The sequence below is a fragment of the Dipodomys merriami genome, unplaced genomic scaffold (genome assembly GCF_024711535.1).
Source record: "Dipodomys merriami isolate MVZ:Mamm:240054 unplaced genomic scaffold, mDipMer1.0.p SCAF_8, whole genome shotgun sequence".
Taxonomy (NCBI): Eukaryota; Metazoa; Chordata; class Mammalia; order Rodentia; family Heteromyidae; genus Dipodomys; species Dipodomys merriami.
In genome coordinates this window covers 55970621-56042709 of record NW_027206401.1, presented here as the reverse complement: position 1 = coordinate 56042709, position 72089 = coordinate 55970621, and the positions used below count along the sequence as shown (strand labels likewise).

General features: G+C 40.2%; 1 long non-coding RNA gene across 1 annotated transcript; it reads left to right on the top strand.

Moving 5' to 3' along the window:
• Positions 1 to 18221: 18221 nt before the first annotated feature.
• Positions 18222 to 24640, top strand: LOC138819165 (uncharacterized). Its single transcript, XR_011369334.1, has 3 exons — positions 18222 to 18349; positions 22172 to 22281; positions 22659 to 24640. It is a non-coding gene; the product is annotated as an uncharacterized lncRNA (long non-coding RNA).
• The last annotated feature ends 47449 nt before the right edge of the window (positions 24641 to 72089 follow it).

Here is a 72089-nt window from a genome sequence, read left to right as displayed (position 1 = left end):
TAGAGTGGGTCATAGGACCTGGCACATAGTGGACTCCTAATTAATATTTACTGAATCACATATACTGAAATTACAGGAAAGGGAGAAAATTTGCACCAGTGTCATCCCTCGTATGTTTCACTCCTAATGTGTGGTTTATTTTCCTTCTCCTTTTCTGGGTACTTCTATCTACTCTGACTCCAGGACTCAGCCTATACTCAGCCTTGAATTTCTGGGTACTGCCCTAAGTAACAGAATCGTCTACCCCCTCTCTGAATACCTCTCTTCCTTCAGCAAGCTGCTCTCAGCAAGAGGTTCGGAGAAAATTACATCTGAAGGAAGAAATTGACCCCAAGCTGTGAGTGACTGAGTGTACCTCACACTGTGTTAAATCTCCTGAGGATGTTTACATATTATGGGAATGGGAAAATCTGGCAGTGTGACTAAGCAACTTAAGTAATTTCAGGCAATTTATGTGAAAAAGACCTAGAGATTAAGTTGACTACAAACAATCTGAATGATCCTAAAATTGAGAAAGGTGAACTCATTCTTTGAGAGTATGTTATTCTCACTTTTTTTCCTGTTATTTGTGCTGGTCCTGGGATTGAACTCAGGGCCGGAGGACTGTTTTTGAGTTTCTTTTGTTCAAGGCTAGAGCTCTACCTCCTGAGCAACAGCTCCTCTTCCAACTTTTTGGTGGTTAATTGGTTTTTTTCCCAGGCTGGTTTCAAACTGTGATCTTCTAATAGTCTCTTTGTATAGCTAGGATTATGTGCGTGAGCTGCCTGTACCTGGCTTTTCTTTCTGTTTTTTAAAGAATGGAGAAGCTTTAGTTTCTATTTTTTAATGACAAATTATTTGGTTGTTGGTGAATTTAGGAAGATGGAGGATAATTACAAAAATGAGAGTTTTTCAAACCATGTTAGGTAAGAGCTGGAGTGTGTGTGTGTGTGTGTGTGTGTGTGTGTGTGTGTGTGTGTGTGTGTGTGTGTGTGTGTGTGTGTGGTGTGTACTGGGGCTTGAGTAAGAGACTTAGAATTTCACTTGGCTTTTTTCCTTAAGGTGGTATTCTACCACTTGAGCCATACCTCCACTCTGGTATTTTGCAGGTTAACTAGAGTTAAGCATTTCAAGGACTTTTCTATGGAGACTGTCCTCAATCCCTGATCCTTAGATCTCAGCCTCCTGAGTAGGTAGGATTTTGGATGTGAGTCACCAGGGGAAATGTTTGTTCATAGAGGGAAAAAACCCCTAAGAACAATTAAGATAAGCAAACTTGTTTCTTTCATTTCAAAGTTAGAGGCTGAGAAAAAACAAACAAACTAGAATTAAAAGCAAAACCAGTTTAGACTCTGTGATTCAGGAATTGATTGGTGACACTCTTGAGCAGGGGTGGGTTAGGGGGAGGGAGGGCAGGTGAATGGAGAGAGGCAGGTGGGTGCAGTTCCATCATTGAAGCCTTGGTACCAGCAAACACATGAAAAGAAAAAGGCAACTGTGTAAATCAAATGGAAAACAGAAAAGTTGATTTTCTTTAATAAGATTTTATAATAATCTCATCTCAAAAATATTATACCACTAACTTCTCTAAAGCATATTATTGTTTAGAATATTTCTTAAATGTGTCATGAAATACATAGGACATGAAGCACCTCTGTGTCTGGCTCCAGGCACTGAGGAGTGAACGGAGGTAGAGTTGGCTGCGTCTCTCTTGGTTAAAGCAGGGGGTGGAGTAGACATTAAGAATAACTTGCAGTACAGGTAGAGAAGTTGGAAGTGTGCTTGGAAAATAGTAAGGACTTAATAACCGAGAGCTCTTTTTTTCTTTTTTGTCAGTCATGGGGCCTGGACTTGGCCTGGGCGCTGTCCCTCAGCTCTTCAGCTCAAGGCTAGCGCTCTACCACTTGCGCCACAGCTCCACTTCCGGCTTTTTCTGCTTATGTGGTGCTGAGAAATTGAACCCAGGGCCTCATGGATGCAAGGCAAGCGCTCTACCACTGAGCCACCTTCCCAGCCCCCGAGAGCTCTTTTCCACTTTGGTATTTAAGAGTCAATAACGTCTTCCAGTGTGAATGCTTTCTATAAATGCCATTTTCTTCCTTGTAGCCTAGTCTTGGAGTCTCCATGAGGTATGTCATTTGCATATGTTCAGTATTGTGCATATGTACATTTGCATATGTTCAATATTCTGCTTAAATAATCTCTGCTGAAAGCCCCATTTCTGTGGCTTTCACATACTTAATAATCTTCTTTAGTAAGATTTTAACAGTATTTAATTAATTATTTAATTAATTTCATTATTCATTTATTTCTCTCCTACTTGTAACATCTTAACTCTTATATCGCTGTATAAGCTGGCCACTGATGGCTCATGCCTGTAATCCTAGCTACGCAAGAGACTGAGGTCGGAGGACCACAGTTCAAAGCCAGCCAAGGCAGGAAAATCCATGAGATTCTTATCCACTTTACAGCAAAAAGTCAGATGTGGTGGTTTGGCTCTCATGGTAGACTGCTAGCTTTGAGTAAAAACACTCAGGGAGAGTAACTAGGCTCTGAATTAAAACCCCAGTATCAACACACACACACACACACACACACACACACACACATACACACACACACACAGAGCACATTTTCTTGATCCATTCATCTGCCAAAGGGCATCTGGGCTGTTTCTCTACCTTGTGGTGAATAGTGCAACAAAGAGTGTGGGTGTGCAAATGTCTGTATTGTATCCCCACGTGTCATCTTTTGAATGAACGCACCACAGTGGTGTGGTTGGATCACGGAGTCATTCTGTGTTTAGTGTTGAGACAGCTGCGGGCTGTCTTCCCCAGAGGTTGCAGCATTTTACATTCCCACCAGTAGCATGCCCGTGGCACACGCATGCGCACCCACACCCATGTATACACTTTTTCTTTCTATCCCCGCAACTTTTACATCTACTCTCGGCCTTTCTTCAATATTTAAAATTCATTCTGAACACCCTGCTGCACCTGCTCTTGTCCAGGCCTGCCACGGTGGTTTTTGGGGAGGCTCTCAGGGACAGGAGATAACCACCTCCACTCTCTCTTCTCACCTTAGGAATCCAGAAGCTGGTGAGCCACTGTGGACTTAAAAGCTCTTCCTGTTGCAACTTTGCCGGTAGCCATTCCATTTCGACAGTTTGATCTTCATAGTACAATTAAAAGATGCAGCTATCCGTCCATTACAGCCCAAGGGACACTGTCTGCTCATGGACTTGCCTGGCCTGTGGCCGGACAGACATGCATGCTTTGTGTATGTCACTCACTGGCTGAATGAGGCTCATCTTCTTTTCTTGGTCAGTTTGTATGTTGGAAATATCCAAATGACTTTGGCAAATAAATGTTTTCCTACCTAAATGACCACTAGGAACATATTTTAAATGCCACCAGATTCAACGTAGAGTGCAGAATCATGTTCCCATTATCTCTGCACCCCAGAACACACCCAGTTAGTAGATTAACTTAAATTAACCCTAAGATATGTATTTTAAATGTTTTTTTTTCTTTCATGCATTTGTTTCTAACGCAATTATAAGATTATTTCTTTGTTGCTTTGTATGTCCCTCCCCCACAGTATAACCCCTGCTTTCACTGTATTTGATGTCGGTATAATTTGTGGAGGGGAAGGGGAAAAACAAGTCGTTTAAATACGGATACAGGTGGACCTGTTGCAACAATGAGAAGTACAAGTTGTCATGTCAAAAACGAACTTTACAGCTTGTGGGGGGGAGGATTGGTTGGGAGGGGAGGGAGGATGGGAAGGGATGGGAAGGGTAAACAAAGGAGGAGGCTACAATCCTTGATAAGAAATGTACTCACTATCTTGCCCATGTAATTGTAACCCCTCTGTACAGTATTTTCACAATAAAAAAAAGAAAGATGATATAATCCACAAATGTTAATGTCACCAGTTTGGTATCCTTAGCCCTTCCTTATAGAATTTCTGAAGCATATGTAATAACAGAAACTTTAGTTTTCTTTAGATTTTTATAATTCAATAAACTGTGTTGTAACTTGTTGTTCAGCCGGTATTAATGCATATTACATATGCACATGTGGTGTAGGCAGAGTGCAGATAAAAATTTTAAGATGTGAAGTGATATTTACATTTATGTATTCACATATCAAAGTAATAACAGTGTATTATCTAATTCCTCATACGAAGTCCTCATTTTTCTACATTTCCTCTAAGAATTGCCAGATGGAGAAGTTAATAAAAAGAAATATTGAAATTAATATCCAAGTGATAAAGATTGACCTTTTTAAAATGAAAATCTTGCCAAACTTCCTATATTGACATGGTCACAATTAATAAACCAGTCTAATGTCTTATAGACTTAGCACAGCTCAAAAGCCACCATCTGCTTCAAAAGGTGGAGGTTCTTGTTACTATATAGTTTCTTGCTCTAAGACTAAAGACATGTAATTCTTACTTCTAGAGTATTAACTATGAGAAATGTGAGAAAAACATATGTTTAGAAAACTATAAATATAAGTAAAATATTTAAGTTTTCTGCACAGTACACTTGGCAATACATAATGGGTGCAGTTTCTTCTTATAGGAATTTGTGTAACCTTTTACTGCTCATCCTCTACATAGAATTATAGATCCATAACAGATACAGATTCTCTGCATCAACAACCCTTGCATGTAGAGAATCTTTGTGGGAAAATGCAAAGAACTGCCATCAGATGTTGAGAAATGCCCTTTGAGAAGTGTCTGTGTGTGTGTGTGTGTGCGCACATATATACATATACACATATATGCACACATATATTTATGTATCCATCAATGAATATGGATGTGGTATAATATATCTTTATTATATCATGACTTACAACTTAGATCTAAGTTATAAATACTTATAAAACAATACCTTGGGTCATGTGCAAATATACACAGACAAATTGACTAAAGTATGGTATACAATAGGGGAGGATTCCTATGGTGCAACTCCTTTACACACTAATTTACAGTTTAAGAGAATGAACACTGGGAAGCTGGAACGTGTGTTGTGTGTTGAGGGGGGAGTGAAAGGGAGGGGCAGACAAATGCAGAGAGGAAGAGTAGGAGAGTGCAGTCACCATGTGAATGCACACATGTGAACATGGAGCCCTGTCACTGGAGAGGAGGGCTGGGGCTGGGAGAGATGGAGAGAAGGATGGAAGGGGTGTCTTTGGTCATAAAATGGCATGTTACATTAAAACCTCTTTGCACAACTATTTAATGATAATAAAACATATATGCAGTCAAGGTCAGGTGCCAGAGGCTCATACCTGTAATCTTAGCTACTCAGGGAGCCTAAGATATGAGGAGTGCAGTTTGAGCATAAAGCTCAGGGACAGTGCCTAGGCCCTGGGTTTAAGCCACAGGGCAAGCACACATACACACACACACACACACACACACACACACACACACACACACACACGCACACGCACACATACACACACACTAAACAAAATCAATCTCAAATAGAATATTTACCTGCCATTATCTTGAGGACATTTCAAGCTTTTTATCATTCTAAAATGTTCAATCTACTTTTTTAATTAGAGAAATTAAAGCAATGAGATAGTTAAAATGAATAAAACATAATCTACTTTGATATACACACATGTGTACAGATTGTACCTTATAGAGATTAAAAGATCACTCCATAAAAACAAAACAAAACAGCAATTTTCATTTTGTTTTGTAACCCACAGATTCTAAATATTACAGTCACAAAACGAATGTGATAATTTCTGTTCTGACGCGTGTTTAGATATATGTGGAGGGGGGGTAGTGGGTACTGGGGCTTGATCTCAGCCCTGGTTCTGGTGCTCTACCACTTGAAGCACAGTTCTACTTTGGGCCTTTTGGTGGTTACTTGGAGATAAGAGTCTCTTGGACTGATCTGCTAGGGCTATTTGGAACCATGTTGCTCAGTACTGAACTATGAGTGGCTGGGATTTCAGGTGTGAGCCACTGGGTGCCTGGCTTGTTTGTTTAGGTTTTAGCAAGTGCTAAGTAAGATTCCTGTTGTCTACTACTAAAAACCTTCGAAGCCTCTCTTCAGCTGACTTAAACCATCTGTTCTTTCCACTGGTCTACTAAGTCGCCAGTGGGAATGTGTGCCTCTGCCAGTAATGAAATTCTCAGCCAGCATCCTATTTTGGCTACCTTGAATTTATTAACCAAAATGAGAGAATATGTATTAGAGTATGCTTTCAACAGACACAGCTAACTTTATACCACTTAATAGACCTTTGAAGCAATATTTCCAGGAATGTCAGATGATAGAATCTAAGGAAAGGTAGAACAGGCCAAGCGGCTTTATCACCTGGAGGGAAAGACCTGGATTCTTTAGAGTATAAAACTCTGGATAGAGTTAGCTTTTGTATAGGACAGACATGGAAGGTTCTAGAAAAATTTAAACTTCAGAAACTTTGAAAGTCTATATATATAGACAATTTTGTCTGAACTCCCCTGAAAGAGAATAACCCTTATGAAAACCAATAGCTTTCTCTCTGTGATCCTTCTGGAAATTTGTTGAAATGAAAGGCAAACTGTGCATGAGTGTGAATTACAATGTCTCTGTACGGCTGTGACCCTGCCCCCTTTCATTTAAGGAGAACTTCTATCTTGATACTGGACTGACCTCAATCACCAGGAGGGGCTTAGCCAAGTTTGTTGTACTTTGCTTTCCATCTTACAGACAGAATGTGAATTTAGCAGGAGGAATTATGGGATGGGAAGATCCAAAGTGTGTGGCCAGTAAGAAATTGAAAAGAAAAGAAGGCGACTTTCATATGTTTAGAATTTTTCCCACAAATTAAAAAAAATAAGTTCTTATAAAAAGTACAGTTTTATTTGGTTATAAACTTAATGAATAAGATATAAAGAGAACTAAGATGCAAAAGTTTAACAATTGCTGAGAGAATGCATAGCAGATCTGCACTCAAAATATTTTAATTAAGCTAGGTGCTGATGGTTCCTGCCTGTAATCCTAGCTACTCAAGAAGCTGAGATCTGAGAATCACTGTTTGAAGTCAGCCAAGGCAGGAAAATCCATGAGATGCTTATCTCCAATTAACTACCACAAACCTGGAAGTGGCTCTGAGGCTCAAGTGGTAGAGTGCTAGTTTCGAGCAAAAGAACCCAGGGACAGCACCCAGACACCCAAGTTCAAGCCTCAGTATTGGCACCAATGTTTTAAAAAATTAATATATATATATATATTATCTCATTCAATGTATAATTTAGCCTTAGGGTGACTTCTCTAGGAGATTAAGTATAGCAGGAAGTGGAATTGCCCTGTCAAAATTCTTCTAGCAGAAGATGTCCTTTGTGAAGTGATCCTTCTTTGGTGTAGGCGACTTAGTTCTAAGTTCTTAATTTAAAAGTAATTATTGTTATCACTTTTGGGCAAGAAAAGATTTTAATTGGACTAAATTAAGTCCATTCTTTTTTCAGGATGCTAAATTAAGTCAATTATTTTTTTCAGGATACTTGCAGCTTGAGGCTACCCAAGAACGTGAATGTTTTGAAGACTTTCCAAACAGGTCATTATTACTTAGAAACAACAAAAATCATTCTTCTAAGAAAATGTAAGCAAAAACATTTCATATATAGTAGAATGTGCCATTGTTTATATTGTTATGGCACTGTATAAAATGATGTGCTTGTGAAGAACTGAAATGTTTTTTAAGTATCTTGCATGGCTACTTAGCTTCTCATCTTGATCTTTTTTGTGGTCAAGGAAGACTTGTAAGATAGTTGAAATATGAATTAAATCCTTCACTCTCAAATTGTTTTGTCTGTACAGAAGTCATTTATACATAATAATTTCATCTCCTCTGTAATTTCATTGCTTTTTTGTTATGACTAGCAAAATTGCCCAGCCAGACAGCCTTACTTAGTAATTCAACTTGACAATTAAGACTATTTCCTATCTGTCAGATGACTAAGATTGTCTAGCTGCCTGTAAATTTCCATTTACTGGTCAGAGTCAGTTTTTCTGATGTTGGTTTCAGCTTGATGCAGGTTTGTTTGGTTTATACAAGCTTCATAGGTGAACCAAGATTCCTGTGAGCAGAATAACACTGTAGACAGCCATCTTACACATAAATTCGGTCACAATGTGATATTTTTCATTGACAAAGGGTGACTTTGGGGACCATTAACACTAGATGACTATATAATGAGGAATTTATTGTTATTAGCCTCATCATTGCCCATTTTAAGTTTCTGATACTTCCTAATTCTAAAGCATGGCTTCTTTCTAAAATTTATGTACTCTGGAAAGACATTCACATTTTACATTCAGTTGTTTTCTTTTTCTTTTTCTGTTGTCAAAGGCTCTCACCCCCATTCCTAGAAGCCACATGCTTTTTATCTGAAAGATACTTTATTGGAAAATAATGGCAGGTTTTAACTAAACTACTTCTTTAAATATATTTGCTTAAGCCATGATATCTTAAAATAGATTTTTAAAATTTATTTTAATAATTAAATTACTAATTTAACTTAATGTGATATTTGTACATTATCTTGCCAACTAAAAGGAGGAATTTTCAGATGTACATATTTTCCCTTTATATTTTGTGTCTATCACCGATATAAATAGCATTTATAACATATGAACAAGCACTATATTCAAGGAACTACTGGGAATATTTAATATGTTCTGATTGGACAAATGTATTTGTGGTAATACGAGAATTTGCAGAGAAAGTCATGCTAGTTTGAGGGCCTCCACATTGGTCTTTAACTATGAGCCTTTAATAAAGGAACTACTTGAAGAAATTATTCTCAATGCTTTTAACAACAAAGAATTCATTAGCAAATAATGCACATTTATGTGTTTTGTTTTTAAAAGCATCATTCTATAAATGCAATAAGTTCTTAAGGAGTAATGACTTATGACAAGTTGTACTGGATAATTAATCATTGTAGTTAATACTATATTACAGGTGTCCCATATTACTATATTACTTTAATACTATATTACTATGTCCTAAATTCTGCAGTCAGCAGCGCGGCTTAGGAGAACAGATTCATTTTCTCTTCCCATTGAGGAATTAAAAGGGAGAAAACTTTCTGGTAAACAGAGTAAATTAGTTTATTTGACAATGGAAGGAAAACCATGAAAGAAAATGTGAGACTCTTGTTTTCTTGAGTGGGACTCGAACTTAAGCCACAGTGTTGAGAGTGCTAGATTCTACTCAGTAGAGGGAGAATGAGGGCAGCTTCCCTTGGCTTCCTGGTGGTGCTGGAGACAGGCATGCAAAGCATTTCCAGGTGTCTTTCCCAGGCAGGGAATGGACTCTCAAGACCCAAAATGGCTGCGGTCACCTGCTGCCTTTATTCTTTTTGATCTGGGGGAATATACCCAGCACGCTGTGTAGAAAAGCTTCAATCTGTAGGCAATGGTTCAGAGCAGCTAAGGTGGGTGACACTTAGTATTCTAAATGATGACATCTGTGGGCCTCGCCAGAGACAACAGGTGAGCCCTAGGGCTTCCTTTCCCCAGGTGAGCGCTCACCTGCTCACAGAACGGGGTGGGGTTTTTACTGGTCACAGGAGAGGGCAGTTTTAGATAGCTAAACCCCTTCAGCTCTTCTCTTTGTAACTTAGCGTTTTATTCAGAGGGAAGCTTCACTGCCTTTTTCATTGTTTCCCAGTTACAATGTGAGTCTGGCTCCTTTCCTAGTTACTAAAAATAATGTAATTTCCCTGCATCCTCATCTATCTCTCTCGCCACCGAGTAGCTTAAGCTGATTTGAGCTGGGGGCTTTGCTGATTTGCTCAGTTGTGTAATATCTTTCAAACACTGACACTTTGCTGATTTGCTGAGTTGTGTTATATCTTTCAAACACTGACATATCATATAAATCAAACTCATTAATGTTACCACTGTAATCATAGGAAAGTGTTAGGAAGCCTTCCCATTTACAGTGGAGAATGTACATGATTTCCAAACTGTAATTTGTCAGGAATATTATTACTAGTTGTTTTCCTTGAAATGGGTAGGCTTGTTTTCTTAATTTTACAGAAGACAAGCTATGAAGTCTAAATCATCATACATCTTCTGTTAGGCTATTAGGCTTATCTATTGATCTATCTATCTATCTATCTATCTATCTATCTATCTATCTATCTATCTATCTATCTATCTATCTATCTATCATTGTGTTAGGGCTTGAACTCAAGGCCTACACACTGCCCCTTAGCTTTTCCATCAAAGTTGTCACTCTACTGCTTGAGCCACAGCTCACATTTTTCTCATTTTATTGAGGTCTCTTCTTCCCCTTGCTAATCAGCCTTCTTCTAATCCATTCTGTTTGTCTGCAGATGTTGCAGTCCATGAACTTTATCCTGCTGGCAAGTGTCTACACCAGAAAGTTACTGGGCATTTTCTATGCAGGGTCTTATGCCTTGTCTTGCAAATGGACCACTGACTTTATTTCCACCATGAAGGTAGCCATGATTTTATGGACATCTGACAAGTCGTTGGAATTCCCTCACGGTCTATTGATAGACTTGGAGTATCTATGTATATCATGAATCCAAGGTGATCTCAACATGGAGGAGAGGAGAGAGAGAGAAAGACATTGAGAGAGACAGACACATACAGAGACAGACAGACAAACTCAGGGAGACTGAGAGACAGACAGACACCTCACACAGAGACAAAATCAGAGAGAGAGAGAGAGAGAGAAAGAGAGGGGAGAGAAAGAGAGAGAGAGAGAGAGAAGAGAGAGAGAGAGGAGACCAAAGAAAAATCTCTAACTTTAGGCAAATATTTGCCTAGAACCATAGCAAGGGTATCAGAACACCTGGACTCCGCCTCCCCTACACTTCTGAGTGGATTAATTGCAGAACCCATTCTAAAAGAAGCATTCTGAGAAAGATAATCAGGAAAACCCACGAAAGACTTTGGCAGATCAGGTTCTTTGCATGTTTATCTTATATTGAGCTGCTTCACATCGCCAAAGCTATAGAAAGCTTATAGTAGTGCAAACGCTTCTTGACTAGGGGAGAGGAAGTGGGCAACAAGTACTTTGTAACTGGTTAACCCCCTAGGGCCCACCTGTGACTCCTCATATATGATTATTCATGATATGATTCTGACCTTTGACTAGCCCTCTAAACTGCTTGTGATACATGACTAGTTCCCTCATTAATACAGAAATAAAAACTTTGGGTATTTATGTATTCATCTGAAAATGATTTTTTTCCTAGATAAAATGTGCTGATTGTACTTTTAAAGTTCTAATGGCTACCAGGAGAAATGACTTATGTTTTCTTAGAATTATTGTTTTGAAACCAACTTCCAAGGGGAAAATATGCATGGAATCCAAGCTGAATGGAGTCTCCAGTATTAGGTAACCTGGCTATTTGGAATGAACAGAGATTCCCACATTGAGAGAGTGAAGATGAGAAAAAAATGGAGGATCCAAACAACAGAATAAGGTAGGCACTGGAGGCTCACACCTGTTATCCTAGCTACTCAAGAGTCAGAGATCTAAGGATCATGTTCAAAGCTAGCCTGAACAGGAAAGTCTGTGAAACTCTAATCTCCAATTACCCAGCACAAAGACAGATGTAGAGGTATGATTCAAGCACTAGCCTTGAGCAAAAACGCTCAGAAACAGCACCCAGCCTCTGACTTCAAGACTTACTACGATTGGCACCCAAAAGAAAAACTCCAATGTCTGCCTTACAGAGCCAGGTTCCTTACTTTTGGAAATTTGTAAAACTCTTATTTAGTTTCTTTGTCAAGCCTGCTAATGTATTGACTCAGTACAAAAGAAAAAAAGTATTAATAATAACAAACAGCCAATGAGTCCTCTTTAATTGATTTTTAAAAACAACCACTAATCGTCCATTTCCGAACTCGCCAATATGAATAAAAACAACATTCAATTCTCTTCCAAGGTGAGCTGCAGCCTTCATGACATCCTGGGCTGTGTTCTGGCTCTCTTGTTCCCCAGCATCCTTCCCCTGCTCCCTAGGCAGTTTTGATGGGGAAGAGATGAAAGCATTATCGAAATAAGCAAGATATCTAGGACTTCATTTGCCATGTGCTAGATACTGCTGTGAGCAAAACATGTGAGCTCTCTTAAATGGTGCCAACATTTTTGCTGCACTAGGGATTATTATTTTGTTTTGTAAAAGCTGAAGCCCAAAGTTAAGAAACTTGTCTAACAAATTAGGAAGTCAAATTGCATGGTAATTTTCTTTTCTTTTCTTTTTCTTTTTTCTTTTTTCTTTTTTCTTTTTTGTTGGTTGTGGGTCTTGAACTCTGGGCCTGGGTGCTGTCCCTTGAGCTCTTCAGCTCAAGACAAACATTCTACCACTTGAGTCACCGTGCCACTTCCGGTTTTCTGGTGGTTTAGTGGAGCTAAGAGTCTTACGGACTTTCCTGCCTGGGCTAGCTTTGAACTGCAATCTTTAGATCTCAGCCTCCTGAGTAGTTAGGATTACAGGTATGAGCCATGGGTGCCCAGCTCAGAGTAAATTTTTGACTTGCTGAATTGTATTCTTCCTCCTCCTCCCTTTCCTCCTCCTCTGTTCTCCCCTTTTTCTTTTTCTTCTTTTTTGCCAATCCCAGGGCTTGAACGCTGGGCATCGGCACCATCTCTTAACTGTTTTCTCTCAAGCCTGGCACTCTACTACCTGAGTCACAGCTCCACTTCTGGCTTTCTGATGTTGGTTAACTGGAGATAAGAACCTCATGGACTTTCCTTCCTGGGCTGGCTTTGAACCCCAATTCTCAGATCTCAGACTACTAAGTAGCTAGGATGACAGGCATGAGCCTCCAGGCCCGGCTGGAGTGCATTGTTCTCCATAGACACAGCAGCAGCTCAGGTCTTACCTGGGCTCCCAGGCCGCTCTATCTTTGCATTCTCCCCATCACCCCAAGTTCGCTTTCTCCTGGCTGATCTTAGGTGGGGTTACCAGAGACAGGGGTGTGCCTCTCACTGATGTCTTCATGAGTTCTATCAGAGCTAGAGTTGATGTGCTCTATATCAAGAGAAGTTTAACACCTCTTATTGTTCTAGATCAAAGGTTGGCAGACTGCGGCCTATAGACCAAACTGGTAACATTCAACAGTTGGGACCAATATTATAGGATGTACCAAAAAAAAAAATCCACCCCTTGGTGATTTAGCAACAAATATTCTACTCCTGACTGTCCAAGTAGATGCAGAAAAAGATATATGTCTGACCTGAGCTACATTTTGAACAGGCCAAAGAAATCTGAACTGCTTGCTTTGACATAACAGATAAAGAAATGCATACCAGATTTGAACAGGACAAGGTGCTAACCAGTTAAGACCTACTTAATTTTCATCACAACTATCCACACTGAATGACTCGGGAAGAACTTGGAGAACTCTTCTCTGCAGGGCAGGGATGGAGGTGCTCTGAGGCAGTTGTGGAGGAAATACAAAATACAGTTCTGGATGATATGTAAACACTTGTGGAGGAAATACAAAATACAGTTCTGGATGATATGTAAACACAGATAGACAGTGTAATGCACTTCTTCACTCCTCTCCCAGCCTCAGTTTACACTTCTGTCACAATTCATTTTCCCTCAGAGCTGTTTCTATGGTGATTCTCCTCATAGGGAGTTAATCAGAGTGGCAGGCCCTCTTTTATTTTATACATTCGTATCTGTCAGTGGCTGCTAGTAGAATGCTTAAGCATGTGCCGGACACTGAGAATTTGTTAGATTTGACTTTACTTTTGTTACAAACAAAAGAGAAGATAAAGATAAGACAACATCTACTTTCCTTATGAATAGCGATGTACACATGTATCCATTCACACCATCAAACCCATCAAACCCAATCCCAAGGCAGGCACTGATGGCTCACACCTGGAAACCTCACTACTCGAGAGGCTGAGCTCTGAGGACTGGGTTTCAAAATCAGCCTGGGCGGAAAAGTCTGTAAGACTCTTATCTCCAATGAACTGGCTAAAAGTTGCAAGTGGAGGTTGTGGCTTCACTGGTAGAACACCAGCCTTGAGCAAAAAAGCCCAATCAGAGCACAAGGTTCTGATTTCAAGAAAACCAGTCATTGGGCTGGGAAGGTGGCTCAATGGTAGAGTGCTTGCCTTGCATGCATGAGGCACTGGGTTCAATTCCTCAGCACCACATAAGCAGAAAAAGCTGGAAGTGGTGCTGTGGTTCAAGTGGTAGAGCGCTAGCCTTGAGCTGAAGAGCTGAGAGTCAGCACTTAGGCCCAGAGTTCAGGCCCCACGACTGACTGACAAGAAAAAAAAGAAAGAAACAAAGAAAACCAGTCACATCCACAGCAGTCTGAGGCAGGATTTATGGGGAAGTACTAAAAATGGGCAAAGACATTAAAAATGATACAGTGCACTCTGTAAGACAGATACAAACAGCTGAAAGGCTTTTTCTGTGAGAAGAGGACTTGTTTTCTAATATGGTGTGATATTTAACTGGCCTCATGATATCATCATTACAAACCACAATAAGCATTCTATAAAGATGCCATGCTCTGCTGGGAATCAGGGGTTGTGTGTGTGTGTGTGTGTGTGTGTGTGTGTGTGTGTGTGTGTGTGTGTGTGTGTGTATGTGTAAGAGAGAGAGACAGACATAGACAGAGACAGAGAGACAGAGACAGAGAGAAAGAGAGAAGCAGGTGCTATGATTATTCGGATGTAATTTGTTTTTCCTAAAAACCAAAACAAATCAGAAATCAGGAATCTTGCCTGTCCCTGGTGGCTCACACCTATAATCCTTGCTACTCAGGAGGCTGAGATTTGAGGATGGAGGTTTGAAGCCAGCCTGGGGAAGAAAAATCCATGAAAATCTTACCTCCAATGAACAATAAAAAAGCCAGAAGTAGAGCTGTGGTTCAGAAGCTCAGGGACAGCGCCCAGGTCCTGAATTTAAGCCCTAGGACTAGCTCTCTCTCTCTCTCTCTCTCTCTCTCTCTCTCTCTCTCTCTCTCTCTCTCTCTCTCTCTCTCTCTCTCTCTCTCTCTCCTCTTTCAGAAATGATTTTCACTTGCTCTCCTCCCTCCATGTAAAACACAAGGAGTCCTACTTTTCTGTCAGCCCCTTTCTGGGAGAAAATATAGAGATGGAGTTATCAAATATAGAGATAAACATATATAAGATATAGAGATGCTCTTGCTTTGGTAAATATACATCTGAAGTAAGATAAAGGCAGCTTTTGAATCCTGCCCTCCCCTGGCATTGCTCCTGCTATGGTCTCCTGGGGCTGGGTGGGAGGCTGCTTCTGGTCTCACGATCACACACGTTGGGGGTAGGGCTCGTGTCCAGGGTGACTTGGTGTCACCGGTGTCACTGGGGGGCCATGGTGCATCTCCTGCTGGGCGGCTTGGGCTGGTTTGGGGAACAGGCCCTGAAGAACTGCTGTGTCCTGTTCCTCTTCCCTGCACCCAGAGTGGCTCCCTGACCTGGCTGAGTTGGTTCAGTGGAAAGTTTTTTTTTCATCATCTGCCTTGCAGACTGCTTCCCCCCACCCATAGGTATTTTTTAAACAATCCTTTCTAAGGCATTTTACTGGAACTCCATAAGGATTCGACTTGTATCTCTTCTTCTTCCTTTTCGGCATCAACTAGTAGGTGAGGCAGGCTGAGACAAATGTACAGTTTGGACCTGGGAGAATATAATTGAAACCTGACACTGCCTGATTAGCCTCCTTTGTGCTGTGTCTCTCCTTCCTCTTCCTTTCTTCTCTTATATATTTTTGGTCTGAGACCGGGATTTGAACTGACACTTTCACTCATGGGCTAGCGCCGCAGCCATCCAGTCATGCTTCTCTTTTCTACCCATTTCCCTTCTATGTTTGAGCACATAAAATCCATGTGTTTGCGATTTGAATTGAGATGAAATAAAATGTTGAGGAATTAACACGAACAGGGTAAGGCACACAATGGGGGGAAAATTCAAAACCCCCAAAGAACCTAAACAAAATCAAAGGCAAATCTGACAGTACTACATCTGCTTTGGTTTTTCTTACTACTTTGGATTGTTTCTCTATATACCTAACTGGAAATTGATCTTAGTGAGATGTCGGTGGCTCACACCTGTAATTGTAGCTACTCAGGAGGCTGAGACCTGAGCATCAGGGCTCACAGCCAGCCCGGCCAGTCCCTGAGATTCTTATTTCCAAGCTTGACAAATCCCAGGAGGAAGAGGAGCAAAGAAGCCAGGGAGCCCCGCCCCAGAATTGTGCTTCAGACAGCTTCCTACTGACTTTGAGTTTCACTGTTTTGGTTGGTCAGGAATAATCCTCCAGCTCTGGCACAAATTTGAGTTCGTGGGATTTCAAAACAAGTCCCAACTTGATCAGAGAGCATACAGGTTTTAAGAACCTTCGAAAAGCGCCCAGTGAGAGACAGCAGAGGCCTGAGCCCAGCCCCGGCCCAGGGGATGCCAGAGGCGGCCTGCTGTTTTGCTGTAGTGTAAATGAAAAAACACTTTTCCAAAGGAAGCAGTTTGCCAATTTAACTTGCATTTAAAACTGAAAAGCATAGAAAAATCATTTATGTTTTATTATTTATTGTTATTGTTATTATTACTATTTTGTACTGGTGCTGTGGTTTGAACTCAGGGCCTGGGCCCTATCCTTTAGATTTTTGTGCTCAAGGCTGGTGCTCTACCACTTGAGCCACAGTTCCCCTTCTGCCTTTGGGCTCGTGAATTGGAGATAAGAGTCTCACAGATATTTTTGCCTGGGCTAGCTTCAAAGGGAGATCCTCAGATCTCAGCCTTTTGGATAGCAAGGATTTAAAGGTGTGAGCCACATGTACCCAGCCCTGTGCTGTCTCTGTGTATGTGTGTGTTGTCTCCATCTTATTTTACTTTTCCCACAATGCACTATGAAGGTACACAGTCACATACCAGCTCTTATGTTTCATAACGAAAACCAAGTTTTCCTTTCCTTCTCTCCTTGCTTTTTTCTTTAACATAAATAAATTAAGCCCCAGTAAAACCATCATTTAAGCATGGGCCAATCTGCCCCTTCGGGAATAAATAATGCTGGCCTAGTTCTGACACATGAGTTTCTATCCAATCTGTAACAAAGTCTGTTTTAATCCAATGTTCAGAACTTCCACCTTCAGCCGGCATTTCTGAAATGCTTTTCAAAGGAATTTCAATCATTGCTAAATAATTTAAAAGGCTTAAATTTTGTTTAGAAAGTACAGAGTTGATGAATCAACTTTGTAAACTATTTCAAAGTAGAATAATAAATAATTTGGGTGAAAAACAAATTGCCCCATGGTGAATTATCTACGAAAGTACAGAAGGCACTGCTTCGCTGCACAGGGAATTGTCACCACTGTCACGCATGCATTTCAAAGGAGGTAAAATATTAATCACATTTGAATCACAGGTTCATACACCTGAGAGGTGTTCAGGCACAGATGGAAGGGTCACAGATTCTGTTCTTAGAAACCCTGGTGAGCTGCTGCCTAATAATGCGGATGTCCGGATAAGGGGACATGACCTGGGACAACTTGGTGGTTTGTGTGCTGGTTCTGGGACTTGAACTCAGGGCCAGGACACTCTCCTTTGGCTTTTTCACTCAAGGCTGGTGCTCAACCACATGAACTACAGTTTCACTTTTGGCTTTTTGCTGGTTCATTGGAGATGAGTCTCATGAATGTCTTTGCCCCTGATGGCTTTAAACCATGATCCTCACATATCATGCCCCTGGGTCACTAGGATGACAGATGTGAGATTTGGTGACTCATTAGCTATACAAACACTTTTAATAGCACCTTTAAATTCAATTTAGTGTATACCAAGGTAATAGATGATATAGAAAGAGGAGCAGGGATTTTCCCAATTGACAAATGGATCTCAGCTCTGCAATGTCTTTCCCAAGTCAGTAAGTATTGAACACAATTTATATTTATTTAGTGATTTATGCTGTAAGGGCTTGCTCTGACACATCTTGAGTATTTCAAGTCCTTATGTCTGGTGGAACCTCATCATCGGTTCAGAGCTTGTTTGTAAATTGTGTCCTACTGAAAGACGCATACATGAAAGACACTTCTAAAAAACTCCACAGCGCTGAGATTGCTGTTGGCTAATGTCCCATGCACAAGGCTGAAAAGCTCTGCTACAACATTTGAATAAATAATGCATCGACTTAATAGGTTACCATTTTAGAAGGAAACATGAAAAGCAAGAGGTCAAACATTTACTATGTCCTCCAGAGAATAGCTGCAGTTAAAGCTTTTGTGGAGTGAAGCAGATGGCAAAAGTTTTGTTATGTTCAAAGAAAACATAACAGGATGAACTTTGACGCCGCTAGGAATGGGAGAGAAAGAAAAGAAAAGGTAATTCTGTATCGCAAAATGTATTTGATAGTATTTTATTACTACTAAAGTAGATAAGAACCTAGCACTTAGAATTCACTGATCAAGGTAACAGTGATATTTTAAACTAGTGAGTATAACATCAAGAAATTTAAGTAGAGAAGAACAAAAACAAGATGGTCATTTTTTCAGCTAGTAAAACATCATGGCAGAGATGTTAGAATAAGAATTTATAAATAAACAATAAGCTCTTTGTTTACTACCAGTACTTACTGACATCCATTGTGTAAAAATTTTAAAATGGTATACATTTGTAAGTTGTATCAATTCATGATAAATTATATCAACATTTAAAAATTACACCAAATGAAAATATTTTTTGTTTTTCAATAACTCACAGATAGTTTATTGTGGTATTAGTATAGTAGGCAAGGTTATTGGTTTTAGTTATTATTTTAGAATTATTAATATTGGAAATAGCTACCCTCACTGCAGGAATTGTGAGAGCCCTTTATTTTCCGTCTACGTGTCTGGATCCATGTAACTGGTGTGTTGGAATGTCTCGTGCAATGTCATGTCTTGTCTTTGTCCCTGTGGAGATTACTCCTGGGGCACCTGTGGAGGTGCTGCCGTCCCAGGATTCCTTTGAAGTCATTCGTGCTCCAGCAATGCACATCCAGTCTAAGAAAGTGATGAGTGGCTACAGCTTCCCCTGCAGACAGAAGGCCTGCAGCCACCTCCGCCCGCCCAGCCCACCTGACAACGCTGTTTTCAGGCAGATTTGCTTTCTGTTCTTTTCCTCTTCTGTCCACCCTCGCTCAGGCTGGCTGCCAGCCTTTCTAACCTTCCAGGTTGGCCTGTAGAGAAAACCAAGATGGAGGTGGAGAAGAGGGGGAAGTGTACAGAAAATCAGAGCTGTCAGAGCTGGCAAGTGACAGAGAGACTTACGAATGCTAATTCCAGAATGGCAGGAGCCTCAGATAACACCCAGAGGCTGAGCTGTGCTGCTGTCATGGGAGGGAGGGAAATGATTTTTAGTGTATGAGTATGTTCCAGACATAGCAAAGAGTAGGCTATGTACTTTAGTATTTCTACTATTCTAGTATTTCTATACTAGACATTACCCACTTGAAATAGGAGTTAGACTAGTTTCTGGTGTTTGGGTGGTTGATTCTGCCAGCGCTGTGACACCTCTGGTCTGTCTTCAGGAGCATGTCCAGTGCCTCCTCTAGGCCTTGCAGCTCCCTCTGCCTTTGGCGCATCCCTTTGACGCGCTCTGGCTTTGTTCTCTAATGGAATGCACAGGCATTTCTGGTGCTCTGGGGTAGTAGAAAAGCAGTGGGGGAATTTTGGCTTCTACTGATTGCGGGATAAGTGGAAAAACCCAGATCTGCCTGCCAAGTGGCAAAAGCCCAGGGCTACAAAGTACTGAAGAAGTAAGAAGGATGAAAGAACGAGGAAATAAGGATCAGATAGTAAACCTCACAGGAAAACCAGAAAACCGTCTTCCAGGCCTTCAGCTCTTACGATGCAACCCAAGGACCAAGATGGCTGGTGGGGCTGCGGGCTGTCTCCCAGGGCTGTGGATGCCTTGCCCTCCTTCCCTGCCAGATTCTCTTTGAGCACACTTGCCCCGCACCATGTCTGCTGTGTCAGCTGGGAGTGAGGGATTGAGCAGTTCCTTTTCTGATGTCTCCGTTACCTATTTCAGTGCCATCACCCTTCAAAAGGGTGAATGGGCCCTTCTTACCCTTATTGTGGCAGCATTGTACACACCAACTTAAATATATATGGAAGGGTTGTGTATGCATGTGTGGGGTGTGTGTGTGTGTGTGTGTGTGTGTGTGTGTGTGTGTGTGTGTGTGTGTGTGTGTGTGTGCGCTGAGTATATGTGCTGGCACTGGGGCTTGAACTCAGGCCTTGAAGTATGCTCTCACTTGAGCCATACCTCTACTTCTGGATTTTTGTTGGTTCATTGGAGATGAGAGTTTCAGGGACTTTTCTGCCTGGATTGGTTTCAAACCAATCTCAGATTTCTGAATGGTTAGGATTACAGGTGAGAACCACTAGTGCATGACTAATGAAGAATTTTTTTAGGTTTTCTCTGAGAGAGAGAGAGAGAGAGAGAGAGAGAGAGAGAGAGAGAGAGAGAGAGAGAGAGAGAGAGAGAGAGAGAGAGAGAGAGAGAGAGAGAGAGAGAGAGAGAAATAGAGAGAGAAATAGAGAGAGAGAGAGAGAGAGAGAGAGGAGGAGCAGTCTGAATTAAACTATTTTTGAAACCAAAATGCAGAGGAATTTTTATAGTTGGAGTGTGGGTGTGGCTCTGTGATACAGTAATTGTCTGGCAAGCTAGAGACCTTAGGTTCCAACCCCAGCTTTATATAAATTAAATAAAAAACAAATAAATGAGTGGATGAATGAATGAATGCTAAAAGCCTTTGGCGTTCTTAGAGTTCAAAGGGGAGTACAGGGCATCGGTGATGGCTCACAGACTTTAAGTAAATCCAACATTCTCCAGTGTTTGGAGCGAATGAAGTCCAGGAGCTCTTGAATTTAGGCTCCAGCCCTCCTACAGAGGCCACGGTGCCTGCACTTCTTTAAGAATTGAATTTTAAAAGGAAGACTGTCAGGGCCAGGAGCAACACAGTTCTAGGTTGTGAGATAGTCAAGAACTTTTATAAAAAGATTCACAAATCAAAAAGAGCAGTAAAAGTATAATCGAAAGATTTTTAAAGTCAGTTCTTCCTCTCATTTTATTTCTTTCTTTCTCTTTTTATCTCCTTCCTCCTCCCTCCCTCCCTCCCTCCCTCTCTCCCTCCCTCCCTCCCTCCTTCCTTCCTTCCTTCCTTCCTTCCTCCCTCCCTCCCACCCTCCCTCCCTCCCTTCCTTCCTTCCTTCCTTCTTCATGCCTGTATTTGTTCTTTTCCTGTCCCAGACTTGACCTCAGGACTTGTGCTTGCTCAATTGGCTCTTTACCACCTCAACCCACCTCCAGCCCTGCTTTTTGCTGGTTATTTCGAAGACGGAGTGTTGCAAAGTGTTCAGCCTTGGCCAGCTTCAAACTGTGATTATCTAGACATCATTAGCTGATTAGTATGAGCTAGTGGCGCTCGGGCCAGACACTGTTATTAACCACTCCACACATGAAGCTGGACTCTAGGCCACCTCATCCGTGCCATTTTGAAGTCTGCCAGTCCTCAGGGTTCTCACCTAACACCTGCTCTTCCTAGCTTGGAAACTCAGCAGCAGTGCCCAGTCACCTCTTCTCCAACTAGGGGCTGTGTCTGACACTTCTTCATGAGATCGAATCCTGCCTCTTTCTTTCTATACTTTGCCCTTATTTATGTTCTCACTGTGCTTCTGCTTCCCAGTGACACTGGCTTCTTCTCCCCAGCTTCCTTCCTACAGTGTCTACCACTGGCCTCACCCTCCCCATGGATTCCAAAGACTGTTGGCGGTTGCAGGATAATCATGATGTCAACAAGCCCTGCTGGGTCTGTTTTCAATGCTTTGGCAGGTGTGATCCTACCAGTGAGAGGGGAGAGGATGAGCCAAGCCTCCTCCTGCCCAACTCCTGCTCAGGCTGTTTCTCCTCAAGTGCCCTTCCCCAAATCCTAGCTACCAAAATGCCCTATCTATTCGTCTGTCTGTCTGTCTGTCTGCCTGTGTCTCTATCATTTATTTTATGCCAGTCCTGGGGCTTGAACTCAGGCCCTTGTGCTCTCCCTTGGCTTTTTCTAATGTAAGCAACTCTACCACTTGAGCCCCACAGTTCCACTTCTGGATTTTAGCCGGTTAATTGGAGATGAGAGTCTCATCCATTTTTCTGCTTTTGAACCACAGCGCTCAGATCTGAGCCTCCTGAACAGCTGGGATTACAGGCGTGAGCTGCTGGCACCCACTACAAGATGTTTTGACAAAATGTGATGAGGAAAAACTATAGAAATGCGATGGTAACATTTTGGGTTTTTTTTTTTTTGTGGTTAAACATCTTCCCCTCTCCTATAAATCCACTACAAAATATTGGGAAGAGAATATTCACATATAGTATGGGTTTAATATGAATTAAATGATTGGCATTCAGAGCCAGGTTATAGTTATTCAGGGAAGTAGTCGGTTCACCGAGGGCAATCTGAGCATAATTTAATTTGCACTCCTCTTTGCTAGACCGTGCCTCTTGTGTAATTCAGGGGCCTGCACACTCCTTGAGCCTTTCCTCAGAGCTCACAGATTTTCTAAAAACCAGAAGGGACACAACAATTATAAACTATAAACACTTGTTATTGAACTGCTTTCCAGCTATATTAATTTTCATTATCTTCGTGTTTAGGGGTTGTGTTGAGAAACAGAACTGCTCTGAAAATGGAAAAGGAAACTAATTAGTGTTGGGCAGAGTGCTTTCCTGTGCCTGGAAAAGGCTCTTCGGCAGTGCCATTTGAGAAGCTCCATCATAAGTTAAGAAAAATGCTACAACATGGTCTTCGTTGGAAATACATAGTTAATATCCTACAAAACATTTATTACTATTTATATAGTAATGTAAAGTAAGATTAATTATTTATAATATAAATTATACTAATAAAAATTATACATTATATAAATTAAAATCATCTATAATATAAATTGTATTTATATCAACAAATTTAATCATAGGATTTATAATTAAATTAATTATAATCAATGTGATCCTATATTTTTATATATTACAAAGGTATAACATTAGTATGCTATATATTGTAATATCAATTATAATACGTAATGTACATAGTATATACTATCTATAACATGTTATAGTGGTGTGAAGCCCTGTGTTGGTGGGCATCCATGAGTGGTGTGAAGCCCTGTGCTGGTGAGTGTCAGTGAGTAGTGCGAAGCCTTGTGCTGGTGAGTGTCAGTGAGTGGTGTGAAGCCCTGTGTTGGTGAGCCTCCATGAGTGGTGTGAAGCCTTGTGCTGGTGAGTGTTAGTGAGCTCCTCTGTGTGACCACATCTATGACAGAGTTTCATTTGCTCATGTAGCATGGTCTACAGAACAAATCAGATCCAGGCCACTCACGTGCAATGGCTCATTGAGCCTTTTTCCAGGAGATGATCACGTAGTACTTTGTATAAGGAGAACACAGAAGAGATTCATAGCTATTTTTCTGAGCAAGGTGTAACTGGGCAGCACAAATGTTCATCACGAGGAGAACTCGAGCCCTTTCCTCTACTGGCTTTGCTATATCTCATATCAAGGTCTCTAGGGCCTAAACTCAGAACTGGACATACAAAAGTCCTAACAAACCCACCAGTGCAACTGTTCATGTACTGACCCAGCACAAAGCTGTTCTGTTTCTTGGGACTAGGAGAAATGTAGTAGTAAGCCAGGTTCTTATGGCTCATGCCTGTAATCCCAACTACTTAGGAAGTTGAGGTATGAGGATCAAGATTAGAAGCCAGCCTGGAAAGAAATGAAACTTTTATCTGTAACTAACCAGCTAAAAGCAGGAAGTATAGGTGTGGTTCAAGTGGTAGAGTGCCAGAAAAGCTAAGCAAAAGTGTGAGGACCTTAGTTCAAGTCCCAGTACCCAACCACCAAACAGAAAAAAAAGAAACATAGTAGTGTGTTTGCTATTCCTCTTTTACATTGGAAATGGTAGTAGTAGATCTGTTTCTTTCAATATAAATTTTAAATGAATGTCTTTTATGTTGAGTCTTTTCTTTACTAGGAAAGAACATCTTTTAAATTCCATTGTTAAGTTAATAAAAAGAGGTGAATGATGCAATGCAGTAATTCCTAAATATGTTTGGTTAACAATATGAGCTTGCTTTACTGTGTTTCTAAATATACTAAACTCTGATTAAATCCCAGTTTATGAATTCATATATTTTTCTAGAGTATTCATCATTAAAAATAATAAATCTAACAGATATAAGGTAATGTCCAAAGGTGCATAAATATTATTTTAGCCAGGTGCCTGTGGCTCACACCCATCATCCTAACTACTCAGGAGTTGAGGTCTGAGGATCACGGCTCAAAGCCAGCCCAGGTAGACATATATGAAGGATTCTCATCTCCAATTATCAGCAAAAACCTGGAAATGGAGGTGTGGCTACACTGGTAGAATGCCAGACTTAGTGGAAAAAGATTAGAGAGATCATGAATCCCTGAATTCAAGCCATAATACTGGCAACACACATACACACACATATATGTACATACACTGTATATGTATACATGCATTGCAAGCACATATATGTATACACTCATATGCATGTATACACACAGATATACATATTCACACATATAGTTAAGTCTATATCATAGTAAAGTACATGTCATAATAAATTTCTAATTTTAATAATTATAATTAATGATCTATAATTCTTTGTTATAAAGATTTACATGTGATATAAATGCTATATATAAAAATGATATAATGAATGATGTTCTCCTGGCTAATTGCTTGATGAAATTTGTTACCTGGTCTCTTGCTACTGATAAACCCGTAGCTGCATATTCTAAATCTACTTATCTCCCCGCACCAGGCAAAACACCACAAGATCTGCACACAGGAGCCATTTGTCTTTTAAGTAGTTAACTTCATTTCTTCACTTGGAAATGGAAGAGAGTGGCTCCACCCCCATCCAAAACACTGCAGAGGAAAACGTCTAGCACCTTTCCTTACTTCTCACAACCACAGCCAGGCCAGGAATACTCCTTTCCATCCCTGCCTGCTCTGTCAAAGAACTGTTGACAATCATGAACTGACATTTGACCTGAAGTCTCAATGTGATAACCTCAGCCTCCTTTCTTTTTCAAAAGATAACAAAGTCATACATTTCTTAGCCCACCAACAAGGTCATCCATGTAGTAAAAATAACCCCAGGACAATATCAGTAGTGCTCACTTTGAACTTGATATAATAGCTACTGATCTTTCTGTAGTCTATTCCTGTACCTTCTTCTCTGTTTAGAGATTGCCTTTGAGTGATCTCCATGATCATCTTTGTAGTTTCTGCCATCTCTCCATTTTTATTTTTAGCCCAGACAGTTCTTGACTTTATATTTCCCACAATTTTCTGGGTAGATCCACTGGGAAGGAAAATAACCATTGAAATCCAACATATTCAGACCAACTTGTTTTGTTCTCTGTGAAACATTATTACCTTGCTCTTCCTCTTCATTGATGTTTGCAAAAACATATTGTCCTGCAACAGCTTTTATTCATTTGTACCATACTATGTCCCTATACTGTATGACAGCTATGGTGCTTTGCTTAAATGTGGGCAGGGCTTAATTTGTGTGTGTGTGTGTATGTGTGTGTGTGTGTGTGTGTGTGTGTGTATGCACGTGTGCATGCGTACATACATGTGAGCGCCAGTACTGGGGCTTGAAATCAGGACCTCACTTGGCTCTTTTTCCCCAAGGCTGGAGCTCAACCATTTGGGCCATGCCTCTACTTCTGACTTTCTTCCTTCAAAGTGTGATTCAGGCTCTCGGCCTCCTGAGTACTTAGGATTAATTAGCTCACAGGCAGAATTAGCTCATAGGCAGAAGCCAATGACATGCAGAATTCATGTCCACTCCAAACAGCACATTTTTAGACAAAACTCAGTAAATGTTTAAGGAACAAATGAATATATCTATAATGTTTTGTAATTAACAAATTTATATCAAGTTTTTCAAGAAACAATTTTGGTATAGTTCTATACTTGTTCTTTGGTTAGATTATTGCTGATTCCTAAAACAAGATCAAATCTACACAGACACTTAAAATATGTTTGCATTTCTTTCTTATACCAGCATTGGATATATGAATAGTTGTGTTATTCTGGAGGACAAATTATAGCATAAAGTTATTGGTAATCATAAAAAATAGAGGATAGGTAAGGTAATTAATACTCCTTTTGTGAGCATTTCTTTTTTCTTTTTGTGCTAGTCCTGGGGCTTGAACTCAGGGCCTGGGAGCTGTCCCTGAGCTTTTGTGGTCAAGGCTAGCACTCTACCACTTGAGCTATAGCTCCATTTCTAGTTTTGGGTGATTAATTGGAGGTAAGAGTCTCATGGGCTGGCTTCTAATGGCAATCCTCAGATTTCGGCCTTCTGAGTAGCTGGGATTACAGGAGCGAACTGTTGCTTACCCCCTCTTATCCTTAGCTGTGGTCCCTAATAACCACCTTCCCACTTCCATGCTTTTCCCTATGCTTTTTTGTGGGAGGCATTAAGACACGCATGCTGAGCTGTTGGTGAGTCAGCAGCGAGGGTTCAAGCTTCCCACCCGGGCGCTGTGCCATAGAGAGATTGATTATCGGGTCCATTGTAACTGTCTGATGACTGTCTGAGTCCATCTGGCTGTCTCCTCAGTTTGGGGAAGCAATTGTTGTTTGTTTTTTAACTTTATTTCTCTAATACAGGTGATAAGAATTATTGTGTCATCCTTTTAAACTTCTTACATGCAAGACTGGAAACCTGAAGTTGCTCCCTGTCTGTCTGTCTGTCTGTCTGTCTGTCTGTCTGTCTCTCTATCTCTGTGTCTCAGTGTTTGTCTGTCTATATGTCTTCTCTTCTCCCTTTCTCACCCCCTTTTTCTTTTCTTTTAAGGTTTTTTTTCAACTTGAAAGCAATTTTCAGAATATCACACAGTTAGACATATCTGCTTTTGAGAACTGGTTCTGCTGCTTATTAATTCTGAAATTGAGGCTCTTAGACACGCTGCCTGATTCTCCAACAACCATGGCAGGAGGTTTGCGGCTCTAGGCCCCTCCCCGAGCCCATCTTTCCCTTTTACCCCTGATTTCTCTTCCTCTCTCACCCAGTACCCTCCAAGATCGGATCCATCCAACCTCATTCATTCTTAAACCTTCCTTCCCGAACATTCTAACCATCCAGATCAGAGGGATTTTGAAGCCTCCTTGCTGTGAGAATCATTCAGGACAATCTAGATTCAATATGGCGGTAGTAGTTCTCCCTTTCTTATAAATTAGGAATTGGAGCCAAAGAAAGGTTAAATGACTCGCCATAGGCCCTGGCAGGTGTAAAGGCTGACATTTGTTTTCAGCAGCACTTCTATAGCAGCCTGCTTCTGGGAGTGGGTGACAGTGTATTTTGTGCTTTCCTGGGTTGGAGTGCTGTACAAAGCCATTGTGCACGCTGTTGCCTTTGTGAGCACTGCTTCTCCACAGGCGAGCACCATTACTGTGCTTATTCTCTACTCTGTCACATTTAAACAGGTTAGTTTTCCTGACTGAATCACAGCTGGATAATACGTCTCTTGTTTTATTCAACCCTTTCTTCACTATGTCATCATATCGGTTGTCCTATTATTCTTTTATTTCTTTAATAGCATTTGTGTGTATGTGTATGTGTGTGTGCACACACATGTGCACTAGTACTGATACTTGAGCACAGGTGCTTGCACACTCACTTAGCTTGCTCACTCAAGGCTGGTGCTCTACCACTTGAGCCACACTTCCACTTCTGTTGTTTTGGTGGTGAATTGGAGATAAGAATCTGAAGGAGCTTCCTGTCTAGGCTGTGTTTGAACAGTGATCCGCAGATCTCAGCCTCGTCTATGTGCTAGTGTTACAGGTGTGTAGCACCAGTGTTTGGCAAAGCCTTTAACAATGTGTATTGTATTTTTTAAAATAATTAAATATCTATGTAAAAGGCAAATGTAAGTTTCTATGAGCCACTTGGAGATCTCTCATACAAGACTAATGATATAGTTAGGAAGCGATCTCATGCCTTGAACATCATCACAATTTTAGAGCACGTTAAGAAATGAGTTACTACTCCCAGCACAGAAGAGCAGGTCTTTACTAGCTGGCAGATCTTACCTGCAAGAAGAACTTGGGAAAGTAAAGGACAAAAATTAGAGAGAGACACCTAAAATGATTCAGTATTTTAGCATAGGAATTTATGTGGTTTATGGGCCTGTTTTTATTTATTATTATTATTTTCATTTACATTTTTTTCTTTATGGTTCACACAACGGCGTCTCATTCAGCTAAACTAAACTGCATGGATTTGCGCAAGACCTTGAGTACCAGAGCCTCCTGGGTATATGAGCAGGGCTCCGTTGATGTTCAGTGCAACAGTGGCTGTAAAAATAAGGGCAAGTTTAAAGGTTCATGTTGTAAGGCAATTTTCCCTGCCCTATTAAGAGCTAGTGGGAGAGAAAACGGTTTCCAAAGAAACCTTTCTGAAATCACAGCTAGAGCTTGCAAACAGCCCGTATGGCTGCTGGCCCAGCGTCTTCTGACTGTGGCTGAACACATACTTCTCCCAGATCCAGGATAAAAATACATCATAAAACCTTGCCCACCACGATCCTGGTAATTAATGGTATTTTATACTCATGGGATCCGAGGAAACTTCTTATAAAGTAAGTGTGTACCAAGTAAAAGAATTTCTCAAGCTTGCTTTTTCTATAGCTCAATTTACCTTAGCAATGGGGGTAAGGATTGAAATGGAGTATTGTCTTTAATTTATTGTGTGTATATGAATTAGCCATCATTCCAGGTTGCTGCGCAGCTAATCTTCGAGGATTCTCAGGGTAAAGGCAGGAGGCATGGGGCAACACATAGCCTATAAAGAGAAATATTGGTGAGCAAGGGACTGTGGCGTATTTATGGCTGTGTGTCTGAGAGATCTCAAGTTTTATCTGGGAAGATTTGAATTTGATTCCTAAAGGTTGTTGAAGTTGGAGGCATCCCAGTGAAAGCAGCTTTCTGGCATCAGTTGGCTACCTGGTTCTGAAGTTAAAGGAAATGGTCTAGTCTGAAGATAGGCATCTTTGAATTAAACAAGTTTTGTCAATGGAAGCTGGGGATATTTATGAATGGAGTTAGAAGATCCAGTGTAGGCTGCTGGTTATGAACTGTACCTGTCTCCCCAAATACATATTTGTGCAGGTACTGTGGCTGCCGCTCAGGACCTGGTGCCTTCATTTGGCCTTTTCACCCATGGCTGAGTGCTCTACCACTTGAACCACATCTCCAAGTCTGGCATTTTGCTTATTAATTGGGAAGAAGTCTCACAGACTTTCTGGCCTGGGCTGTTTAGAACCTCAAACCTCAGATCTCAGCCTCCTGAGTAGCCAGGATTACACATGTAAGCCACCAGCACCTGGCTAGATAACTTTATTTTAAAAATGCCATCAAAGGTTGGTGGTATACCATGGAGGTGGTATACATTTAAGCTTACCTAGATGTAAGTCCTCTGAAATAGAGAAAAATGAGAAGTTGTATATGTTAGTCACAGGTAAAAGACTTCTGTGATCTGAAGAGAAAGCAGAGTGAGAAAGTTACATACGTTAGAATGGTCTAAAAATATCCAGTAAGGCATCATGATACCATGCTGCCTTTGATAACATGGAAACTAAGTGCACCTGTGCCCCAGTAACTGATCGTGAGAGCAGCTTCTGACCTCTACTGTGTACTCCAGATTAACCTTGTTGCCTTATATTCCAGTTCCCTCCCTCCCTCCCTGCTTCCTTCCTTCCTTCCTTCCTTCCTTCCTTCCTTCCTTCCTTCCTTCCTTCCTTCCTTCCTTCCTACCTTCCTTCCTTCCTTCCCTCCTTCCTTCCTTCCTCTCTCCCTCCCTCCCTCCCTCCTTCCTTCTTTCTTTCCTACCTTCCTTCCTCTTTTCTTCTTTTTTTGGATTTTGATTCATACCATTATAGTCATGTCTCTTCTAGGTTTTACTTCACATGAAAAGTTGACAGAATGAGTCAGATTCTGGTGGCTCACCCTTGTAACCTTAGCTATTCCCGAGGGTTAAATCAGAAGAGCTCAGTTCAAAACCAGAGCGTACAGAAAAGTATCTCCAACTGACCATCAAAAAGCCAGAGATGTGGCTCAGGTGGTTGAGTGCCACCCTTGAGCAAAAACGCCAAGCAAGGAAGTGAGACAGTGATTTCAAGCACACACACACACACACAGACACACAGACACAAAGACACACAGACACACAGACACACACAAGCCAGAGTATAGGTTTATATAAATTACAAATGAAAAATTTTAACAGGATCAGAATAATTGTATGGCTGTGAAATCTGTTGTTATAAAGATATTAACCTAGATAGTCAGATATATTGAATTTAGTTTTTTTTAAAATCAGCAACAGAATCACAGAACCTGTGAGTGTGTGTGTGTGTGTGTGTGTGTGTGTGTGTGTGTGTATGTGTGCACACATGCACATGCTAGCATTAAGCTCAGGACATCACACATGTCAGCTGGCACTTGGTCATCTCGGAGTCTCCTGAGTCAGGGTGTGTTGAAGTTCTTCTGTCCTCTGTCATATTCCCTACAGCTCAGAGTGCAGGCTTGGAGGCCTTACATGATTTCCCAACTGTTCTCAGCCAAGGCGTGCATGTTCAAGAAAGATCAGACTGAGTTTTGTTACTTTTTCCTAAAATGTACACTTAGTGGCTACTGATGGATTCAATAATGTAGTTGCAAGATCCTAATGATGGTATGATGTAAGCGTAGACTGCACGGCTTCATACCGATAATGAACATGCCTATCACATCAAGTTTTTATGATTTATTCCTGTGGAAATGGTAACGGTCCATGTAACCCTGGACAACCAGATGGGTTGGCTGTTAATAAGCTGTTCCTTTACACACTGATGTTGATATAGTACTTTTCGTTTTCTGTTAATGAACAGAGGATTATGTAGCTCTTCAGGTAAATTTCGCTGATTTCTTTTCCATTCACTTTTGTTGCTATTGTTATTTTCTGCTTGAATTCAGGACTCTGTGCTTTCCTTTGGATTTTTTCACCCGGGGCTGGTGCTCTAGCACTTGAGTCATACGTTCACTTGTGGCTTTTTGGTGGTTCATTGAAGATATAAGTCTCCTGGATTTGTCTGCCCAGGTGGCTTTGAACCCTAATGCTCAAGTCTCAAGCTCCTAAGTAGCTAGAATTTCAGCCCAGACATCAGTTTGTTTTGATGCCAGTCTTCCTGTAGGCCCAGCAGGGTCTCTGTGCTGTGCTCACATCATTCATCCCTGGAGATCATAGCTGGAACATACATGCTGCACTGGCATCAGGAGAATGCATACATGAATTAGAATTGACATGTGAATTCGAGCATCTGAAGTCACTTTTCATTCCGTTTCCCTTTAGAGTTGTATTAACTGGAACCTGTAGACTACATTTGAAACTGTGCATTTATAAAAACGAAATGTCTTCTCCCAGAGAAAACATTTAGATTCTAATGAACTATACAAAAATGTATTTGAAAATGTATAAGTTTAATTACAAAGAGTGTTATATATACTAAGCAATAAGCCTTCATCTGAGCAAATCTTTCTTCTGTTTCCAATCGGGAATAATTTAAAATTTAGATTCAAGAATACATTCACAGTCTTTACTGACAGGAGCAGCATAGCAGGGTCTTGAGATGCTCTTAGCATCTGCCATATAATAGCAGTGGTAGAAAAAGTTTGCTCATATGAAAAATGAAGAATTCCAGCGGCAGCTAGCTCACCCCTGTAATCCTAGCGACCCAGGAGGCTGAGATCTAAGGATCTCCATTCAAGGCCAGCTTGGGCAAACAACTCTTGAGACTCTTATCCCCAATTTACCAACAAAAACCTGGAAGTGGAACTGGGAAGGTGGCTCAGTGGTAGAGCACTTGCCTTGAGTGCTCGAGGCCCTGGGTTTGATTCCTCAGCACCACATAAGAAAAAAGCCGGAAGTGGCGCTGTGGCTCAAGTGGTAGAGCTCTAGCCTTGAGCTGAAGAGCTGAGGGGCAGCGCCCAGGCCCAGAGTTCAGGCCCCACGACCGGACCCCCCTCCCCCCAAAAAGCTGGAAGTGGGTGGATGTGTGGCTCAAGTGTTAGAGCAACAGCTTTGAATGAAAAAGCTAAGGGAGCTTCTCCTAGTCCCCAGATTAAGACCTAGGAAGAGCATAAAATAGTTTAGTATATAAAGACTATTTTCACCCAAACCTTAATTTTGTTTTAAGTGATATTAAAGTCATTAGTGTAATCACAAAACTTCCACAACAAATAGAATATTTTTGGTTTAATCAATGCCACTTAATTAATGAAGGTTCCTGCATTTTCTGATGGTCAATTTGAAAATAGGTAGATATAAACACAAAAATCTCTTATAAAAGTGCTATCTAGATTATATTAAAATTGCTATGTGACATTTTTTTTCAATTAATAGAGGAATTTATGCAGGCAAGGTAGAACTTTAGAGTCAGAGGCAAAAGGATCCCGAGTTTGAGGCCCATAGGGGCTTCATAGCAAGACTCTGCTAGTAAACAAGTCATTCATTAAACAGAAATAATAAATGTACGTGTGACCTAATTTTGTAAAATCAATACGTCAACATGCTAAATTTATAAATGCTATTTTGGTAATTGGGTTTTGTGTAATAAATACTTCACTAAGCTCACAACCACTGTTGACACCAGCTAATGTTAAAAAATGCTTTTTCTTCAGATGAAACTTTTATTGCAGGCAGACTTGCAAAAGCCGGGTGCCCAGAGGTGATTTCACATTCACCTCTCATCTTTGGGAGAACACAGGATGCTCAGACGTGAGGCCATGGCTTCCCAGGTGGTCTCTGGTGAGCGAGGCCCCTTGTTACCGCGTTTCACCACGTGTCAGTGTTTGCCAGGGCCCAGGGTAGCTGTGTCACAGACATCCCATGGCACTTTCAGTCTTTCTTTAGGGTGATTATAAAATGGATCCTTTCTCTCTGATCAAGTGCATTTCCTTTGGCATTCCCCAAATATTTAATAATAACCAAACCTTCATAGTACTTAATATCCTATGTAGATCTGAACAACATTACCAATATTAATGTGTTGTCTTTAGTCCTTTAAAAATATTTTATATCTTAGATGACAGAAAAAATAACTCTAGCAATGGCAAATTAAAAAAAATGCTATAATAATGGCCTGCTTCAATTACCTTTTGAATTCTACCTGTCATTAAATTTTAATGCAATCAAATAAAATGTAGAGAATGGAAAAAAGTTATACAATTCAAAATTCTTTTATTTTTATTTTTTTTTGTTGGTCCTGGGGCTTGAACTCTGGGCCTGGGCACTGTCCCTGAGCTTTTAGCTCAAGGCTAGATCTCTACCACTTGAACCACAGCGCCACTTCTGGCTTTTTCTGACTAGGTTATTGGAGATAAGGGTCTCATGGACTCTCCCGAGTGGGCTGGCTTTGAGCCATGATCCTCAGAGCTCAGTCTCCTGAATAGCTAGGATTACAGCTGTGAGTCAGGCTTTGAAATTCTTGCTACATGATTATCATTAAACATACTTTCTGATAAGTTTCTTCAGGCCTCTGAATACAAATTAGTGTTTATTTTCAAGTATTAAGAAGAGAAATGGGATACAGGGAGATATCTGACAATTCTACCACAGTACCAATTATTGGATGTTCGTTACCATGAGAAAGTCACTATTGTAGGCAATTATGAATTATTATTGTATTTAGTTATCTAGGTCTGAGCATGTATTGGTTTTCTGTTGCTGCATGACAAATGACCATAGTCTTAGCAACTTAAAACAACACAAATTTATCATTTCATAGTTTGTATCTTCTAAATCTTCTTGGATTCTCTGAGAATAAAACCAAGATGTGGCTGAATCTATGATTTTGCCTGTGATCCAAGCAACTCAGGAGGCCAAGATCTCAGGATCAAGGTTCAAAACCAGCTCAGGCAAGAAAGTCTGTGTGACACTTCTCTTCAATTAATCACCAAAACACTGAATGTGGTACTGTGGTAGAGCTTCAGTCTGGAGCTACAAAAGCTAAAGGACAGAATCTAGGTCCTGAGTTTAAGCTCTGGGACTGTCACCAGAAAGAAAGAAGAATGTGGTTGATGGGAGGAGGGATGTATTTTTCATTTATATGGAAATATCTAAATGAAGCCTTCCTACAACTAATATATGTAGAACACATAGAATATATGCTAATAAAAATAAAATGTGGGCTTGAAACCATTGGTTCACATCTGTAATACTAGCTACTCAGGAGGCTGAGATCTCAGGATCTTGGTTTGAAGTCGGATCAGACAGGAAAATCTATTAGACCCTTTTCTCCAATTAACCATTAAAAAGCCAAAGTGGAGCTGTGGCTCAAGTGGGTAGGATGCCAGCCTTGAATAGAAAACTGCCTACCAGGAGGGTAAGGATCTGAGTTCAAATCCCAGTACTAGCCAAATAAGCAAACAAGTAAATAGTAAAAATAAAATGTAATTTAAGATAAATTATAAAAGAAATGAAATAGATAAATGTTACACAAATTCTGTGTCTAGAAAATACCATGAAATATTAAATCCCTTTACATTTGCATAACCAACTTTCATAGCTTCAATCACATTTTTCCTAAAGATTGCTACCTCAATAAATAAAGTTGCGTTTTCATTGCTTCTAGATCCAACCTAGCAAAGTGAGTCCTCATATACACTTTCTAGCTGAAGACTTTCACCCTACAACGACTTTATGAGTTTGCTGTGGCCTTACATGGATAATGATTCCTGGCCTCCCCTGGGGCCTCTCCTGATACACAGAGCATCCCGCAGCTTTCTTTCTATGGGTTTCCTTTTTGTTTTTTCAAATAAACCTACTCTGTTTATTTAAATGAACAAAAATGGTTCAATAATAAAGACTCCAATATATTTTTATACCATAAAGGGAGAGAGGAGTGTTGGGCAGGGGGGAGGAAGGGAGAGATTGGAACCAGATCTCACTCTTTTAAAAAAATCTTTGATGCTAGTCACCTTTGTAAGATGCTCAGCCTTTTTGTGTGTTATTGTGATGTTCCTGGGACTGGAACTCAGGACCTAGGCACTATCTCCTCAGCTTTATTTATTTATTTTATTTTATTTTTGTCGGTCATGGGGCTTGACCTCTAGGCTTGGGCGCTGTCCCTGAGCTCTTCAGCTCAAGGCTAGTGCTCTACTGCTAAAGCCACAGCACCACTACTGGTTTTCCAGTGGTTTATTAGAGATAAGAGTCTCACGTCCTGCCCGGGCTGGCTTTGAACTGTGATCCTCAGATCTCAGCCTCTTGAGTAGCTAGGATTATAGGCATGAGCCACTAGTGCCTGGCGCTCTCCTCAGCTTTTTAAGGTTATCTCTCTACTACTTGAGCCACAGCATTACTTTTAGCATTTTGGTAATTAATTGGAGATTAATTACCAATTACCAATTGGTAATTAATTGGAGATAAGAGTCTTAGACCACTGTCCTGCCCAGGCTGGCTTTGAACATAGATCCTCAACTCTCAGCTTCCTGAGTAGCTAAGACTCTTGGAATGTTTTTAAATTTTAATTTAGAAATGATGATGGCACTTATCTGATAGAGATGTTAAAAGAAAAAAATGAGCTAAAATATTGAGTTTAGGACCTCATTTGGTATTAATGATCTTCATTAAATAAACGAAAAATTGAATTAGCAGAGTATTTCAGATAAAGGTTTATTTTTTTCCTAGACTATGGAGATATAGAGACCCTTAAAAATGCATTGAAAAATTTCATGTAGAATGTGCAATCATAATGAAGAAATCATAATGAGTAATTATCTAGGGTAGATAATAAGAATTCATGTAAGACATTCTTTTGAAATAAAGACAATTGCATCTTACACCCATGTCAAAACCAGAACCAAAATTTCTGTATTATCATTTATTCTTCTGTTTTTATTTTTTCATTTTCCTGTACAAGGCCAAACTTCCATTTAGGAACAATCTCTCCCTCCCTGTCCCAGCAGGTACTAGGACTTAGACTCAGAGCCTGAGTTCTGCCCTTAGGTTTCTCATACAAGGTTAGCACACTACCATTTGAACTGCAGCTCCACCTCCAGGTTCTTTTGCTTTTGGGTGGTTAATAGGAGATAAGTGTCTTACAGACTCCCTTCCCCCCACCCCCCAGGCTGGTTTGGACAGGGTCCACAATCCTCAGATCTCATTCTCCAAAGCAACTAGGATTACAGGCGTGAGACGTCGGTGCCTGCCTAAGAAAACAAGATTCTTCCATTGTTCCTGCTTTAAGTAGACAAAGGTTTGAAGAATTGGACTGTGGTAATTTAATTTGGGTGTTGTTGTTCTGGTCCTAGAGCTTGAACTCAGGACTGGGGCGCTGTCCCTGATCTATTTTGCTCAAGGCTAACTCTCTACCACTTGAGCCACGGCACCACTTCTGAATTTTTTTGTTGGTTAATTGGAGATCTAGTCTCATAGACTTCCATGTCCAGGCTGTCTTTGAACAGAGATCCTCAGGTCTCGTCTCCTGAGCAGCTAGGGTTGCAAGTGTGACCTTTTTTTTTTTTTTTTAAAATTTTTAAATGGCAAAATGGAAGAAAATGTTCCTGCTCATGGAAGGCTGGAAACTCTGAATTCTAGCGGAGAGGGACAGGTTGCTCCTTCCTGGCTAGAGGTTGGATGGTTTGTTTTTTTTTTCCCCAGATTAAATCAAAGGCCAAAATTGGGTCATAAATTCTGTGGAGTTCTGGACTGGGAAATATACTGGGGAGAAGCATGAGTCGGGGGCCTAAGTGACCTTCTCCCTCCAGGGTCTGGCCAAATCAAAACACAAGATAGAAATTCAAAATTAAAATGGATACAATTAGGTTTCACAGTGGCTTCAGCCTTGAGATGCCCTTCAAAGACTATGCCTCTGGTGGCCGGCGCTTACCAGTGCTTTCTCGGCCGAGCTCTGATTTGCAGACGCCAGGGCAAATTCTTTCCTTGGGCTGGATTCAGACTTCAGGGATTCGTGGACATTTCTAATCCTCCATCTATTAGAGCAAATGGAAGGCAGCTGGGTCTCAGGGAGGTGAAGCATCCAAGCTGGGCCTGTGCTGGTTCAAAGAAAATAAAAGCAATGGAGAAAATAGCAAACCCTGCAGGGCAATACAAGAAACACCAGGGAAAAGTGAGCAGCTATGAAAGGCCTTTAAAGCAAGCCTTCTCCTAGTGTCTTATTTTCATTTAAAAGCTGTACCCAGAAGCCCAAATTCAGGGGCCTAGCTAGGTTGGAAATATCTCAGTTCTTTTTATTCTATTCCAAATAGATATGAGAAGCACTGATGGCGTGAATCCTACCTGCTCCCCTTATTCTCCATATTGGCCTTTCCCATCCCTGAAATCCTGACTCTCCTCTCCTCCTTTATCTTGAAGGCAAAGCTGCCTAAAATCAAATAGATGTAGGTTCCTTGTGACAGGTGTTAAACACTCTTCTTCCAGCGCCCAGTGTAATGTATATGTTTGCTCTCTGTGGGGTGTGGAGCATACTTTTGTGGGTTGAATAATGATTTCCACACTCCTGAATTTTAACAGTGTTGGAGGTTGGAATAACTACAGTTCCGTATAAAGTAAATGTTTATGTCAGGTACAATTTAAAAAATATTCTAGGTACTCCGGAACTATGATTTATGAAATACTTTGTGACTGCTTTTTTCTTTTTGCAGAGAGTAGGTTTTTATTTTCTCAGATAAGGTGTTACTAGAAATCATTTATATAAATGACCCCAAGTTTCTTGGTTATCAGTTGGTGGAAAGAATGTAATACATTGGATCGGGCAAATGCAACTTGTCAAAGAATCAAATACAAGTTGAAGTTCAAGTCAGCCTGGCATACAGAAGGGGACTGGGTGAGGTGGGCACTCAGAATGTGAGGGGGGGAAGTAGAGAAGGAGAAAGAGACAGATAGACAGAGAGAGAGGGAGGGAGAGGGAAAGGGAGAGAAGGAGAGAGAGAAAGAGAGAGGGGGAGAGAGAGAAAGAGAGAGGGGGAGAAGGAAGGGGGAGAGGAGAGGAGAGAAGAGAGAGAGAGAGAGAGAGAGAGAGAGAGAGAGAGAGAGAGAGAGAGAGAGAGAGAGAGAGAGAGAGAGAGAGAGGTAGAGGGACTAGCCTTAACCCTGAGCTGTCTTGGGGGCTTTGTGTTCTGGTATAGGAAGCACTGTTAATGAAATATTGACAATGAAAAATTGACCACAGATTCTTTTAAGCCAAACACCCTGACTCACTCCTGTAATCCTAATGACTCAGGAGATCTGATGATCCAAGTTCAAAGCCAGCCTGGGCAGGGAAGTCTTTGAGCCAGGATCACAGCTCTAGTATAGTTGTGACCATACCTAACATTTTTTTTTAATGGATGTAGGATTTTGCTAACTTTGTGCCCCGGACTGGCCTGGAACATGGGCCTCCTAAGTAGTTGGGACTACAGATGTGAGCTACTGTGCCTGGTTGTAAGTTCAACACCCTTTTTATGGTCTCATAACATCTCATCCTTAATGCTACTTTTTTATCTACTCATCTGTCAGAAAGTATTCCAAGCCTCCTCTTCTGTAAAGTCTCCCTGTCATCCTGTCTGTCCTTGCAAATATCTTAAATATAACTGCATCCCAGAAATGAAGATGGCAGAGATCACGTGTTGAGTTTTATAGAACGTGGATGCAAATATAGATTGAGCATCTTGACTTTGCCTAGAGTTCTCCCAGGCTCCGTGCATGGGTGTAGGAGGTAAGCCTGACTAGGCAGGAGACCCACCGCTCATATTAAGAAGAAATCTTTAAGGAAGTCTCCAGTGAGATTTTCTCCAGTTTACTGGAAGACAAATATTTATTTAAAACCTGTAATCTCCCTTTCATTAGGAACGTAAGACCCGAAAACTTTATATTTTTCAAAAATCACGTGGTTCTCATGAATATATACTATGGTTATACTGAATAAATACATCATTTGTCTTCTGTGTCTCTCTTTTTAAAAAAGCTTAAGCATAGATGCAATATGTTTTGTGAAAGAAGCAGAAACCTTCCCCTACTCTACTTGGATAGTAATTTTGTCTGTATAATTGTTTTCAAATGTTAGTAACTACACAATATCCACAATTACTATAATCTTCTACAAATTATGGGAAAATCAGCCATGAAAAATCACTTTGTGCCTCAAGATAATTCTAACCAAAAAGTTCAGCTATCGTTGGGACATATTTTCCTGCCTTTTGTCCTTTTTTAAATATGAACACAAATTGGGTCATTTCTTCTCTACAGATTTATTTCACATCGTGCTTAAAGCAATTTCTCTATATTTTATTTATGTAGAGAGTCTAGGTCTTAAAATTTCATAGTTTCTTTTCTTTATAGGTTAAGTGAAGAACTTGTTTCTATTTAAAAGGTAATTTGTGGCTTCTGAAAATGATGACAGGCATGTCTGTGGCTCAATAAACACAAAAACCTTTACAAATCAACAGAATGCCAGGCGTTGGTGGCTTACACTGGTAACCCTAGCTATTCAGAAGGATCTGAGGATCTCGGTTTGAAGTTGGGCCCAGACAGGAAAAGTTTATAAGACTCTTATCTCCAATTAACCAGCAAAATGCTGGAATTGAAGGCATAACTCAAGTGGAAGGGTATCAACCAGGTATGAGCAAAAAAATCTCCAGGATAGTACCCAGTCCCTGAGTTCAAGCCCCAGGAGTGGAAAACAAAATTCAACAGACTGGAAGGCAAACATCTGGGAGCATCAGAGCCAATGAAAGACGTCAAGTGTGCACCGGGGTCCACGTTTGAGAACAGAGTCAAATCACCCGGCCACCATCCAGTACTTGGAGATCAATACAGCATATGTGTTTATAGAATCATAATTGGCAACTGTAGGTACAGGAGATTGTGCCACACTGAAGTGATCTCGATTGTTTGATGTGATGTGATAAGGAATAGACTTAACAATTTGCCATTTATGTGGAAAACTAGTATTACTATCTGATGGAAGAGGTACAGCCAGATGGCTGGACTGTATCAGCCCCAATCTGCCCAGGCAGGGCCAGTTCTGAGAAATCAGGAGAGCTTTGATGAAGACAGCCTTCTCCAGTGTAATGTGGGTGAATTCTCCAATGTTCTGAGTTTATTGTGCCACTACAGGTGTCAGAGCAGTGCCACCTTTTACTTCTAGCTCCTTTCGAAGTTTCAACTGCATTTCTAAAAATAATATTTTTCTTTGCACATGCAATTTTGTGCATCATCGCCTCTAATTGCATCTGTAAAAGGCATGCTGTGAATATTTAGCCCTGCAGCCTGCCAGGCCGGGGCTTCAATGGAGCATGCTTTGATTGCTGTGACTTCTTCATTTTCTTCATGTATGGGCTGTGAAATGAACAAAGTGGGAGGAAGGCTGTGCTTCCCAGATGTGGCTCCGCTTTTCCGTGCATACATAGTCAGCCAACACAAGGTCTATTTCTCTCCAGATGATCTCTAGGCAGCACAAACATGGGGCCCAGAGGAAGGGAGATTTTCTGTATCACAGATGAAAGCTTCACTTGGAGATCTTACAAAGAATACAGACCCACAGCTAATAATGTAGACAGATCTCCCAGAAATGTTCTCCCATCACTGTCCCCTGACTTTTGTTAATCCACTCAGAAGTATTTATGGAAGACCCATGGAACAATAGCTCTCCCCCCCACCCCCACCAAATACTTGTAGCTCATTCTGCCTGGAGAGGTCAGAGGCAGCAGTGAGCAAGGTCTTCGTTAAACAACTAGACATTGGAATTTGCCCTGTGGATGGCAGCCAGAAGGCTGGGAAGCAGATGCCTGTAGTCCAGGCAAACTGGGTCTGTGGGGTTCCATTTATACAAGACAGTGAGGGATGAGATTACAGAGGCAAGAAAAACACTCACAACACACTGGCCAAATTGCAACCCTGCTCTTGCAGTGTTATGTGAGAGCACGGTCATATACGTTGTGCATGAACAATGCACACACATAGGCATCTGTAACATATACAATGCACACATGTCTATCTGTAGTGTATCTGATACCTAAGTGTGTATCACAACATAGATAACTCACACTGTGTATCTGTAACAAATAATGTAGTCACATGTCTAGCACATATCATGCACATGGGTATATGTGTAATGTACATAATGTACATAGGTATATATGTATCACATGTGTGTTTCTTTATTCTGCTTTTCACTGATTTTTTTTCCAGGGATGCATAGTTACTACAGAGGAGGTAAGGCTTACAAATGTGAGAAATATTAAAATATGTCCTTTACAGAAAACATCTGTGTTTCATTAGCTTAGCGCTCCCCATATGAAGAATGGAGAGTCAGGGAGCTTTGCATGAAGAATTGTGAACAATGGTTGCATCAAAACAGAACAAAACAGACTAGCATGGCAGATTAGGGGGGCTGGAAGAAAGCCAAGTGGATATGATCAAGGAATAGCATATGCCTGTGTGGAAATGGCATGATAAACTCCTTTATTATGTACAATTTAATATGTGCCCAAATACATACAGACAGATATATATACATATACATACATACACACACACACACACACACACACACACACACACACACACACACACACACATATACAGACAGACAGACAGAGAGACAGATGTAAGAGCCAGACGGCACGTGGAGGGGGGAACATTGAGAACCAGAATACACAGTGAGAACTGCAGGCTTTCCCCTTTACATGGGGACCATTAAGAGGACTTTGAAAGTGAAGTGACCTGATCTGATTCATGTGCAAAGATTTTACAGTTACTTATGCCACACTTGCAATATAAGCAGTTCTAGGTCATCATTATGCAATGATTTAATTCTTTTATGTTAAGAAGTAAGGACAATTGTTCCATGTGATTCATAAAGAAAAGCTGTTTAGCTTGCTCCATGTGATCGTCTCGCAAATGGTGGAGGTGGGGTTTGAACCTAAAGAGTCCTGAGCCAAAGTCAATGCTCCCAAACTTGGATCTGTACAGTCTTACCTTGTCTGTGTGGTCTTCACAGTGGGTAGTAGTAGTAGTAGTAGTAGTAGTAGTAGTAGTAGTAGTAGTAGTAGTAGTAGTAGTAGTAGTGTGTGTGTGTGTGTGTGTGTGTGTGTGTGTGTGTGTGTGTGTGTGTATGATTAGTAGATTGTCATGGTGACCTAAGACAATGTTAAGACTGATAGCAAATGACTTAGGCTGGCATGGGTGGATGGAGGTTAGGGGAGAGAATTACTCACCATGTTCTGTACTGATGCGCAGTGAGGTGAGGGGGACATTCCACCTGGAAAAGATGGCTGTGGATGGAATCTGCAAATAATCACTCACGGCACCTCCTCACATCACAGAGCAATGAGGACGTGCATGTAGCACAAAAGCCAAGGTTTCTAGAAGTGTCACAGAAATACGACCCCACTAGCTTAGGCCATTATTTTCTTGCTCTTTGCAGTCTAGAAAAGTGTCCATATAATAAATGTATTGTGTTTCTAGATTGAAACTGTTCCGAAGAGGAGAGCAGATGCAGGAAGATGGTAGAATCAACCTCCCACAGAAACAGAAATTTGAACCATGGCCTGTATGTAAAACAAAACAAAAAAAAACTTCAGAAAAGCTGACGACTCTAGTATGAGATGACAGTGTGTGGTACAGAATGCTCGTAAGGGAAGGCACACATTAAAGGAAGTGACAGCACTGCACACCAGTGATTTTAGCTGAAGTGGTTATCATAGCTAAGAGAGCAGGAAATATTCACCAACAAATGAGTAGATGGGTCCCCTACATGATGGAATACCATGCAGCCATAAAAAGGGGGTGACTCTGTCCTTTGTGAACATGGGGCACATTAGTGTTGAGGGAAATAATCCAGGCACAGGCAAACAAATGCTACAGGATGTTGCTCAGGTGTGGGTCTAAAAACACTGATTTCAGAGAAGTAGGGAAACTATCGAATCAGGGTGGAAGAGACTGCGGTGGTTGGACAGGATGGATGAGGAAGTTTGGAGACAAAGAGGAGAAAATTAGAATTAGAGTAAAAACGGGTTCATTAAATTATTATGCACAGTGACTGCTGCTAAGAAAAATACATTGTGAAACATGTCAGAAGTCATGAGTATTGATTTAATTATTTCCTATGAATATGGAGTTAAAACATTATGTTGTACCTGGTGAATTTTTATCTATTGTTTTAAAAGAAGAGAGCAAACACTGAAAGTTTGGTTTTATATTATCCAATCTGTTCACTTTCTATATTTCATTAATTATACTTTCTTTCCTGAGGGAAATATCTGCCACGGAACATACTCACATAAAGAATTGCAATCCATTTGCAGAACTCAATGAGTTCCTTTTATATGTAGGTCAAATCAATTATTTCATGCTACTGAAAATAGAAAGTAGAATACAATTAAAATGTTTTCCCAGGAGTGGGATTGCTGGATCATAGGGAAGCTTTATGTTTAGTCTTTTGAGGAATCTCCACACTGCTTTCCAGAGTGGTTGAACAAATTTACATTCCAACAATGTAGTAGCATTCCCTTAGTCAATATTTATCCAATAGAACACAAACAATGCCACACTAAAGCCACCAGCACAACCATGTTGATTGCAGCATTTTTTAAAACCATAGTCAAGATACCCCTCAGTGGATGAATGGATCAAGAAAACTGTGGTTATTATATATACACAATGGAATTCTATGCTTCCATCGGAAAGCATAGAACTATTCTGAAGGAGATGGAAAGATTTGGAAAAAAAAATTGTATTAAGTGACCCTGCATATGTTCATATATACATTTATAATTCAGATCTAACTTCTACATATGAGAGAAAACATGCACTTTGTCTCTCTGAGCCTGCTTTTTCTTAACATAATTTTTTCTAGGTCCATCCATTTTCCTGTAAATAATGTAATATCATTCATGGTGGGTGAGTAAAATTCCACTATCTCTATATGTATCTTGCACATCTTGATTCATTCACCCATTGTACATCACATGGTTTGTTTCTATAACTTGGCTAAGGTGAGCTTAGATGTTCATGTGTCTTCACTTGTAATATTCTGGGAGACGCATGGGAGCATGGCAGACATAGTCTGTGTTTAATTTAGTAAGGACTCTCCAAGCTGCCTTTCAGAGGGGGTGTACTGGTTTACAGTCCCACCAACGGTAAATTAGCATTCCTTCATTCTCACACATATCTTTACATGTTTACCTAGCATTACAAATTTGAATTGAACTACAAGCTGAAAGACGAATTTCTCTGGTGAGAAAAAATTGCCCTTAAGTTATGAACATTAAAATTGTCTGTAACTCATGTCAGCCTTCTTTTTCTTCATATACAATTTTTATAAATGCTTGTAAATATCAGTATTCAATGTTAGTGTTCCAAATTTTAAAATTCTATGTATTGCAAATAAATAAACCAAAGAAGTAAAAATATTACAAATGAGCTGGGTGCCTGTGGCTCATGCCTCTACTCCTACTTACTTAGGAGACTGAGATCTGAAGATGGTGGTTTGAAGCCATCTCAGGTAGGAAAGGCCATGATAAAGTGTTAGCCTTGAGCACAAAGAGGCTCAGGGACAAGGCTCAGGCCCCGAGTTCAAGTACCAGGACCATCAAAAAGAAATTACAGATGAAAATATATTTATTGCTTGAAGATAAATAATTGAAAGAAATAATTCCCTACTGAAAGTTTTTCATAGAATAATTTTGCTGGATTATACATCACATGAATTGAGCAGTAACATATAGCATTTTATATTTATGTTTAAATGCAAGTGAATTTGCATATACTAAATGTAATTTAATAGACATGCATTGTGATACATATTTTGGATTTTTATTTTATACAATAATTCTAACTCCTTCAACTACTGCATACTGCAATACAAAGCAGTTAAGTATTATTTTAACACCAAGTTTCAAGTAACAGGAAAAGAAAGAAAAGGATGAAAATTTAATTTTGCTTCTCAAATATATCAATATTTTTGATGATAAAAATTAAACTATCATTTAGATGAGCAAATATGCCTGAAGATTTAGGTGCCTTAATTTTAGTTGTATTGATTCACCAATAGAATAAAATTATGAAAATTAATATATTTGGTGTGAAAATGGTATTTTCCATTTAGAATACTTACAGACATCTGAACACAGGCATGCCTCCTTGTACACATAATTTACACATATACACACAAACACACTTATAATTTGGCAACTTCAACAATAGCAAGATGGTAATAAATAATGAAAGATTCTAAAATCAAACATGATTTCTTTACCTTGAGTAAGTATATTAATTTTGTTAGCTTATATAAATAGCACAAGTGGATTTCTTTCTGATTGTTCCATAAATGTGGACAGTATACTTTTTTAACTTTAATTTTTGTCTTCTTTGTATCTTCTTTCAAATTATATATATATATATACATACACATATATATATATATATATATATATATATATATCTATAGTAAACTGATGTGCACAAAGGTGACAGTTACATAAGTCAGGTAAAGAGTACATTTCTTTTTGGACAGTGTCACCCCTTCCTCACTCATTCCCAGTTTTTCCCTCCCATCCCCGCCCACAAGTTGTATAGTTCATTTTCAACACTGTGTCTAGTGAGTACCAGTGCATGTACTCACCCTTTGTCCCTCCATTTCTGTGCCCTCCTTACTCTCCCAAAGACAGATAAACAAACAAGACAAATGGCAAAGACAACATAAACAGCAACAAAAAAATCTTGTTTCCTATTTTTAGAGTTCATTTTGTAAGACGTTGTTTTATATGATCATCTGCACATAGCCTTTGAGCCTTTGTGATTAGCTCCTCTGCATGGTCTCCTTTGGCCTCACTGTGTGAAAGTCTAGACACCTGTATAATTTATCACGTCCCAGTGTATTTTATTTTACTTTATTTTTATCTTTTACCATCTGGTGTGTTTACTTGTGGATTTATAGGCCCATTCTAGTTACCACAGATAAGGGAAACCATGCATCCTGTTTTTTTTTTGGGCCTGGCTTACTTTGCTCAATATAATTCTTTCCAGTTCTTGCTAGTTCCTTACAAATGGTACAATGCCATTTTTTTTTCTGATGGAAGCACATTATAGTATTTTCTCCATCCATTCGTCCACTGAGGGGTATCTGGATTGATTTCATAGCTTAGCTATGATAAAAAAAATACAGTGTACTTTAAACAAGGTCACAACTCTTATATTCCCTTAAAATTTCTTATTTAATCCCAATTTAAAAATAGTTTTTGCTTTTTTATGCTGTCATCACATATAGTATTTCATGTGTGAATTATAAACATAAGGTTTTTAAGATATAAATGATATATGATCTGTCATGTATTAAGCATTATGTATTAGATTATCTTGTGTATGTTTCCCATATCCTATATTATACATATCATATATCATGCATTAAATAATATATATTTTATATATCACATATATGTGTATACACACATGCATATATATATATATATATGAATATGTATAATGTACTTTGATTCTCTTCACTCCAGTACTCTCCTCCTTTTGGCTGACCCCCTCCAAACTGTTCACTTTACAAATATGTTTTATTTGTCACCACCACCATCCTCCTCCTCACATCTTCTTCCTCCTCTTCTTCATCATCATCCTCCTCATCCTCCTCCTCCTCCTCCTCATCGTCTGAGTGTATTCTTAAAAACATCTTTCTCAGAGTTAGCACTGACTCATAATTCATAATGTCATGTTGTGACCTATAAATCTATACAGTTATGAGTTGTGTGTTTGTAATAAAATATAGTGCTATCACAGTATTAGAAAAGAAAAGAAAATCTTTTCAGAGAGTTTGGATGCATTTGGCTACATCGAAGACTTCCTTTGCTTTTCGTATCATTTGGAAGCCATGCGTGTGTTGCCTTTGCTCTATGAACTATTTCTAGGGAGAGAGAGGGCATGAGTCTTTCCAAGCTGTCATGAAGTCTCTAGTGGAAAGTAAATTGTGAACCGAAGGAAATCACAAATGAAGTATTTATTTCACATGCTGAGTGAGTAGCCTCACAGATCAGGCCTTCCTATAGTTATTTTAACACATATGTTTGTGCATGTGCACACATATGGATGCACTTGTGTGTGTATGTGTGTGTGTGTGTGTGTGTGTGTGTGTGCATGCACCTGGGTGCATGCATGTGTGTATGTCAGTATATAAAATTATATTATTTTCCCTAGCATATCTATATAACAAAATATTGCACTCCAGAAACAGTTGCATTTTAATTTAATGTTACTGAAGTGTAACAATTTCAGGAACCTTATAAAGGTATAATTTGACAACGTCTTGATGGGGAAATAGTCTAAGTAAAAACTTACTTTGGTTATATGTTATTGGCAGGTAATGTTCTTTCTCTTTCATTTTAGAGATGATCTCTGTTTAGTATTTTGGGTACTCTTTCTTGTTTTTTATTTTTTATTTTTTGAGACAGGTCTTTGAAGTTTGGACAGGCCTCAGTTTACACTCCTGCCTAGACAGTGCTAGGATTACAGGTGTGTGCTACCATGCTTGCCTTCCAGAAGGTATTGGTGCTGTTTAGGAATGGGAACCCTACCTCCCTTCACTCCCACATTTTCATTTTTAATTGTCATTTGTTCATTAGATAATAAATTTTTATCTTCATTGGATCTTGAAACATTGTTTAATTGATTTACTGGTGAATAAATAATATCCTATCTAAAGTTCATATGCAAATGAATTATATATAATTTTAATATATTATATTTTAATGTATATTTTCATATATGCTATATTTTAATCTTCTCAATAACAGAATCATCATAATTGACAAAACTCCTATTATTTTTTGATTTACTTATACACTGCAGACATTTGAATCATTTTATAAAAAGCCATTACAAACTAATTATATTAGTTAGTCTTAGCTATACACAATGAATTTCTTTTTAAATGAAAGTGAAAATTTCACAACATAAAATTTTGTTTGAAATGGAATTTGTACCAGAGATGTAGTGACCTAATTCTATTTTCTTTTATCTCAGTTAAGTCTCTGAGATGTGAAACTCTCAGAAAAATGGTCATTTTCGTGCTTTTCATTAAGTAGGGCATCATTTTGATTTCTTTCAGAAAATTCTCCTGTTGTGGTAAGACAAATTCTCCTGTCATAGTAGTTACATTTTTTTAGCCATTAAAAAAAAAAAATTGAGCAAGTGTTTCCATATTGACTACACTAACCCTCAAAGGGATCGTGTGTGTGTGTGTGTGTGTGTGTGTATTGAGGTATTGAGGCTTGAACCCATGGCGTAGGTGCTGTCCCATCAAGGCTAGCACTCTACCACTTGAGTCCCAGCTCTGATTTCAGCTTTTATTTGCTTGTTAATTGAAAAATCAGAGTCTCATGGACTTTCTAGGCTGGGGTTGGTTTTGAACCTGGATCCTCAGATCTCAGCCTTCTGAGTAGCTAGGATTACAGGTGTGAGCCGGCGGTGCCTGGTGTGATGCTGTATTGTCCATTAGATGCTGGTGGCATAGAAAGAACGCTTGATAACCAGGACCTTGGCAGAGGGCTGAGCTGTCTTCATGCTTCCCGTTGCCCGGGGCAGAAAACTCTCAGATGAATTCATTCTCTTGCCATTCTTCACTTTTTTTTTTCATTCAAATGTTAAAAACCTCAGCCAAATTTGACGTGTGAATTTGACAGAATTCAAATGATATAATAATGTTTATAAAAATTATCATGAAGAGTGAGAGAGATCCCCACATGGAGGCTGGGTCTCAGAAGCAAGTCAGGCTTGCAGCTTGCTCTCTGCCGCCCCCTTCAGGCCTCTAAGAGACCACCATGATGGCTTTCAAGGAATGGCTAAGTGGAGGAGGTATTGACTTAATTTCACCTCACTTACCCACCATGAATCTCTCCACATACCTGTGCACACACCGAGAGGAACGGAGAGAGGCAGAGGGAGAATGTCTGTGTTCTTCATCTGAAGCCTCTATACTATGGATTCAACGAATGACTACAGATTTACAGCAAAAATATTTGGAATGGGCATTACATCTGAATGAGACATAGACATTGTGGTTGTGCAGTCTCTGTCATGACTCACTACATAATATGGAATTAAAATGTTCACATTGGATTTGCATTAGGCATAATAAATAATCGAGAGGTGATTTTTAAAGTGCCTGGGAGGGTGCCTAGAAACGATACACTAAACAGCACGAGGCCATATTGGGTATGGGTGGGAACTGAGGCTTGGAAATCAGGGTGCCACACTGTTGCTTCAAGTGTTTGTTCAAGACTGCTGCTCTCCCGCTTGGGCGGGAACTTTTTTGATGGTTAATTGGAGGTAAGAGCCTCAAGGACTTTTTCTTTCTTTCTAAACCCGGGCTGGCTGTAACCCTTGTCCTCTCAACCTCTGTCTTCTGAGTAGTTGTGTTTATAGGCATGAGCCGCTGCACCTGCCACTGGTGGGTATTACGATAGCATCTTTTTCTTTTGGAATGCACAAAGATTTCTTCTTTCAGAGTAGATTGACTTTCTACATTGAGTGGGGGCGGGGGAGTTTGGAACATTACAACATCTTACTGTCGAATCAACTGTTTAAAAACAAAAGAGGAATGTATATGTATACGTATATGTATATGTATATGCTCATGAAGAATTCCAGGAATCTCTTTGGAAAACCAAATTGACATACAGGCCCAGATGACTTCTTGTTGGACGGTGTGAATCATTAGCGTTTGGCTTTGCAATGGTGTAGTTCTGATTGCATTGTCAGCCCCGCATCCCTTTCCCTCACTGAAAAATGTCATATGAATTCTGTCATATCAGTTCACTACAGTGGTGCCAGAGAAAACTGGAAAATGGATATTTGGAGACAAATTAGGTTTGTGATTACTTTGTTCACTGCTCATGGCCGTATCACGTACAGTCCACTCTGTATCATAAAGATAAGGCTGGAAGTATTTGCCTGAGTCTTTCAGCCAGATTGGAGAATGAATGATTAAGAGTGACCACACAGGAAAGTCATTTGCCACCCACCCTGTGTCCCCTTTATTCCTGCTTTTATTTTTTGTCAGTCCTGGGGCTTGAACTCAGGGCCCGGACGCAGTCCCTGAGCTCTTTTGCTCAAGGCTGGCACTCTACCGCTGGAGCCACAGCTCCGCTTCCAGCTTTTCTATGGTTCATTGGAGATAAGAGTCTCATGGGCCTTTCCTTCCTGCGCTGGCTTTGAACTGTGATCCTCAGATCTCAAGCCTCCTGAGCAGCTGGGATGACAGAGATGAGCAGGCAGTGCGGGTCCGGTCCTGCTTCATGCCCTGCATCCCAGTGTTCTCTGGACAGCCAGCCCGGCCTCCCCACGCCCCAGGGCTCTGGGCCTCTGTGGACTCTCCAGTCCCTCTGGGCGGGCCCAGTGGGCTTTGGCATGGAGGAGTTGGAAGAGGCCTGCTCCTTCAGGTGCAGTTGTTACTGTTCCTTGCTGCCCCTGCTCTTTGGTGCTGCAAGATTCCAAGGACAGTGAAGTCCTGGCCTGGAGCAAAGAGAGCTGAGAACAAGACAGGGGGCAGCTGTTGATAATGTGGGGTGGGGAACTCTCAGATTTTCTGTAACATTAACAATACAGCACCTGGCCAGCTCTAAATCCATGATTCTTTCACATGTTTTTGTAAAAATTAGCTAGTTAACACAGAAAACTCTCACTGCCAAGAGGTTTAGTTTTCTTTTTTCTTCTGGTAGTTGGATAAAGTGTGTAATTTCACCTGGAAATTACTTTGGTATCACTACTAGTAATATTCTGCATTGTCTTTTTTTTTGGGGGGGGCCTGGTTGTGGGGCCTGAACTCTGGGCCTTGGTGCTGTCCCTCAGCTCTTCAGCTCAAGGCTAGCGCTCTACCACTTGGCCACAGCTCCACTTCCGGCTTTTTTCTGTTTGCTTATGTGGTGCTGGGGAATCGAACCCAGGGCCTCAGGCATGCAAGGCAAAGCGCTCTACCACTGAGCCACCTTCCCAGCCCTACTAGTAATATTGTGTAACCATGAAAGGATGATAGATTTAAGGAATGGAAATCTGACAACTTCCACTGACTAAAGAGTGGGATATGGCCCGGTGCTGGTGACTCACACCTGTAATCCTAGCTGCTCAGGAGGCTGAGATCTGAAGATTAAGGTTCAAAGCCAACCTGGGCAAGATAGCATGTGAGACTCTTATCTTCAATTAACCAGCAAAATACTGGAAGTGGAGCTGTGGCTCAAGTGGTAGAGCATTAGCATTGGGTGTTGGCCCTGAGTTCAAGCCCCAGTACTGGCACTAAACTAAAAAAGAAAAGAATGGATAAATGAATGAATGAATGTATGCAAATATGAAATGCACCCCAGCACTCATTTGTGAATATTTTGATCTATAAGTAACTGTGCAAGAATTGCCATTCACAAAGCAGTTCATGAATGAATACGGTGCGTCTTGATCAACAATGCTCCCAACACTCTCCCCCAGCCCTCTCGTCCAACCTCTTCCCTCACTCTTCTTAACTTTCAGGCTCTGTATTGAGTTTTTCACCTTCTTGATGAGGGTTATCATGTCAGCCTCTTCAGACCTCTTCCATCCACCCCTTCCCTGGTTTTTCTCAATTCGGTGGAATAGACAGTGCATTCTAGCCTGCATCCTCCCTCCTTCATTCCTCCCCCTGTCCTCCACCCTCCCCTCTTGCAAATTCTCATTTCCTGGCATTTATTTTGTCAGGCTTTGACTTAGTCTTTTAAAAGAATTATACTATTATTGGTGCTCTCGATAGAGTCTATTGTGAGTGAGTTAGTTCTTCAGTTAGTTCCTCTGTAACCCCTGGCTCACCACCCAGTGTGTTTACTTGTAGGTTTCTAGACATATTCTGGCTCCCATAAATGATGGGATCCACACAACCTGTGCTCCCCTGGGTCTGGCTTGCTTTGCTTAAATCTAATTTTTTTCCAGGTCTTTCTATTTCCTTGTGAATGTACCCAGATTGCTTACATGGAAGACTTGATCCTGACTGTCGCCGTGTTTAGTGACTAGGCTTTTGGAAGATAACTGCATCAGAAAGGCTCTGCCCTTACCTGAGATCACACAGTTGATGCCCTGGGAGGCGGCAACGTTAGGAGGCGGAGTCTTGTGGGAAGAAGTAGGTGTGTGTGTGTGTGTGTGTGTGTGTGTGTGTGTGTGTGTATGTGCTTGAAGCCATGTCATCAGCTATGCAGTCCCTGGCCCTTTCCTTCTCTATTTGCTTCTTCTCACCTCTTTGCTCCTCTGTGACCTGACATCCTGCCTACCACAGGCCGACAGTGACAGGATGTGGAGCCTCTGCTGACGGTACGGAAATATGAGCCAGAACAACCCCCCTACCTCTTTATTTGACCCACCTCAAGTGTTTTGTTACCATGCCATCAAGATGGCTCACACAAGAACGTTTCTTTACAGGATGCATAATTTCTTTTTCATTATTTCTGAGCAAGAATAATTTTGTTTCTTTCCTTCTATCTCTTTTTAAAGAAATAATTTCTTCCTGTGTTTTGTTTTAGGACCACGTCTCCCATGACACCTAGAGATCAAATGTAAAAGTATGATTAGTCTGTCAATTATACGCACAAGGTTTTAAAAGACTGTCATTTTAAGATATTTTACCACTCCCTTGAAATACTCTGTCAAATGCTTTCTTAATCTTACATCCATGCATGAAAAATCTCAAGTGCCAAATGAATTAAGTTTTACTCTTCTGCTGGTTACATTTCCAATTCATTCCCCGGCATAAGTACATGCTTAAAATTTAAAACCTATCTTTTTTTTCTTTACCCTTAGAAGAAAGTTCTTCATGCATTTTTAAATAAAGATTTTAAATAATTGAGTAAAAAAGTAAAAGGCTTCACCATATGACTCCAGCCGACATGCCCCACATTGAATGTAAAATAGTCACATAAGAAGATATATTCTCTGCCTTCTCACTCTTTCTCAAGAGTGTCTGTGTGACCTAATTATAACTTAGCAGCAGCCAAACCCAAGGTAGGTCATCATGAAACTCCAGAAGCAGTAAGCATCAGGGATCTGAATTGACCTTGATCTCTTTCAAGGTCAAGAAAAGTGTCCTAGAAATGTGATCCCATGTCCAGTCTTAAAGTAAGAGAGTACAAGGCCACCAGGTCCTTCACCATTTCCTCTTCCCATTCTGAAATCTTTTCTGTCACACAGCTCAGTTGGCATAATTGTAGTGGCCAAGATTATAATGATCGATGAATTAGGGATACAAAGAACTAGGATTCATGGATAATGTTTACGAGGCTTTAGGACACAGTAGCTACGCCAACCTTAGTCACGTGGTCCTGAGTTTCAGGAATACCGAAGAGAGCACACACTGTGCTGATTTACCCAGCATCATTGTGAGACAAAAGTCTAGGGAGCATTGCCAAAATATGTGGGTGGGAGTAGGAAGAAGGATTATCTAAGATTGAACACCACAAGAGAAACACCACAAAACGCCCTGATGTTTTACCATTACGTATATAAAAGAAACATTACAGATTTTTTTTTTTTGGAAATTTGCTGTTGCTGAAGTTGGGACTATTTATCTAAAGCACAGCAGAAGGGACACAGCTGACTGGAGAAAGAAGATGTATATGCTATGATGTTCAGCTTTGCATTTTGATAATGCACAGTCTACTTATGATGTCAAGGGAGAATTTTTTTATTGTAAGTTTTTTTCTGTTTTGTTTTTTGTTTTATCGTTGAGTGCCAGTCACTGGGGCTTGAATTCAGGACCTGAGCGCTGTGCTCTTAGCTTATTTGTTCAAGGCCTGTGTTCTAACACTTGAGCCATAGCTCTACTTCAGCTTTTTGCAAATGAATTGGATAAAGACTTTCCTGCATGGGCTGGCTTTGAATCGTAATCCTCAGATCTCAGCCTCCTACTCAGGTGCTTGGGCTCAAACTTGTTTTCAATGCAACTGGGTTAATAGATATTAAACAAAAACAAAGACAAAAACCAAAACTAGCCTTTGCTTTCGTGTCTCCCGATAGCTCTGCTCTTCCTGTTATATAATACACACTTCCAGTTTTCTGGTGGTTAACTGGATCAGGATTCGTTTTCGCCACCCACTGAAGGGTTAAACAGTAGCCATGTGCTGAAAGTGAACCTAAAGGAAGCAAGGAGAGGAAAGCAGCAGAGCTCCATCTGCAGGCGGCCCAGAGCAGGGTCTGCCGTGACTCCTGGATGTGTTCCCGAGGCTGAGGGCTGACTGCTGGCTGCTGATTGGTTGACGGTTTGTGCTGATTGGTGGCTTCTGATTGGTTGACGGTTTGTGCTGACTGGTGAATGCTGATTGGTTGACGGTTTGTGCTGACTAGTGGCTGCTGATTGGTTGACGGTTTGTGCACGTGCTGTACCCGGATCTTTTGATTGGTCAGTGAGTGCCCAGAGCATCATGAAAAGAAGCAGCACTACCGGAAGCAGTGCCTTGATGGCCCACAGGTATCAGCGGTGTGCTGCGGCTTTTTACTTCTGTCTACGTGAGTCCCCTTCTTGTCTCTTTCCCCTCACTGGAACTATCTTAGAAATGATTCTCAGGCATCAACCCTCACCGACAGAAAAAGAGCGTGTTTCAATTTTGCAAGATCATCAGGTGATTCATAACTGAAGTTGTGTAGGGTAGGTAGGAGAGATAGATGCTAGATTGAGTGTGCTGATCCGGGATGTTTTAGAGGGCAGAGGCCTTCATACCAGAGCCCCAACGGGTTTCCTAACCCCTCTCCTTCCAGGCTTTAAAGATGGCCTTGATGTGCCCTTCCTCTCTCCCCCACCCCTCCCCTACCACCGCACCTATCCCCCAAGTGGGTTACAGCATAAGATCTAAGGAAACAGATCCTTTCCAGGTAGTTGCTTAATAGCAGCCAAAGTTATCCAATGGGCCACAAACCCAGACGTGGCTTAAAATTTTCGTAGAAGACATATTTCCAGCTGTGGAGATGGAAGGCTGCGGGGAGAGACGGCTACATTAGTGAGAGGAATTGTCCTGTGTGCATTCCCTTCTGTGTTTGCTTGCTTGCTTGTGTGTTTAGTTTCATTTATGGTGTCGGGCTTGTTCCTGTGGAGGAGCAGCGTCCTACAGTAGATAATTCGGAGGCTTTGCTCCACTCCAGAGTGGGGGGCAGTTGGTAGGGACTGCAGACATCAAAGTTTCCAAACCCCAAAGCAGGCTATTAAATGTTAAGATAACGGATGTGACATTTCAGACAGAAATAAGGAAGTTTTAAGAACTCTGACAGAGAACAAAGAGAATAATGATTCTTTTTATAAAACATTAAGGAACAAGAAGATGAGTGGACTGATGAAAGTGGTCAATTTTAGCAACGGACTTGAAATTTGACTAGAGTAAAAATTATAAAAATGAGGGAAAATGGTGGTCTTTGAGATTATTTCCTTAAAGTAATTTTAGATGAAAAAGTAGCAAGAATACTCTAAAGACTACTTCCAAAACAATACAAATCATCTTATTTATCGATTGTTGATACTGGAGCTTGAACTCATGGCCCAACTCTTTGGTCAGCTTTTTCTCTCAAGGTTAGCACTCTACTACTTGAGCCACAGCTACACTTCTGCCTGTTTGCTAGTTAATTGGAGAGACGGATCTCCTGTTTGTTTTTGTTTTTGTTTTTTTTTGCCAGTCATGGGGCCTGAACTGTGGGTCTGGGCGCTGGACCTCAGCTCTTCAGCTCAAGGCTAGCGCTCTACCACTGGAGCCACAGCGCCACTTCTGGCTTTTTCTGTTTATGTGGTGCTGAGGAATTGAACCCAGGGCCTCATGCTTGCAAGGCAAGCGCTCTACCACTGAGCCACTTTCCCAGCCCCTCTCCTGGTTTTTCCTATCTAGACTGACTTTGAGATGTGATCCTCAAATCTCAGTCTCCTGAGTAGCTAGGATTACAACGACTGGCAAAATATGTGATTTTTAATACAAAACATTTGTTATTACAACAGGCTGTTCATGAGTAGAAGAATAGGGTGTGAAGCAGAAATGTCTCCAAATGTTTCCTGTCTAATCAGAATTGGAGAGAACACAAGACCTGTCTTGCTCAGAGGACCTCAGAGAATTCCACACTGTGATTAGAAACCATTGAGGTAGAACAAGTTTCCTAACAAAATCAAGTGCTCTTTGCAGCACTACAGTAAAAGTTACTACAAACGTTTTTCAGAAGGAATTTTAGAAAATGAACTATCTAAGGTGAAATTCTCAATGGCGATTCCTATTTCCAGCGTTGATTACATAAAATGCAGACTCTTCTGTGGTGAAATAGATCATAAATGAAAAATACCTTCACACAAAATATGTATGTATATATGTGCTATAGGTAAATATATTGTCAGTAGCACAATGTACTGAAAAGTATATGCACAAGCAATTAATGTGGCAAAAATCAATTTCATTACATATCAACAAAAAAACCAACCTAGTTGCTGGTAGCTCATATTCTAACCCTACCTACTCAGAAGGCTGAGATCTGATGATCAGAGTTTAAAGCCAGCCCAGGAAGAAAAGTCCATGGGACTCTTACCTCCAGTTAACCAGCAAAAAGCCAGAAGTAGGGGTGTGGTTCAAGTGGTAGAACTCCAGCTTTGAATGAAAAGCTGAACAAGAGAGTAAAGCTGTAAATTCAAGCCCTAGTTCTGGCACAAAAGAAAAAAAGACTATGCACATAAACACTTCAAAAGGATACCATTTTTCAGCTTTCAGATTGGTTGAACCTCAGATGATTTTAAGTGGGCAATTTTCAGAGAAAGCGGTTTCTCTCATGCAATAATGGAGGACAAATTGGCACGCAGTATTGGGAGGTTTCTTCACACTTAAAAAATGATTACATCTCATAACAGAGCAATCTCTTCAAGAAGTATTCTGAAATATGGTTGATTCAAGGGAGAACTCAAATCGTGTAATTCCCTAGAAAGGCAAAGTCAGAGTTCAACAAAATAAACACCAGGAAGTGGGTACTCAAAAGAGGTGGGGTGGGGTTAAAGGGCAAGGGGGAGATTAATGAAGAGAAAGGGGAAAATGCAGACAAGAGTCCACAGTATATCCTAAAAAATTAAGAAGATGGGGGAAGGGGTGCGTAGGGGAGGAATGGGTGAGGATACTGAAAGGGTTGACATTGATCAAGATTCATTCACGAACTGCTTTGTTTAAACAGTAACGTCATTGCACAACGACTAAAAGAATAATAAGAAACTATTGTTGCATGATATACACACACACACACATATACATTTAAAAAGTTTTAGAAATTTACTTTGCTGTTTATAGTTATCAATAAGCAGAAAATAGAGATGACTCCTTGTCAGTGAGTAGAAGAGTGTATTACATATGTGGTGATTCAGTGGGACTCAGAGCAAAACAGAGCCTGGCAAGAAGATGAGGGCATAGTTTGTGCCTCTCTCCCCAGGGCCTGGCGCGCTGTGGACTCTGCCCCTCGACCTCGCATCACCCCCGCCTCGAGCAATCACACAAACATGCTCTGGGCATCACTGTGACCCCGGAAGACTTGCCTGTAATCAGGCCACAGCTCTACTTCTTGCTTTACTGGTTAACTGGAAATAAGAGTCTTCCTGACTTTTACGTCTTCACTGGCTTGAAACCACTATCCTGACATCTCAACCCTCTGAGTAGCTAGGATTAAAGGCTTCAGCCATCAGTGCCGGGCCATTTCAATTTCTTATAACAAGTAAATGGATTTATAATGATTAAAATGGCTGATGTTTTTCTTTGCATCTTTTTATTTTTCTTGAGTACAGTGTTGTTTTCTGACATTTCTGAGACTCTGGTTTTTTTCTTTCTTTCTCCTGTAGTTATAATTGTTTGATGAATCACTACTGTTGATCTTTGTGAGTAATTTGAGATTAAAATTGATCACAAGTCTATTTACACTGGAGAAAAAACATGGCAAGCATATCGAGGCCCAACTCTATGCACGGTTTCATGAACACATGAAGGAGGCCAGCACTGCTCTTTGGTACTATTAATTGCACAACTTACAAGGTCAGCATGTCCAGTGTTTCCGGCCATGTGCTCCATTTCAAGTCTACGATGGTTTGGATGAGAAATGAAAACAAATGCATTCATCAGCCCTTTAAAGTGTTGGGAATAAGAAAACAGGGAACCGGGCAGGAATTAGGGTTGGGTAGAAGGGAAAAACCAATGTTTCCACACACAATGCGTTGATTATGAGGCTGACTATCGTCTTAACAAGCCTGGCCATTTTTTTTCTTGGTAGATAACTAAGCGGGAATCATAGGGTAGGAATGGGTCATGAGGAAGAAATGTTAGAGCCTGCTTTCAAAACGTGTCTGCCTTTATCTTTCCTGACTTCTGTGAGGACATCTTCATGCACTTAAGCGGGCTCGTACATTGCTGCACCTGTAATTTTCTATTCTGATCCCTCAATTTCTAGTATCGCACAGACCTGCACAGTCAATCGCAAGGCATGTGTCTGGCTTTGATGCTTTTAACCTAGCTTTGAGTGCTGGGGTCAAGGATATAATTTTCTACGATTGCAATCAAATGACATTGCCAGTTATAGGCACATTCTAAGATTGTCCTTCTTGGCTAAGATTTTTGGAAAAGGCTATCATTTTACATCTAATGAGTCATCTTTTCAAGTCATCTGAGGAAGATGGTATTTTTGTCCCCAGTCTCAAATCATTTTCATGGCCTTCATTAAGGTTTACAAGGTCCTGTCCATACAGAGATAGAACATTTCTCTGAAATAGAGAAGGAAAATAGCTGAACAGGACAAAGTGGCGATAAGGAAACAGGATAAACATATGCATCCTTGGATGAAGCAACTTATATAACCAAACTGTGGTTACTAACTGCTTGTCTTGTATCTCATTGTGCATAAGATGTGTGAGGTGATATGTATAACATGGCATAACAGTGATTGGGAAAATCAGAACTGGTATTCAAAAAAGGCAAGGAGAGCAACATTGTATGTAGTATTTTAAAATGCCAGTGCTAGGGCTGGAATTCAGGGCCTGGGCACCCTCCCTTAGCATTTTCATTCAAGGCTAGCCCTCTATCACTTGAGCCACAGCTCCATTTCCAGGTTATGTAGTTTAATTGGAGATAAGAAGCTCACAGATTTTCTCGTCTAGGCTGGCTTCAAACTGAAATCCTCAGAGCTCAGCCTCCTGAGTAGCTAGGATTACAGATATGAGCCACCAGCACCTGGTAACCACTCTATGTATTTAAGAACTAGTTGTTCCACTCCCAGATTACCTGAAGGGTATTTTTAAAATAATTTTTAATAATTATTTTGTTATTTTGATTATCACAAATAATTAATAGAGAGGGAACAAGAACTCTCATGTTCCACAGACAGGTGCACACACTACATGAGTAGCAATCTAGAATGTTCTATTATATTATGGATGCCCATAACGCTGACTCAGCAATTGTATTTCCATTACTAAACATTGGAGAAATGTCTGCAGATGGAAAGGAGATGATATTCAGTAGTTTACAGCATTACTTGAAATAGGGAAAAATAGCAGTAGGAAAACAGAGAAGAAAATTAAAATATGTGTATAAAAGCTTCACCAGATTAGCAAATAGCCTAATCTAATCCTACAATATATAATCCTATGCAATATGATATAGCCATCATATGTCCTATAGACATCATCAGCTTCAATAAAACTCTCATACTGTACCTCATACACACATAAAATTGTGTGTCAATTAAAAGGCATTTTAAAGCACGTAGACTTATTATATGTACATAAATCTCTTTACACAAACACACAACACACAGAATGTGATAAATTTATACAGTGCTGATATTTTCCAAAAAAACATACTCCTTATTGTTTGAGGACATATATTTAAAGAGTGTAACTCGTAGAGTTGCACAGCGTAATAAATACCAAACTTCCTATCAGTTACCTCAAGGAACAATAATTCAAAAGTATCCTTTCAACTTTGTCTTACGCTTTAACATAAACTTTAAGTATATATCTCAAAATATGGCTTGTTGAGGGAGTTAAATGGCTGCTACTTGATAACCATCTTGGATAATTTGTTTAGGTGACTAAAATAGTTTATAATGAATTGTGTTTTTTTTTTAAATCTTATTTTTCTGTAAGGGTGATGTCAGATAGGTTACAGTTACATAAGTAAGGTAATGAGTACATTCCTTCCCCCTCCTGCCCCCAACTCCCCACCTCCCCAAGTTGTAAAGTTCATTTCCAACATATTGTACGTGAGTATTGCTGTTGTATTGGTTCACCCTTTGTCCTTTGTCTCACCATTTTGTGATTCCTCTTCCCTTCCCCAGATCAGATAAATGTATATACAAGACACAGGGTACCAAAATTAAAACAACAACAACAACAACAATGGGAAAAAAAACTGGTGACAACAGGGGATAAACCAAAGGGGGAGGGAACAAAAGAAAAAAGAAATAACTTCACACAGTACATTAAAAATCAAAGAAACAGCAAAGAATATCACTTGTTTCTATATCTTGGAGTTCATTTCGATTAACATCATCTTAAATGGTCATATGTATGCAGATATTGAGCTATTGTCATATGTACACAGATATTGAGGTGTGGTGATCCTCTTCTAGGACTATCCTAGACTTATACTAAGTATTACAAATGAGGGAAACCATGGAGCCTATGTTTCTTTGGGTCTGGCTTACTTCCCTTTATATGATTTTTGTCCCAAGTCTTTCCATTTCCTTATGAATGTGGTGATGTCATTGAGACTTTGCCATCACTGAATGCCACTGCTTTTCAAATTCAGCATTTATCAGTCCTAACTTCCAGCTGAAGGTTTCCATGGACATCGTTTTGCTTCCTGAGGTGGTGTGCCATGATGTTTATGTTTTTTTCCTCAGTCTCTGCTGAAATGCTAATATTCCAGCCATAAAATCACTTTAAAATGTGATTGGATATTGTCCCTCTGGGGGACCTTTTCTGAATGATTGTTTTCTAATCTCAGCTGCATAATCAGGGGTCCTGTGTTATTGTAAAACCAGCAGACATATTTTCGTCATGAGAAATGGCCTGAAGTTTGGCCGTGTTTCCTGGAAGACTGGTGGGGGCCAGTGGATGGTCCAGAGGGCATCCGGGCAGCCATCCTCATGCCGGGAGAAGAGGAAGCTCTGTCGGAGTGAGCCTCACCTACTTTCCCATCCTGCTGAGGGCTCATCCTGGGATAATGGATAACTTGAAACAATAACATTATTGGAGACATTGATCCAGACATCATAGACCCTGAGTATCTGTCTAGAAGGCTTGTGGTGTTGGTGTTCAGCACAGAGCTGTCTGTAGAAAGCCTCCGAGTGGTGTTGACTGAAGAGAAGAGTTGGGTACAGCTATGGTTTCAGGGTTGGGCAATAATGCCCACTATGGTATAGGAGGTCACCAGAAAGGCTGGGCTCCAAAGCACCGGACTGACATTGTATGATTAAAAATTCCTTTTGCTGGGTGCACAGTCTCTCATTTGTAATCCTGGCTACTCATGAAGCCGAGATCTGAGTATCCAGTGTGAAGTAGACAAATTTGAGAGAGTCTTACCTCTAGTTTACTAGCAAAAATGTGCCTTGAGGGCTGGGAAGGTGGCTCAGTGGTAGAGCGCTTGCCTTGCATGCCTGAGGCCCTGGGTTCGATTCCTCAGCACCACATAAGCAAAAAAAGAAAAAAGCCGGAAGTGGCACTGTGGCTCAAGTAATAGAGCGCTAGCCTTGAGCTGAAGAGCTGAGGGACAGCGCCCAAGCCCAGAGTTCAGGCCCCACGACCGGACCAAAAAAATATGTGCCTTGATACTTTTGTGCAGAATAATACTTTTAGAATCAAATTACTTAATTCCAACCATAAACACAGGGATGTGTTGTCACTATTCCGTCCTCTAAATGATAAAACTGAAGCAGCTCACTGGCTAAAGTCCTTGCAAACATTAAACCAGTGGATTATGTTCCTCTTGTCTGTTTTTGTTCTGGCACTGGAGATTGAATGCAGGGCTTGGGCACTGTCCCTTAATATTTTTGCTCAAGGTTGGCACTCTTCCACTTGAGCCATACCCCACTTCCAACTTTTTGCTGGTTAATTGAAAATAATCTTCCAGATTTGCCTGTTTGGTCTCACTGTGAACTACGATCCTCAGATGTCAGCCTCCTGAGTAGTTAGGACTACAGGCGTGAGCCACCCCCAGCTCTCTATCTGCTTTTAGGCTAGTGGAAAAGAACTTGAATGCTTTTACCCCTTCTTGTTCATGCACCACTACTGTAAGCTCTAGCAAAGAATGGTATTTAACAATAGCTTGGGGGTGTTGTTTTCTAATGCCTGTTGAGGGGGGAGAACCCTGGTTTCAAAAGGGGCATGCGTCTAGAAAGTCCATAACCAACTTTGTTAAATTACTGTAGTGGATGCAGTATTATTTTCCTGAACAAATGAATGAGTTGACTCATTGAATGAAATGCCCACATAAGCTTCACCGTTCTCATGTATGGAGGGCATCGCTTTCGTAAACAAACATCACTGTCATTGCATGCCAAATTATCATTAACATTTAGCCGGGTGAAGCATGCCGACACACGCCTGTGAACCTTGCTTGTGAATCTGGCTTTCTCAGTGACGGCACAACTGTATTCTTCAAGATCTAAACAAAACCCAACTTTTAAAAGCTATCCTCGATCTGCCTGGATTGGCCTGCATTGTACTGGTGTATATGAGTAAAGTTGGCTTTTATCTTCTCTGCAGATGTTTCCTCCTTTAGTGGGTTTTGTGAGCCGGGTGTGTGAGAAGGAAGGTGAGGGGCAGGGCCACAGTTACTGGCTTGCACTCAGTTCCTCCTCCTTTTTCACAGGACACCAGCTGCCTGACGCGCTACACCTCCACTGGTGAGTGTGGTTGCTCTCTTAGATGGCTCTCATATTGGGATTCTAGCGGACAAAAGGAGCATCGGGGAGCTTTCACCTCTTGTGGGAAGAATATGTGTGTAAGAACGAATATTTTACTAACTGCGATAACTTTTCTGTATGTGACTTAAAGCCAATCTTTCTATAAGATACCCCACCCCCAACTGACCCCATTACACCTGGCTGTGTGGAAACAAATACAGAAAGACAATTGGGAAATTCCAACTGATCTGTAAGCGTCTATCTTGGAATTCATTTTCACTTTCAGGGAAAAGCAAAACTGGACTCAAAGGTAGAGGAATCAGTGGAGCAAGGCAGATATAGATCACCTGTCTCAAGAAGGGTCCAGAGCCAGGAATAAGATGAGTTGTTTCTTCATCATCATCTCTTTCTCCTCCTCCTCCTCCTGTTCCTCCTCCTCCCCCTTCTCTTCCTCCTCCTCCTCCTCCTGTTCCTCTTGTTCCTCCTCCTCTTCCTCCTGTTCCTCCTCCTGTTCCTCCTGCTCCTGCTCCTTCTCCTCTTCCTGTTCCTCCTGTTCCTTCTGTTCCTCCTCCTCTTCCTCCTGCTCCTCCTCCTTCTCCTCTTCCTCCTTTTCCCCCTCCTCTTTCTCCTTCTCCTTCTTTTCTCTCTCTTTTTTTTGTTGCCATAATAAGGATTGAATTTAGAGCCTCATATTTGCGAGGTAGATGCTCAGCCACTTGAGCAATGCCCCAGTACTTTTGAATTTAGTTTGCTTTTTTCATATAGGATCTACCAAATTTGCCTAGACTGTCCCTGAGCCCCACAACCCCTTAGACCGGGTGCCTGGGATTACAGGCATGCACTACCTAGCCCAACACGGGAAGGTTGTTTTCAAACATACTGAAAGAGACTTTGAACTCTGGAATTGTTTTCCTTTTTGAGTTTGAAAAAAAAATGTTGTTCCCAGATGTTGCTTCTCAAGTATTTCTTCAATGCATAAAACAATGCGTAAAGTTCCTAAATGGTGTTGCCATATGTGTAGATAAAATCTCTGGCTGGGCGTTGATTGACAGGAAGCTCTTTTCATCACCTTTCCTTTCTGTCTCTTAATTTCTCACATCAATAGTTGGTCCATTTAATTCATGTAAAGATGGAAGTTTAATTATCAAATATATACCTCTTTAGCTTTTCAGAACATAAGATTATATACATCTATTCTTAGAAATATTAGAAAGCTAGTATTTATGGAAAAAAGACTCTTATTTGTGAAGCAGAAAACATTAAAGTACACCTGACTGTTATATATGCTTAAATTATACTGGTAAAATTGCATTTACCTGTCATTATTTGGTTAGCAACATTTCTTTCACATTTTGCTAAAAGCTTGTAAGAATAGGCACCTCTGCTGAGGTTGGTAGCTGGCAAGACCTTGTCATCTTGGTAGGTGAGAAATACATATATCCACAAACAGTCTAATTTTGCAAAAGTTATTGGCTGTTTAAATTTTAAATATAAGACTTTAATATGTGACTTAGGTGTATAAACATGGGTTACTTTTAAGAATGATAAAGGATCTCAATTCATGAATGGAACTGAAATGTATTTTAATCCAAGTACTGTGGCTGGGCAATCTTTAAAACACATTTTATTTTGGTTTAAGTGAGTGGATATTTGTTGAGTGGAAAAAAAAGACAAATTGGTCATCATGCTTGCCCTATCTTTCATTATACTGCAGTTGATTATACTTAACTGGACCAAATCATTCTACGATACAAAAGGCATTATTTAAAATATTGGAGTTTTTAGCTGGGTGCCGGTGGCTCACTCTTGCAATCCTAGCTACCTGGGAGGCTGAAATCTGAGGATCAAGAAAACAGCCTGGGCAGGATGGTCTTATGGAAGACTCTTATCTCCAGTTAAGTACTGTCTCAGCCAGAGTGGATCTGTGGCTCAAGTGGTAGAGAGCTAGCCGTGAACAAAAAAGCTCAGGCTTCATGCCGTAGGATCAGCACACATATACAGAATTGGAAATTCAAGTATTTACTGGCATATTTGTAATTAGTAATTTTTTCCACATTGTAATTCTAAGAAGTACTGACTATATTAAGTCTGCCTGTGGTAAGTATTTTTGTATAATGTGTCCTTTGATTTGTGAAATAAAATTTCTGAAGTATTATAAACTAAGGGCAAAGTTTGTACATATTAATAAATGATGATGACTGGTCTAGTGAGTTATTCTAATAAACAAGCTAAAAAGCAGTAGTTCAATTTAAAAGTAAATTTGTGCTGTAGTCCATATGGACAAAGGAGAAGCAACACTCCAAGTTGTCATGGGCTTACTACCAAAAACACTCTACAGTCTCAATGTGATGCTTATCAAATCCCAACATCCTCAATCCATTCATACAGAAACACACAACAATGATCACACTTAGCATGCATGAGCCTGAGCAAAAAGAGCAATGCTGAGGTTTCACCAATGCAAACTTCAAATTATACTACAAAGCCACAGTGACAAGAAGAGCATGATGCTGGTCCCCTGTCACCAAGGCAGAGAACAGGAGAGAAAATGCAAATGTAAAACAACTGCAACCATCTGATCTTTGGTCTTGGACAAAGTACCCCACAGCCTCTTCACCAAATGATACTGGAAAAAGTGGCTATCTCTTTGTAGAAGGCTGATGCTCCTGTCTCTCACGGGACACAAATCAGTTCCAAATGCATCACAGAGATTTACATAAGACCAGAAAGCTTGAGATGACTACAGTTTGAGATGGCTACAGTGAAATCTAGGGAACTCTCTGGAAGATACAGGCATAGGTGATTGTTTTCTGAGTAAGACTCTAACTGCCAGTCAGATAAAAGCAACAATGAATAAATGGAACTGCATCAAATAAAACATTTCTGCATGTCAAAAAACAGTAATGATCAGAATCAGCAGACTAGGAAAATTCTACCAGAAGTTCAATGGAAAAAGGATTAATATCTAGAAGATCTCTAAAAACTAAAGAGCAAAAGAATAAGTATCTTGATCAATAGGCAAATGCATTGAACAGATAGTGCTCAGAGGAAAAAATACAAATGGCTCCCAGATTAATGAGGACATGGGCATCATCCTCAGCTGTAAAGGAAACATAAATGAACTACACTAAAAACTCTGTCTTACAATCCTTGATAAGGAATGTACTCATTACCTTGCCCATGTAATTGTAACCCCTCTGTACAGTGTTTTCACAATTAAATAACAAAACAAAAAAAACCCTATGTCTTACCTGAGTCAAAATGGCAGTCATCATGAAAACAATCCCTGGATGTTGGCAGGGATGTTAGGGAAAAGAAGCACTCACATGTTGCTGTGGGAAGGTAATCGACGCCCCATTACAGCCGTGGGTGTGGATTCTCCTCAAAAAGCTAAGCGATGTTCTTGTGAGCTATCTGAAAAAGTAAGTTTATGTTAGAGATACCTGCATATTCATGTTTACTGCAGTTCTGTTAGAAAATCTTAACTTTGGAATCAGCTGATGTTCCCAAGAACTGATGAATAGGTAAGAGAATATGGTATGTGTATATACATATATATGCATACAAATATATATTAATATATGTTGGTATGTGCACATATAATGAATATGTTCACATATATGTATGCATATATGTTGATATATACATATATATGTATATAGTAGACAAGGTGATATATCCATATATAATACATATCATGATAGTTACCATTTATTTATACCATGTGCCATTTATGTATATGTAACCATTTATTTATACCATGTGCCATTTATGTATACATACAATAAGGTGTACAAAGAGATGTGTATACATATATGTGTATATCATATATGTGATTGATATATATGTAACATATGTAAGTATACATTTATACCAATCATAAAGAACAATGACCATAATTAATAAATAATTATGTATAAAAAAATTAAATTATGAGCCTTGAAAGAAAATAAGTGGAACTGGAAATTATCATTAGTTGATCATTCACCTATAACTCTAGATCTCAAACGTATATTCACAGACAGCTACATGTCCACATATTCACATATGCACACATACATAGAACAGTAATGTAACTACAGGATGCTTGAGTGGAGAGGGAGAAAGAAGGAAGGCGGGTAAATATTACTGAAACGCAGCACATCTCTACCTGAAGTTGTTATAGGAAAATCCCTGAAAGCTGCTTAACAATAATGTGCAAAGGAGACAGTGAAAGAGCATAAAGGAAGTTAAATAAAATACCATATGCAAATGTATGTCTATGTATGTGAGACCTCACAAAAATCTTAAACTAAAATCATGAATGAAATAGACTGTATTTGAGAAAGAAGAGTAAACAGTGAATGAGAGTGAATATGGCCAAAGTAGTTTTCATGCCTGTATAAAAACTATGAAATTGTGTTACCAGTGGGGTGAGGCTGGGCTGGGCTCTGATGGTCACATCTGCAATTCTTTTTTTTTTTGTCCGTCATGGGGCTTGAATTCAGGGCCTGGGTGTTGTCCCTCAGCTCTTCAGCTCAAGGCGAGCGCTCTACCACTTGAGCCACAGCGCCACTATTGGTTTTCTAATGGTTTATTGGAGATAAAAGTCTCATGGACTTTCCTGCTCGGGCTGGCTTTGAACCTCAATCCTCAGATCTCAGCCTCCTAAATAGCTAGGATTACAGGTGTGAGCCACTGGTGCCAGGCATGTCTGCAGTTCTAACTGTTGAATAAGCTAGGATCTGAAGATGGAGGTTTGAAGCCAGCCAGGGCAGACAAATCTGAGTGACTTATCTCCTATGAACTGGAAGAAAGGCTGGAAGTGGAGGTGTGGTTCAAATGTGGCAGCCTTGGGTAAAAAGGTTAAGAGACAGTGCCCAGGCCCCTAGTTCAAGCCCCAGCATGAGCAGAAAAACAGCAATAAGGAAAAGAAATAGAGACAATTAGATTGACAGAAGGCAATGCACATATGGATGGAAATGTGATCAAGAACTCTCCCTGTCACGTTAACCTATGGCACTAAAAGTATAAAAATAACCAAAACAAAATTGTCATGGCTAGTGAAAATGACAGTATTTATTAAAATCTATCATGTACTGTGTGAGGTTCATTTGATTTAATTTAACATATTAAATAACAGTGTAAATAAAACCTTTGTCTCTTCTGTAATCAAATTCATGTATCTTTAAGATTAATAATAATCCTTCATATTGACTTTCTTTGATATAATTTTAAATGTACTCCAGGACTGGAAGAACAGCAGCTGAGGAATTTGAATGTTATAATTACTTGTATATCTATAATTTCTCTTACTGTGACTTTGCCGCCTTGGTCTTGGTGGTGAGACCTTGGTTTTCCCATGTGCTCCTCTGGGGTCCAACTCCGTTTCAGGTTGTGGATGCTTCAAGTGTGATTTCCCACTGGAGAGCCGCTGCTGCCTCCTCCCCCCTCCCCCTCCCCCTCCTCCCCCTCCTCCTCAAGACACAGGACACTGAGACTTCTACAGCATGTTGCTTTTGCTGTGCTCGATCTTGCAGTTCTTTCACTCCACCTTGGTAGTAGATCACACGGCAGTGACCGATTTTTCCTTTCACTAGACAAACTCAAACTCAGCTGTTGGGATATTCATGTGATTGTGGGCCAGCTTTTCTCAGGTGACAAATACAGGGCCATAGCTAATAGGAGATGGTAAGGAAACATGAATTACTCAACTGAAAATACCCTCCATGCAGATAATACAACTGCAGCCTTTGGAGGAGGTCTGCTGACCGGAGGATGAGGGTTAAGTGATTTGCCCGAAGCTTCACTGATGGAGAAATGCTTGCATCCGCTGCAGGGGTCACAGGGAAAATCAAATTCAGCTCCTACATCATATTTACAACCTCCAGACTTCAATCAATAGAGTGTTTTATCGTCTGTAGCAAAATGATTAGGAGACACATAGGGGTTGATGCAAGCTGGCTTCTTCCTTCTGTCCTGAGGCGATTAGCAAGCTTGCTCACGGGAGCCAGGGGTTCCTTCCGGAGCAGCTGTGTACAGAGGGTCAGGGCAGGGTCACTGGTGGGAAGGAAGCATCTTGGGAATACCTGATCAATACCCCAGAGCAAAGAAACTGTTTCCACTCTTGCTTTCAATTGGGGAGAAGGCCCCAGTGAAGCTGACTCCCAGTTACCTCCTTTTCAGTAAAAGTAGCCTTCTAATGTACCTTAAAATACCACTGTAGTACATTTCACCTTAACCTAGTGATTTCTTTCCAAGACACAATAATGTGCTAGTCTTTGTAAACTCACAATGTCCTAAATTTTTGCTGAAGCTATAGAATTGGCTTATAAAGTAACAGAGAGCCTTATTTAGATACTCATTATATGCATACAAATAGGTTATTTCCTAATTTTCCAAAATTGAACATTAGAAGATGTCCTGCTGGCTAATCTGAAATACTTACTTCAAAAGGAGAAGCAAGAAAGATGTAATTTAGATATTCAAAATCTTCCTGTACTTTTAGCTAAGCGTTATGCAAATTTATAGTGGGCTACGATTCTAAATAAGAACATCATAAAGAGTGATTACCATATGCTTAGTTAGGTGATCCTGGCATGTACAATGGTGCTTACATAATAATATTAAGTTCCACAGCAATGTGGAACAGGGAGAAATTTGGCATCTTGAGTAGTTTTAATGTCAGACAATGAAGATTTTGAAAGTAGTGATGGATTCTTGATATTTAGTTTTATGACAGCACAGAGATATGAAGCTAGTTATTTTTTGCAGCACAAATATGACCATGTCACTATAAAAATGTCATCACTTGACTTTTTTTGTTTTTAAATTAGTACATGGGCTTAGATGTACATCTTATGTCATTTGAATTCTCGAAGACTAGACCTTTGAACTTCATGCAAATTCAAGTCAGATAAAAAGGTAAGGACTGTAGCGTGATGTTGACTTAAAGGCAATGCACAGGCCCAAAGGGCTTGTTCAGAAGCACAGAGACACACTTATAAACATAATGTACACATGCACATATACGTACACACACATATGCTGCATAAGGATAAACTTATGAGCTAGGTGCTTGTAGATCACATCAGTAATCCTACTGACTCAGGAGGCTGAGTTCTGAGGATCGTGGTTTGAAATCAAAATCTTTGAGACACTTACCTTGAATTAACCACTTAAAAGCTGAAAGTGGAGCTGTGACTCAAGTTGTAGAGCACTAGCCTTGAGCAAAAATGTTAAGGGACAACACCCAGGCCAAAGCCTCAATATTATGGCACACACACACACAGTTTTTTTTTAAGTGACTTTATTATAAACTCTGTTATTCATAGAAAAAAAGTCATTTCATAACCTTCTTCAGTTGATAAAAAAGCACTTATTATGTGAGGTAATACATAATATAGAAAAACTAGCCCTAAATATACCTTACCTAGGAAAGATAGTCAATTCTCATCCATCTGGCCAGTTTGGGATTGTTTTCTTTTTTTATAACTTTCTTTTCTTTTTTTTTATTGTGAAAATACCATACAGAGAGGTTACAATTACATGGGCAAGGTAATGATTACATTTTATAATTTTATTGTCTTGTAAAGATGCTATACAGAGAGGTTACAGTTACACAAGTAAGGTAATGAGTACATTTCTTGTTGGGCATTGTTACCCCTTCCTTCGTTTTTCTCCTACTATCACTTCTCTCACCTACCTTCCCCACACCTCCCCCCCCAAGGGAGGGATTTCTAAGGTACATTGCCAACATAGTGTCTTGTCGGTATCATTGTTGCAATGGGTCATCCTGTGTCCTTGTTTCAGCATTTTGTTATTCCCTTCCCCCTCCCCAAATTAGATAAATGTATATACAAGATACAGGGTACCAAAATCAAATACAGTGACAACAGATATATACCACAGGGAGAACATACAAAAGAAACAAAGAAAAAAATCACCTAGTACATTAAAAACAACAATAAAGAAAAACCTCTTGTGTCCATATCTTGGGGTTCATTTCACTTAGCATCATCTTACTTTGAGCAGTGATCTTTTGTCAGTTCTTAATCAGAAGTACTTTCTCATGATTTAGTGATTAAAATAAACATCCTTACTTTAAAGTATTAATACTTTTAATGGGTAATAATTAAAATGATGTTCTCATTCTATTCCTGCCTGTCCTCTAATGTGCAGGGTTTTCACTGTCTAGCCTAAGCACAAGTCTGGGGTAACAGCAGCCTGCTTAGCCTGTCCTTAGTGCTTACCTCTCTCCTATAGGAACACAGTAGAGATCCAAAATAAATTCCTCCTCTTAATAGATTATTTCAGGTATTTTACCACAGCAGCAAAAAGTCTAAGTGAGGGCTTTTGGAATTAGCTTGGGATGGTGGAGTGTCATGTTATGAATAAGGACACCAACTAGAAAGGAACTCGGCAAGTAAAAGTTAACTTCTGCAGAAGGGCACTGTCAGCCAGAAGCCTGGCCAGCCAAGAGCAGGGTGCTGCTCCTGTTTTAACCCCTAACCCAGCAGGCCCCACCCCTCGGATCCCTTTGGCTGAGCCCAGGTTCCCAATCTGCAAAAGGATGTGGCTTAATTAACAGGATGTAACAAAAATTGAAGGCACTTCTAACAGGATGTCTTAATTAAAGTATAGCAGGAAAAGGATGTAAGCAGGAACTTTCCCGAAAACAAAAATCTCTCAAGATTAACAGATTTGTAGGCACATTTTAGTTCCCACAATTGAGGGAAACCATGAAGCCTATGTTTCTTTGGCTCTGGCTTACTTCATCTTTCCATTTCCTTAAAAATGGTACAATACCAAATTCTGATGGAGTAGTAGAATTCATACATACCATATACATATACATATACATATACATATACATATACATATACATATACATATACATATACATATACATATACATATACATATACATATACATATATGTCTCACATTTTCTTGATCCATTTGTCCACTGTGGGACATCTATTTCATATCCTGGCTATGGTCAACAATGATGCAATAAACATGGTTGTGCTGGTGGCTTTAGTATGGCCTCATTTGTGGTCCATTGAATAAATGCCCAGGGGTGGGATTTCTGGGTCATAGGGAAGCTCCATGTTT